Source organism: Hordeum vulgare, chromosome 4H, assembly GCF_904849725.1.
Source record: "Hordeum vulgare subsp. vulgare chromosome 4H, MorexV3_pseudomolecules_assembly, whole genome shotgun sequence".
In the NCBI taxonomy this organism is placed as follows: Eukaryota; Viridiplantae; Streptophyta; class Magnoliopsida; order Poales; family Poaceae; genus Hordeum; species Hordeum vulgare.
The window spans coordinates 213,282,147-213,354,235 of record NC_058521.1 but is presented as its reverse complement, the minus strand read 5'-3'; positions in this window follow the sequence as shown (position 1 = coordinate 213,354,235).

Below are 72,089 nucleotides of genomic sequence, written 5' to 3'. Positions count from 1 at the left end.
CTTAGTATGTAGAAATTCCTGACCATCATTACTCCTTATGCAGGTCCGAGAGCCGCCAATCTTCAGAACGATTGTGTCCTGATGCTGAAGGCGATTTACACGTTAACGGAGCAGCTGTATACCGGAACTCTACTGACCGTGAAAGCAGTGATGGGTGCCAAGGAACCCATAACATCAATAAAGAAGATGCTTGGCTACTTATATACTCTTCCTCCTCAAATTGGAGAGCTAACTCGGTCTGTTGCCCGAAAAGGAGCACTGACTACACTGAGTCGGTGTCTGGCGTATGCTCCAGAAATAAACCCTGAAGAAGTAGCGGCAGGCTGTCCCCAGCTCAAGGATGACGGGTCAGAATTCGCTGAAGAAGATTACCAGCGTGTTGTCAAAGAATCCCGTTCGGCAGCGACTCAGCTTGCGACAAGCTTGGATTTATCAAAATACCAAGCCGTCTATGACAACAAGAACAAGAAAGTTAACCCGCCAACCTTTGTGACAACCAGCTTCACTCCGCGTCGACCCAAGAATCATTTTGACTTGGAGGTGGATCTCTCATCAGTGTTGAACGATGAAGATGAGTTCGCCGCGTTAGCCAAGTGTAACTGGGTACTGGGCGACTTGGAAATTGAAGTTCGCCAGAGCTCGCAGCAGGCTGACCCAAGGACATTAGTAGAATAATCCTTCATGGATTTGGCCATAAGAGCCATGTAATAAGTCCTTTATAGAGATCAAACTGCTTCTGTGATGTCTTAAAAACCCTTATGTCGCCCTTAAGGCGCCTAGAATGCTTGATCCACCCTCAAGGCATTTTTATGATGCTTGACCCGCCGTGGCTATAATGATTTTGATCATCAACCTGTTAGGCTTAAAAACATATATCAAATCATCTCAGTGAGTAATGGATGATAATAAATAATAACCGACCCAAGATATTCGAGGCGAGTCAGAAAAAAGTCTGAAAGACCTTGTGGCAGTGCCAGGAAGGTAAAAAATAGCAATTTCGTCGGCTCATCAGGTCGCGACAGGATTGGACGAGTTATATAAACTCAAGTGCTACCCGACGGAGACTTTTTGTATAAAAAGCTCAAGTATTTAGACCGGCTGATCAGGCACGAGTCAAGCTTCAGTGAAGCGGTTTCAGTGAACCAATGGTTTCTCTATTTTCCATGTGAGGCGCTAGCCAGTACCAGACATGTTTTAACCAAGGCGAGTTCAGGGTCCATAAGCGGAGTAACTTGCCAAGAGTTCATGGGTCCATATGGCGATTCGGCCAACACACAGTCCAGTATAACCATTTTTAATGCGGTAATTTTTCGCAGGCCAAATGGGTAGTAAGGCTGATCTCAGTGAGAGGAAGCCCCCAAGTGACCTATGATTAAGGGAAACACCGGTCATAGAATTGTAGAAGCGTATACGCTTTTACCACAAAACGACTTGAGAACAAAACTGCCCTCAAGTAAGCCGGCCTAATCCACAGAATCATATAAGGCGCCTATGTTTGTATCGCGCGCTTGTAGCGACTTCTATCCTCTTTGGCTTATCGATACCCAGTTTTGTAATAAGCGCATCATGGCGACTTAAGCTCTTTGGTATAGATAGCGTCCATGCTTGGGCGTCTTGTTGAAGAGTAAAACAAAGATCCATACTTTCAATAAGATGAATTAGCAGGAAAGCGCCCAAGCTTGGAGGCATCAACTTTATTGCTTCATAAGAAATGAAAAACTTACAAAAGGCAGAGCTAATTAGCTGAAGTGTAATAAGGCCGCAAGTGGGCTATGTTCCAGGGGCGAGTTGTCTCAGCCTCCGTGGTTGGCTGATCAGGCCGTAGATCCACCAGATAGTAGGACAAATTGCGAAGGCTTTTGCTGACGACGAACTGTCCCTCCCATGGTGGTGATAACTTATGCATGCCAGTACAATCTTGTATCAATCGAAGTACTAAGTCGCCCTCTTGAGAGGTTCGGCTCTTGACCCGGCGGCTGTGATAACGCCCCAAGTCCTGCTGATAAATTGTCGATCGGGCTGCAGCCAAATCGCGTGCTTCCTCCAAAGCATCCATAGAATCTTGACGAGCCAACTCGTTGTCCTGTTCCACGTAAGCGGCAACTCTGGGCGAGTCATGCCTAATGTCAATGGGAAGAACGGCTTCTGCTCCATATACCAAAAAGAAGGGGGTAAAACCCGTAGAACGGTTCGGGGTGGTCCAGATGCTCCATAGTAATGAAGGCAACTCCTCAACCCAACACCCCAGGGTGCGTTCCAGGGGAATCATGAGTCGGGTTTTGATTCCTCGCAACACTTCCTGATTCGCCCGCTCGGCCTTCCCATTAGATTGCGGATGAGGTACTGCAGAAACATCAAGCCGGATGTGCTCACGATGGCAAAACTCCTGCATCGCTCCTTGAGACAGATTAGTGCAATTGTCAGTAATAATGTTGTGTGGATATCCGAACCGGAAGATCAAAATTTTCAAGAATTTGACCGTTGTCTCCACATTGCAAGCTCCAACAGGTTCTGCCTCAACCCACTTGGTAAACTTATCAACCGCCAGACCGCAAAAGGCCAAGTGATATGTATCATCCTTAGTTCTTCAGCCGGCACATGGCCCTGTCGTCCATAACGCTGGCATCTGTCACATTGATGAACTATATCCTCTGCATCTGCATGGGCACTCAACCAGAAGAAACCATGACGGAACGCCTTTGAAACCAAGGAACGTGACCCGGCGTGATGCCCACAATCTCCGGAATGAATGTCCTTTAGAATTATGCATGCTTCTTCAGAGGAAACACATCTTTGGAAAACCCCGGAAGTGCTTCGTTTATATAATTCACCATGGACTTGCTTTGCCGAACGATTTGGCGAGCCAATACTTCATCCGAAGGTAACTCACCTCGAGCGAGATATGCCAGATATGGAAGAACCCAATCCGGCGTAACATGGAGAGCCGCCACGGACTGAACCTCAGGGTCTGGTATTGCCAACTCCTCCTCCGAGGGTAACCTTACGAAAGGATTATGCAAAGTATCCAGAAAGACATTGGGGGGACCGGCTTACGCTGCGAACCGAGACGTGAAAGGGCATCAGCTGCTTCGTTAGGGCGCCCGTCGATATGATTGAACTGATAACCATGGAAGTGACCCGCCACATCAGACACAGCCCTCCTGTAAGCCACCTCAAGGGGTCCCGAGAATCCCAAGTACCTGGAACTTGCTGAGCCACCAAATCAGAATCGCCAAAACATCTGACCCGCGTAAGGTTCATCTCCTTGATGAGTCACAAGCCATGAAGTAAAGCTTCGTATTCCGCAGCGTTGTTGGTACACAGAAACATGAGTCGGAGGACATAGCAGAATTTGTCTCCTTGAGGCGATAACAGCACCACACCTGCCCCCGAGCCTTCTATCTATCTAGACCCGTCAAAAATAAATAGTCCAGTATGTAAGGTCGGGCCTATCTTCCGGGATCTGTAACTCGGTCCAATCGTTGACGAAATCAACCAAGGCCTAAGATTTGATAGCCGTGCGGGGGGTGTATCGCACATGGTGCAGCCCAAGTTCGATCGCCCACTTGACGATTCGCCCCGTCGCTTCCCGGTTCTGGATGATGTCCCCGACGGGAGCGGAGCAAACCACCGTGATGGGATGCTCTTGGAAATAGTGTTTGAGCTTTCGGCTTGCCATAAAGACCCCATAAACAAACTTCTGCCAATGTGGGTATCGCTGCTTGGAGAGAGTTAGCACCTCGCTAATGAAATATACCGGGAGTTGCACTAGATATTCCTTCCCTTCTTCCTTTCTTTCGACGACCACTGCCACACTCACCGCCTTGGAGTTTGCCATAATATATAGAAGCATTGGCTCTTTCTCAGTCGGGGCGGCCAAAACCGGCGGGTTGACCAGCTGCTGTTTTAAGGCTTCGAAAGCTTCATTGGCTTCGTCTGTCCAAACAAAATGGTCAGATTTCTTAAGCAATTGATAAAGGGGAATAGCCTTTTCTCCCAGGCGGCTTATGAAGCGACTTAAGGCCGCAATATGACCCGCCATCCGTTGAACTTGATTAATATTCGCTGTTTTCCCAAGGGAAGTAACCGCCTCGATTTTGTCCGGGTTAGCTTCAATGCCGCGCTCAGATAGCAGGAAACCCAACAATTTTCCTGCAGGAACAACAAAGACACACTTGGTGGGGTTAAGCTTCATCTAGTATACCCGCAGATTATCAAAAGTTTCCCTTAGGTCTCCCAGTAGTGTTTCCTTCCTGTGAGTTTTAACCACGATGTCGTCAACGTAAGCATGAACGTTGCGTCCGATTTGGCCACGGAGGCAATTTTTGATGCAGCGCTGGTAAGTAGCCCCTGCACTCTTGATCCCAAATGGCATGGACACATAGCAGAAAGCCCCGAAGGGGGTTATAAAAGCTGTTTTCTCATGATCTTCCACGGCCATCTTGATTTGGTGATACCCGGAATAAGCGTCCAGGAAGCAAAAACGTTCGCATCCCGCCACCGAATCAATAATTTGATCGATGCGGGGAAGGGTGAAAGGATCCTTTGGACAAGCTCTGTTAAGATCTGTGTAATCAATGCACATGCATAAGGTACCGTTCTTCTTGAGCACCAGGACCGGGTTAGCCAACCATTTTGGGTGCAAGACCTCTATGATGAATCTGGCGGCCAAGAGACTGGCAACTTCTACCCCGATTGCCTTGCGTCGTTCCTCATTGAACCTGCGAAGATATTGCTTAATCGGTTTTGCTTTTGGGTCAACATTAAGATGGTGCTCAGCGAATTATCTCGGCACACCAGGCATGTCAGAAGGTTTCCATGCGAAGATGTCCCAATTCTCACGGATGAATTCGATGAGCGCGCTTTCCTATTTGGGGTCTAGACCCACCCCGATAGTGAACTGCTTGGATGAGTCGCCAGGGACGAAATCCACTGTCTTAGTGTCGTCTGTTGGTCTGAACTTGAGGGCCAGCTCAGCGTCTGTCGTTGCCTTCTTTAAAGGTGACATGTCAGCCGGATCAACATTGTCCTGGTGATATTTAAGCTCTTCTGCAGCACAAGCGACTTCTGCGTAAGCCGCATCCCCTTCTTCGCACTCTCTTGCGATCCTCCTATCACCATCAACCGTGATGGGTCCTTTAGGACCAGGCATCTTGAGTTTAAGGTAAACATAGCAGGGGCGAGCCATGAACCGGGCGTAAGCCGGCCGCCCAAACAGTGCATGATAGGGGCTTTTTAACTTGACCACCTCAAATATAAGCGACTCACTCCTGTAGTTAGATGTTGTTCCAAACGCATATGTGAGCCTAACTCAGCCTATGGGGTACGTTGATTTACCTGGGACAATCCCGTGGAATACCGTGGTTGAGGGCATCAAATCTTTCTCCAACAGGTTCATCCTTCGAAAAGTGTCGAAGTATAATATGTTAATGCTGCTACCACCATCTATCAGCACCTTCGATAGGGTATATCCTCCAACTCGAGGAGCCACGACGAACGCTAAGTCGTCGGGATTGTCAACTCTTGGCGGGTGATCCTCCCTACTCCATGATATGGTCTGCTCGTACCAGCGGAGATATCTAGCGAGTGTCGGCGCAGATACACTGTACGCTTGGTGATTCACCTTTTTATCACGCCTGCAGGCATTGGTGGTGAAAACGTGGTACTGCCCATTGCTTAACTGCTTGGGATTGTTGCGGAAGCTGCCATTGTCATCCTGCCCCTGCGGAGCCCCCTATGGGGGTGGTTGGTGATGCACCGGATACTGGCCACTGCTTGGCTGCGAGCCGCCCTAAGCCCCGGGTTCTGGGAAGCCGCCGAAGTGGTTCTGGCGTTGATTAGGTGCGCCAAACTATTCCTGCCGTTGGTCCGGGTCTACTCCTGGTGCGGCTTGCCTGGGGAGTGGAGTGCAGTCGATCTAGGCTGTGTGAGAACTGGGCATTTTGAACCACCGTTGTCTTCAACATCTCCTTGGCGTTCCTTTCTTCTATCTCAGCTGGAGTGTTGCCATGAATCGGAAGGGATTCTAAATGGCGAGTTGCGGCAAGGACGTTGTCCACCGGGTTGGAAAAGTGACCTCGAGGTGTCTGGAATCGGGGAACGCGATCAACAGTTGGCTGAAATGGCGGGTTTTGTGGCTGGCCCAGCCCTCCTCCCGAAGCATCTCCTGCCCCAGGAGTTCATGGAGTGTCAAATAGGCGGGTGGGGTTGAGATCAGGGGGTAAACGACCCTGATGCCACCGCTGATTAACGGAGTCAGATGCGCGCTGATGCCTTTCGAGCCGCCAGTTTTCAGTATTCAAGCGAGCTGCGTTAGCGGTGATTTGAGCCTGCCGGGTCTCGATCCTGGCGGCTTCCACCTCAGCATCACTTTGAGCCTTTGCCACCCCATCTCTTAGTTTTGTTAGCTCCGTGTTTATCGCGTCCTGGTTTTCTGACGTTGTAGGGGTCGCCATGAGCCTTGTTATCTCCGCCGCAAACTCCACCAAGATCGCGGCCGGGCTTCTGGATGTTTCGCCAGTCCCATCGTCGCCTGCCAGGTTTGGTGAGGGCTGAGTCGCCCTGTCATGTAAACGGCAATCTCACGGTGGGTCCGGTCGAGAACCTCGGGATCCATGGCTAATGACAAGCTCCCAAAGCAGCCCCCATGTAGAGACTGAATTGAATCTGAATCGCCAATGGACGATTCATCATCAGTGTTGACCGGCGTGGTTTCCTGGGTCGTCGATCGTTCTGGTTCTTCAGATCCCTGCGTGAACCCAACAAAGACCGGTCGGGTTAGGTTTGGCGTTGCAACAGGGCAGACGTACCTGGCCGGCTCGACGATGTCGGAGAAGATGTCCGGCTCAGGCATAGGCGATCCAACCATGCCGACGAAGACGTTAATCTTGCCGAAGGGAACTCTGTAGCCGGATTCGATTGAATTGGCCTCGGGCCACCACAACAAGTTATTGATGTAGTACTTCCCACGGCGGCTCCGAGTCATGAGCCCCGCTGTGTAGCTCCCGGACCCTGGTAGGGCTCCCTTTGAGACCTCAACTCCACCGTGCGCAGGCCCCATGGTGAGCGCCAACTGTCTTGGTTTTGTCACGGCAGATGTCCTCGTGAAAGGTCTTAGTGTTGGAGCCATCGCACCTTGGTGGCGACTCAACGGGGTTATGTGGGAGCGAGACAGAGATTTACCCAGGTTCGGCCCCTCGTGAGGAGATAAAGGCCTACGTCCTGCTTGGTGTTTGTATTGATGGTGTTTCGATTACAAGGGGGCGTAACTCGCCTGACCTAGCGCTCGATGATTTCTAACCTGCCCTCTCCTTCCCTGGGACTCGCCTTTATATACAGGTCAAGGCCTTGGGGTTTACAAGAGTCCTTTCCTTTACATAAATCGTGATTCTCCCTATCTCTAAGTCGCCATCTTTCCAAGACTTGGAGATCTTCCTAACAATGGACTTCTCTCGAAGGTCCTGAACCGTCATCCGACTCCCGGCCTTGCTGGGCCAAGGCCGGAACCATTTAGAGATGAGTCTCCACCTTGGATGACCCGACCCAACTAGGGCGGGTTACCCAACAGATAATATCCCCAACACCATGCGTAGCGCTGACCTTAGATGTGGGCTATGATGCGATAGGCAGTGGCACGGTGTAACAAGTGGCACCCGGATGGTGGACTTGGGAACCCTGCGCACATCGTTTGGGGCTGTGGCGGAAACCTCGGCCGGACTTCCGTGCGGGTTACCATCAGATAGGCGATAGAACTGGACTAAGTATTAGTGTGGTTAACGGTCGTGGCCGACTCCCTCGCTGGGCTTCCGCTTGAAGGTTGCCGAGGTGCATGACGTGCACATGGAGGTAAGTGGTGAGAGCATGTGTGAAGAAGTACACCCCTGCAGGGTTATGATCTATTCGAATAGCCACGTCCACAGATATGGACTACTTGGAAACATATGGTGTTCATAGTTAACTATAATGACTACTCATAAAATTGTCAAGATAAGTGTGAGTGTCGTGGATGGCATTTCTGTAGGGGGACGGAATGATTCCATGATGGAGTATTGTTGTGGTGTTAGTGGACTCGTGTGCGACAAACATAGTTGTCAAAACTATTTAAAAATGCAAGTTCTCTAGCCAATAGTCAAATGCTAGTTTTCCGCATGAAACCCCACAACTCCTTGTTGATATATTGCATGAGTAGATATATTTCCTAAAGTCTTGTTGAGTACTTTAGTACTCACGTTTTCTTAATAATTGTTGCAGAGGTTGTTAATGACCCTAATGGAGGGTTCTACCTAGACATCGACGACGACGAGTAGCTGGTATCCCAGCTACGATCTGGCCCTAGGATGGGTCTCTAGATAGTCAGGCTATGTGCCTTTATCTTTCCATCTGTTTTTACTCAGAGAGTTTTACTCTTCCGCTGGCTTGTAAGACTTGTGTGTATGAATCATGATGATGGGTCCTGAGACCCCTACATGTGTAATATTATGTGTGTGGCTCTTTCGGGACTTCTAGATAAAGTTTGTATGTTATGGTTATGTTGTGATGCCATGAATGTATCTATACATATAGATATACCATGCGCACGTGTGTTGTACTTGATATGTATGGGGTTCGATTACCTAGTCGTATGCCTTAGTAGCACTCCTTACGGGGAAATGCCCCTTTGTGATTCCGTCGAGCCTTGGTAGTTCGCTACTGCTCCGGACACATTGGTTGACCGGCATGTGTCCTTCTTAGCTGCTGTGTTCGTCCCTTTGAGAAATGTCACGTGTATGTAATGGAGTCCTTGTAGCTTGCTACGACTCGTCTACATTCATTGATGACCGACACCTGCTTTGCTGGATCATGTATGCCTGTCCCTGTATGGAACCGCCACTTTAGTTTATGACTAGTTTTGTCGATCCGGGTTCTTTGACATTGGATTGCTAGTGACACAATCGCATACGCGAGTGAAAAGGCGCAAACGGTCCCGGCTAAGGTAAGGCTGCAGCTTTGGGGATAACCGTGCGTGAGACCGCAAAGACATGTGATGTGTTACAGGTTGGATTCCTATGGCTTAGGATCGGGGTCCCGACAGCGTTGGTATCAGAGCCTAACTGACTGTAGGATTACAAAGCCAAACTGGTCGAAGTTGAGTCTAGAATTGCTTTAGTTATACATAAGGGACTTGTTTGTGGAAGGGAATGTAAGACTCTTGCTTCTCTTCTTAAATTATTCTATTTTGGTCATCCTCGTCTTTTCTGCGGGAATTAAGGACTAGGTTACTTATCTTTCTCTTAGGCTCGTGTTTCTGATCGGTAGATTATAAGACAACGAGTCGAGAGTTACTTCGGGTTTCTTTTATTCCAAGGAAAGGGAAGTAAGTCTTAATGATCAGGGAATTGAAATTGATAGTTGAGTGGTTACACTATCCTATTTTTATGGGTTGTCTCAAAATTGTTTTTGAGCATTTAAAGTCGTTATGCTACCCAATTTTGTCTTTAGAGATCTAATGCTTTTGCATTATTCTCTATTTTCAGATGCCTGGCCGTCCTTCTTGTTAGGTGGTTCGTCTGACTAGGTGCATTGATGTGCCAGGTCATACGGCCATGCTAGTCAGGATGATGTCAGTATCCGGTTACCGCTGGTACCCAAAGTACATAGTGGAGGAGCAGTACCGGGATTTTAATTAGAGTCAATACCTTTCCACTGTTAGGGTATTCCCATATTACCTTGGAGCTGAGGAGCCGATCCCTTGGTCTTACGGATTCGGGGTCAGTGTTGACATGGCAGTACAAGATTTTGCCTATTCAATGCTGACCATTATGAGGGCTAGACATGCACTGCTGCAGAATTCAGAGTTCTGCTTTGTTCCTGCCTCTTAGCCAGGTGAAGAAGGATACCTTAGTGGGGTCTACTTTGATTCCTCTATGGAGGATCCGCTGCTGCAGTCCACTGCTGAGATGCTAGAGAATAGAGACAGGGATGCTCGTGCCCTTCGTATGGAACTCTATGCTACACATGCCCGTCTGTGGACGGCTTTGACGCGGCTGGCACGTGTAGTCCAGACAGGGTATGGAGATATGGAGATGCCGAACCCTGTTAGGACCCATCTTCCGGCTCATGTTAAATGCCCTGCTATAGGAGGAGTCACCCTCTTCGGGGACCTCTACTACCACCAGTCAGGGGACCAAGGGCACACCCGTGTCCTTACGGATCCCAGGGGTCTCAGGCTGGAGTATTTCATGATCCGCAGGTTGAGCTCCCAGGCCATGGAGGCAATCTTTATGAGATGTTCTATGCAGATGCCTGAACCCGTGAGTGGAAGGATAGTATGGTAGTAGTTGTACTTCCACAGTCCTGTGTGTCTTGTGGAGTATGCTTGTGTCGTGAGATGAATTCCGGAGGCATTGATATATAATGTATAGGACGCTTGGAATCCTCTGATGAGTACTTTCATGTTTTCAGTAGTTTTCCCTTCGGTTAAGGTTGTATTGAACTATGTAATGGTGTGTATGAACCATGGTGTATATATAGCAGTTGCTTGTTCCCATGTTGTTCGGATGTTCATTTCCGCATTCCATGTGTTCAGTGCATTCTTAATCCATAGCTAGTGTTGATGTGGATATTGGTCTAAGCTATGAGTTTGTTTCTCAGGATGGTGTTCACCAGGTTGAACCGTGTCCCTGATCACGAGCAAGGCGAGGGTAGTCAAGCGTCGCAGGAGGAACTGCCTCACCCGCCCTCTCTGGCAGAAGTTATGCTTGAGGCAGAGAGAAACAAAAGGGAGACCAACCATCTGTTACAGCGTATTGAGAAAAATACGGCTCGTCAGCCTAGGAATGATGCAGTGTCCCTCAATGACTTTGTGAAGCTGAATCCTCCAAAGTTCCATCACTCCGTCGATCCACTCAACGCTGATGATTCGTTGTGCGAATGTTTCTGAGGCCGACAAGGTGACCTTTGCGGCGTACTTTCTGGAAGGACCCGCCAATCTGTGGTGGGAGAACTTTGAAGCTATGCGTCCTACCGGACCAGCAGCCACATGTGCAGATTTTAGTGCAGCCTTCCGTCTGCACCATATTCTAGAGGGCCTGATGGACACAAGGAGAGAGGAGTTCTATGCATTCACCCAGGGAAAGTTGACCGTGGATGCCTATAACCGCGAGTTCAGTAACCTTGCCCGCTATGCAACAGAGGAGGTGTCTAGTGATGCCAAGAAGCAAGCAAGATTCCATAGGGGTCTGAGCGCTGAGCTTCATCGTGATTTGCGCATCCACGAATGTACAAGCTTCCAAGCCCTGGTCAACAAGGCGATCAGTGCTGAGACTGGTCATACCGACTATGAAGCCACAAAGAAGCACTCCCGTGACTCTGGCTCATCATCTGGTTCCGCGTTCCCAAAATGCAGGCTGTGGGTTCCAAATTGTTCTCTGCCTCCAAGATATACTCCGAGGCCATCCTATGTGGCGCCACAGATTAATCAGACCAACCCTCCAGCAAAAACCTATGGTGGTCCAGCTAGCAATGCTGCACCACGTGCCAATCAAGTGATCTGTTAGAAGTGTGGAGAACCAGGGCACTATTCCCGAGAGTATCCTCAGAATATGGGTGCCAAGCAGCCCGGAAAGTCCGTTGGACAAGGCAAGTCGGGCAAAGCTTACTATGTGAAGCCAACTCCTGCACGAGGCCGTGTGAACTATGTTTTAGCAGAAGAAGCTGAGAGGATCCCGACGTCATAGTGGGTACGCTCCTTGTTAATCATCACCCAGCGTCTGTTCTTTTTGACACTGGGTCATCTCATTCCTTCATTTTAGAAAGTTATGCAGAGTTGCGTAACATGTCTTTCTGTGATATGCCAATTCCATTGGTTGTCCAAACCCCTGGTAGTAAGTGGCAAACCTCTAGGATAACCTATGACAATGAAGTTCTAGTAGACAGGCTAGTTTTTCTAGCATCTTTGATTGCCCTGAAATCTTCGGATATCAATGTCATCTTGGGTATGGACTGGATGTCAGCTCAATATGCCTAGATTGATACTCATTCTAGAAATGTTCAGCTTATCCATCCCTCGGGTGACATAGTCAATGTCTCTAATCGAGTTGCCAAATGCCAACTCTATTCCCTCAATGCCAACCCTCTTCCGGAACTTGAAGACATTCCGGTAGTCCGTGACTTCCCGGATGTTTTTCCAGAGGAACTGCCAACAATTCCACCTGACACAGATGTAGAGTTTGTGATAGACCTTGTTCCGGGAACCGTTCCAATAGCCAGAAGACCATATAAGATGGCACCCTGGAGCTAGCCAAACTTAAGAAACAACTAGATGAGGCCTTAAATAAAGGTTTCATTCATCCTAGCTCTTCTCCTTAGGCTTGTCCCGTCCTATTTGTCAAGAAGAAAGACAGAACGGATCAGATGGTTGTAGATTATTGACTAGTTATTCTGGTCACCATAAAGAACAAATATCCGCTCCCAGGATCAACGGCCTGTATGGTCAGCTCACTGGATCCTCAGTCTTCTCCAAAATGGATTTGAGGTTGGGATACCATCAAATCAAGATCAAGAACGGGGACATTCCAAAAACGGGTTTTGTCACTCGTTATGGCCAATACGAGTACACCTTCATGTCCTTCGATTTAACCATTGCCCCAGCCACCTTCTCTCGCTTGATGAATTCAATCTTCATGGAGTATTTGGATAAATTCATCATAGTATACCTCGATGATATTCTCATCTACTCGAAGAATGAACAAGAACATGTCGAGCATCTAAGGCTGGTATTGATGAAACTTCAAGAGCATCGCCTTTATGCCAAGTTTTCAAAATGTGAATTTTGGTTACCAGAAGTGACCTATCGAGGTCACGTAATCTCTGGTAAGGGTATTGCTGTCAATCCCAAGAGAGTTCAAGTTGTCCTTGATTGGACTCAACCTGAATCGGTTAAGCAAGTTAGGAGTTTTCTTGGTCTAGCAAGCTATTGTCGCCGTTTCGTCGAGGATTTCTCCAAGGTTTCAAAGCCTCTAACTGAACTCCTCAAGAAAGATAAAAAGTTCGAGTGGACACCACAGTGTGAGCATAGTTTTCAGGAACTGAAAAGAGGCCTGACTTCTGCATCTGTGCTGCTACCACCAGATTTCCGTGCGGGTACCCTGCATCAGTAGCGCTGACCTTAGAGGTGCTGCATCAGTAGCGCTGACCTTAGAGGTGGGCTATGATGCGGTGGGCAGTGGCACGATGTACCAAGTGGCACCCGGATGGTGGACTCGGGAACCCTGCGCACATCGTTCGGGGCCATGGCGGAAACCTCGGCCGGACTTCCGTGCGGGTTACCCTCTGATAGGCGATAGACGTGGACTAAGTATTAGCGTGGTTAACCGTCGTGGCCGACTCCCTCGCTGGGCTACCGCTTGACGGTTGCCAAGGTGCATGACGTGCACATGGCGATAAGTGGCGAGAGCATGTGTGAAGAAGTACACCCCTGTAGGGTTATGATCTATTCGAATAGCCGCGTCCGCGGATATGGACTACTTGGAAACATATGTTGTTCATAGATAACTATAATGACTACTCATAAAATTGTCAAGATAAGTGTGAGTGTCGTGGATGGCATTTCCGTAGGGGGGCGGAATGATTCCACGATGGAGTATTGTTGTGGTGTTAATGGACTCGTGTGCGAGAAATATAGTTGTCAAAACTATTTAAAAATGCAAGTTGTCTAGCCAAGAGTCAAATGCTGGTTTTCCGCATGAAACCCCACACCTCCTTGTTGATACATTGCATGAGTAGATAGATTTCCTAAAGTCTTGCTGAGTACTTTAGTACTCACTTTTGCTTAATAATTGTTGCAGAGGTTGTTAATGACCCTAATGGAGGGTTCTACCTAGAAATCGACGACGACGAGTAGCTGGTATCCCAGCTACGACCTGGCCCTAGGATGGGTCTGTAGATAGTCACGCCATGTGCCTTTATCTTTCCATCTGTCCGTACTCAAACAGTTTTACTCTTCCGCTGGCTTGTAATACTTGTGTGTATGAATCATGATGATGGGTCGTGAGACCCCTACCTATGTAATATTATGTGTGTGGCTCTTATGAGCCTTCTAAATAAAGTTTGGATGTTATGGTTATGTTGTGATGCCATCAATGTATCTATACATATCGGTATACCATGCGTACGTGTGTTGTACTTGATATGTATGGGGTTCAATTACTTAGTCGTATGTCTTAGTAGTACTACTTACGGAGAAATGCCCCTTTGTGATTCCGTCGAGCCTTGGTAGTTCGCTACTGCTCCGGACACATTGGTTGATCGGCATGTGTCCTTCTTAGCTGCTGTGTCTGTCCCTTTGGGAAATGTCACGCGTATGTAATTGAGTCCTTGTAGCTTGCTACGACTCGTCTACATTCGTTGATGACCGACACCTGCTTTGCTGGGTCATGTATGCCTGTCCCTGTACGGAACCGCCACTTTAGTTTATGACTATTATGTCGATCTGGGTTCTTTGACATTGGATTGCTAGCGACACAATTGCATACACGAGTCAAAAGGCGCAATTGGTCCCGGCTAAGGTAAGGCTGCAGCCGTGGGGATAACCGTGCGTGAGACCGCAAAGAGATTTGATGTGTTACAGGCTGGATTCCTATGGCTTAGGATCGGGGTCCCGACAATAGCAAACAAGGATACATGTCAGTCAATCAATGTGTCCGGAGCAGTAGTAAGCTACCAAGGCTCGGTGGAAGCACACAAAGGCATTTCCCCATAAAGAGTACTACTAAAGGCACGCAACTAGGTGTCGAATCCACACACACCAATGATTTCAAACATACACACAATATGCACGATATGTGTAGATACAACATGGCATCACAACACAACTGTACAACACATCATTTATTTAGAACGCTCCGAAGAGCCAACATAGTATAATGCTACAAACAGGGGGTCACATGACCCAACATTCAGAGCATACAAGCAACAAGCGAAAGTTACATGTCTCGGTACAGACATCTACTAAAAGCGGTTGGAACAACCTCAAAACTACAACGACCCTACGACAGGAGCCAAATCACTATTTGGGTTCCCGATCTAATCCATCGATGCCAACGTCAAGGAAAACGTAAAGTGAATAACATCTATCTGTGCAAAAATATAAATAAGCAACAATGAGTACAAAGGTACTCATCAAGACTTACATTAGAACTAACTACATATGCATCATGTGTCAATGAATGGGATTGTGGGGTTTACTGCAGAAACGCCACCTTTGACCTTTGGCTAACCTAAACTACAACAATGTATCATACCTCTCTCTCCCTACAAGAGAACGCACATGATTCCACATGTCCACCACATCAATATACCACCAAGGATCCTCTCTCGTCATCCTATGAGAAGGCCATCCATAGCACTCACACTTATGTGGACAATTTTAGAGTATCCGTTAAAGTTGTCTATGGACCATGCAAGTATCCAAGTAGTCCCTATCCGAGGGCGCGGCTATTTAAATAGATAGTTAGCCTGGAGGGGTGTACTTCATCACACATGCTCGCGTCACTTATTGCCATGCGCACATAAAACAAGCACCTCAGCAACCTTCAAGTAGAAACCCAGCGAGGGAGTCGGCCACAGACGTTAACCTACAATGACTCACGTCCACGGCAGTCGCCTATCTGAGATGGAACCCATAATGGAATTCTTGCCGAGGTTTCCAACATGGCCTCAAACAAGGTGAGCAGAGGCCCAAGCCGGTCCCGATTGGGCCGTTCATCCCCTTACCAGGCCGTGCCACAACTTAAGAACATTTTGAATTACTGCGACTCCTGGACCAAGAGCAGAGTAGTTAATAGGCAGAGAGAGCTCGAGTTACCAGAGCCCAATGTGCGGTAGTAGCTATTCTTGGAACACCATCACATGATCTCAGGTACTAAGTGCAGCGTCAATGAGACGACCCACCATGTACTCCTACATGGCCTCTCATCGCTACCTTTACCAAAACAGGTTCACCTACTTAACTCTCATCAGTAGGACCTGATCGTTCCAATTCATCATCTAGATGACCAGACCAACTCAACTCTAAGCATAGCAAGCATATCAGGGTAATGACACAACATGGTTCAAGCATATACTAGGTATGCTAGGTTTCTTGGTTTAGCTATTTACTGTGACAATGACAATCATGCAAAGGAATGGGTTCATCTACCATAACACAAGTAGTAGTTGAATCGTCTTGTCCCATTGCATTGAAATGAGAACAAGAGCAAGAGATTAGTATTTTATCGGAATGATTAATGGGGTGTTGCTCGCCTATTTATCACAAGAACTCAATTGTTCTTCCATGTCGTCGGTAACTATGCCTCCCAAATCTATCGACAAGATCAAACAAGGAACAATTTAAGCATGGCAAATGCTTCACAATGATGCATGAGCATGGCAAGTTAACATTTAGCTAGTTTGAACTAATGCAAGTGAACACAATTTAAATGGAAGTTATTTGATCCATATAGATCAATTCTAAACTTCTCATATAAGTATTTAAATGCCTTTCATGAAATTGACCTAAACAGTGGTTATAAGTTGTTCAAACATGCATGACAATGATACCATCAGATTCCTTTAATTTTTTCGATAATATTTCATATATAAAGTATTTCATTTGGTTGAATTTCTATAAATCATTGAAGTTTAGGTTATTTTTTGGAACTTTCCCTGAATTAATTTAATCCAGAAAATCAATAACTGCGTTAGCGAGATGTCATCACTCCATCAACAGGTCAAACTCGACTGGTCCTGGTCAAACCTGACCATTGGACCCATGTGCCATTGACATAACCTTTAATTAGTGTTTAATCAAATTAACCTGAGGTCATTAAGGCTTTAGGCCCACCTATCATGGACCCAGGGGGTGGTTCGAGGCTAAACCCGGGGTTTGGATCATGTCGCCTGGGGCCATCACCCTGGCATGGTTAGAACGGCTCGCGCTGCCCAGATGGAAGAAAGAGGAGGCTGGCGTCGTGGCCGCACGCGCCACACACCTTCCACTCCTCCTCGCACGAGGAGGAAAAAGACCCCCTGCCCATGGTGGGATGGGCTAGCTTCTCTCTTCGGCGAGGGAAGCCAAGTAGGATTTCTGCCTTTTTTATTTTTTATTTTTCTTTTTTTTGACATTTGTTTTGATTTGCAAATAGCGTACCAAACCATTTAATAAATCCTGAAAAATATATATGTGGTATAAATGGAATTATCAAGTGCCACACACTAAATTTCAGAATATTTGGATCAATATTTTATATATAGAAAATGTAATCCAATGCAAATAATTGTTTGATTAAATAAAAAGCCCAAAATAAAATGTTTCTGTTATCCTAAAATATTGGTTGACATTTTTTCATCATGCCAATATTTTATCACAAAACTAGGGACATGTTCTTGGAGCATTTGGAAGCAATTTTTATATTTCTTATTTAACAAAATTTGGTTCCCGAGGCTTGATCACTTCCTCATTTCAATTTCAAAAGAAAATTAAAAATGCATTACAAGCAAGGGTAAAACTAGGTCTGTGACAAAAGTTGTCCCAGTCATTGTAAGCACCTCGACTTCCGTGTGGCTCGCCGTGATCGACGCCGGAGTTAACCCCATCACGGCATCTGCTAGACCGCCTATAAATAGAGGACCTCGAGTGTCTCGAGAAACCCAACACCACACCATCTCACAACAAAGCCACGCCCAGCCCCTCGGAGGACCTCGGGAGGGTCTTCTTCGCTGCCTCCAGCCGCCCCGATCCGCTTCAGCTCTGGCAAAATTAGCTCTAATGAGCGCTCCTCCGCAGCCCTAGCTTGGCTAGTAGACTCCCATAGCACCCACACCTCTATCCCCAGCTCCAGTTCGACGGCTTTAGATCTCTCCTACGAGATCGACTTGCACCCGAAGCCACCGTTCACCAGAGTGGAAGTCTACATCGATGTGGTGCTCGCCGATGACCCCTTCCACCAACGACCGTCGTGGAGGACCCCTATGAGTGCCCTTGTGACCTCCTCCCTCTCTTGTTCGTAGTAGACCGTCGCCGGCGATGCGGTGAGCTTTCTGCCGCCGTTGTTGAGATTCAAATATGAGAGTGGTGGCCCGACTGTGGCTTATTAAATACTTATTAAGCCTTGTATGCGGTGTTGCCTAGACGCCCAACTGTGGTAGTTTATTTTTACAATTAACCTTTCGAGGCATCGCTCCACACACCCGATCAGTGCATTTTACTTTCTTGGATATTTCGGGAGGACTACCACCCAACTTATCTACCTTTACTTTACTTCAACTTGCTGCTAATTTATCAACCCTAGAAATTGTGACAATTAAATTAAGCTGTGCATATGTATTCTCGTTGCATTCATTTTATCTTATGTCCGAACTATCTTGCAAGTAGTTTTTGAGTACTCACTAGCTTGTTGATTTGGCTAGATATTGAGTTAGGAGATCTCATGGATGAAGAGTATGATAGCGAGTTCCATGCCTAGAGGAATCCAAGTTAGTCTTGCGATCTTGGAGTCCATATTGTATTAATCCACCGCATTCGCCACCACGAATAAATTTTCAAGCCTCACTCTCACGCTTGGCATGTAGTAGTATTTAAGCTGTGTCACTTCGCTCCAATGTGAGACACCTACCTATATATGCGACTAGTAGTGCTACCCCCATGACCACTATGTTATATCCGCCTTTATGCTAAATATGGGTGTGTTTGTAATAAACTATTGAGCAGCCTCTGCTCAACCCTATGTAATATTAAGTAATACTAGTTTTTCTGTATCAAGTTTGGTATACTAGTGTGAATTAGTTTCTATGCTGGGATGACATTCATGGCTGATTTCCGATAATACTATTATTTGGAAACCGGTCCTGCCACTGGAGGCGGGGAAGAAGACCCTCCCGAGGTCCTCCGAGGGGATGGACGTGTCTCTACGGTGTGGTGGAGTGGTGTTGGGCCGCTGGAGTGGTTCTCGGGTCCTGTATTTATAGGCGGGCGAGGAGGTGCCGCGACGGGGTTAACTCCGGCACCGATCAGGGCGAGCCAGAGGGTCTGCTAGAGCTTACGACGACTCGGACGGCTATAGAAATTCCAGGGGGGGGTCCATTTTACTACTAATCAAGTTATGATCCACGGTGACACTGCCGCTTGACAAAACGGTGCTCATGTGTGCGGCGGCTGCAGATGGCACACTCTGTGCTGCTCAGGCCATGACGATGATGCTGCGACATGCAGGATGGGGGATAGACACGCGGGGGCTCCTAGTGGGTTGGTCGGTGCTGGACTATGCTGATTGGTAGAGGGGGTCTCTAGTGGTCGAAACGGGCATCACTAACGCCGCGGTTGAGGCCGACGCCGACAGGCCTGATCATCCCCGATGACCACAACCAGCCGAAAGACCATGCGACGCCCTAGATAAGAAGAGAGAACAATGAGCAAGCAGCCAATGCGTGCACTCGCGATATTAACACTAAAATCTGACAATCATAGAAACTGTGCATGCCACCTGTTCGATGAAATGCAATAGGCATGAGAAAAATGAGTTTGGGTGTGAAATGTTTTTTTGGGGGGGGGGCTTCTCATCGGATCTAGAGACTGCTTGAATTAATTTAGAATTTTTGGGATTGGAGAAGATGGGTTTTTAATAAAAACATCCAACAAGGTCCAAATTTCAGTCAAACAGATTTTGAAAGTTTTGAACTACAAAACATAAAGTTTTTGGTGAACTAGCTTGAGGGTACCTAGGGCTATCATGGATAGCTTTCTTGGGGTCAGATGCTAAGGGAAACTATAGGTTCCTTTGCAAATTTTTGGGGTCCAAAAATGATTACAAAAAATTCCTAGAATCATTTGAAAATAGATAAAAATAATAAACACTTCCAAAACTTTGTGAAATTGTTTTAAAAAATATCGTGAGGACAGATGAGGGTCATTGGAATGAAAACTTTGAAATGGGGACATGGAAGGATTTAGTGAGAATTTTAGAGAGCAAAGTTTGAGCATAAACCCATTTGAGAATTTTAAATAAAATAAGAGATGAAATTCTCAGAATGAAATTTCTGTCAACTAATATTTATGTAAAAACACTTGTCAAACCAGAAGTTAAGTCAAGAAATCTCATAAGAAGTATTCTCAAGATAATGTTTTCCAGTATATTCCGAAAAAGGTTTTTATAAAAATTCCAATAACTCTCTTTAAAATAAATAAAATCTGAAAATCGCAAATTAAAAATTTGAGGATGTTACACTATGCTACTAAATATTTGCTACACAACATATCCCAGTGTGGTTGAATTGAGAACTCAAATATTATGGCAAATAAATATTGTTTGGCTCCCCTTGTGTCGAATCAATAAATTAGGGTGAAATACTACACATGAAGACTACCACGACCCCATACACTTGTGGGTTATCAAGAATTTTTTCTGGCACCATTGTCGGGGAGCAAAGCTCTATTAATTGTGTTGACTTGAGGATATTCAATTGCTTTTATGAAGAATCTGAAAGATAATCGAACCAAGATCGCCCCCTCTCGCACAAGAGGAGGTAATGAACTACCATCTAGCCCTGCTTTTGATTCACGTACTCTTTTGAATCGGCTTGTTACACCACCACCTGTTGCTAGACCAGATATGCCACCTGAATTTGATGATGCTAGTTCTGAAATTAATGATGATACTATTTCTACACATGATGAAACTGAAACTCTGCCACTAGGATAGTTACTTGATGCTCATATTACTAGAGCTATTGAACTTGAAAATGTTGAAACTGATGAAGACTTCGAATTACGTGCTACAACCTTTCCACCTAATAGATATGAATTGCCTTATGTACCTCAAGGTTATGTTATGGATGGTGAAGTAGCTATGGACTTTCTTGCTTGTAATGACAGAGATGAATTGAAGAAACTACTAGGCCAACTAAAATAAAAATCTATGATGGAGAAAATGAAATATGATCCTAAATTTGCTACTTCTCCTATACTTGTTACTCTTAAGGATTATGAATTTACTATAGATCCCGAACTGATTCCTATAGTGGAATCTGATCCTTTCCATGGCTATGAATATGAAACTGTGGTAGAACACCTTGTGAAATTCAATGATATTATTGCCTTGTTTACCAATGTTGAAATGATACGCTACTATTATATCCGTAAGATCTTACCTATCTCGTTGAAAGGGAAGGCCAAGGAATGGTTCCTTTCTCTCATCCTAGCTACATACATAGTCGCCAAGATATGCTCTTTCACTTTTTTGAAAGAAAAAAATTCTCCTCATAAGAAACAAGATAACTTGCAGGAAATATTTAGCTTTGCTCAAATTAAAGAAGATAATATCCCTCAAGCTTAGGGGAGGCTACTCTAGTGACTAATAGTTTTGCCTGATTGTCCTCTTAAGAAACATGAAATTCAGAAACCTATGCCATTCCTGTTGTTGACAAAACCAGAGGATCTCGGGTTGGGGGTCCCGAACTGTGGACCTTGGATCGATGGGTTGCACGAGATGAATGCGACATTGTTTACCCAGGTTTGGTCCCTCTTGAGGAGGTAAAAACCCACGTCCTCCTTGATTATATTGCTGGAGTATGAGCATTACAAATTTGATCTATCTCGAGATCGTAAGAGCTAAACCCTAGATGAATCAACTTTCCTATGCGGATGAAACCCTCTCGTTTATATAGAAACTAGGGGTCCCTATGGTTACATACAACCAACCTCCAACCAAGGATAGATGCGCCGATCAAGCCTACTAGACTTGAACGACACGTGAGTCTTCGAAGTTTTCCTTCCTGAACATGAAGTCATCATGTAGTCCGGTGTTCACTAATACGGTCCATATGGTAGGCTTCTAAAAGATGGGCCATCCATCTGAGGACCCCTTAATCCAGGACTCCCTTAGTAGGCCCCGGACTATCATCTGATGCCGATGTACACGGTCTTCGAGAGCTTCTTGCATTCAAGGTGCTCGACTTGCGAGGCAAGTCCCCCTCTTATTCGGCTAGTTCAGACTTGGTCATTTGGGGATGTTTATGCCTTTAAAACATGCACTAGTAAATCAGAAGGCCAGAAGGCCCGAGTGTGAATAGTTCCTCGTTTAATAGCCTTTCTAACGAAAGGTTGCAATAGTGAGTTATGACAAAAACTCGATACGCGGCTCGAGGCCACTTTCCCATGGGCATGTCTTGTCAACGTGGAGATCGTGCCCTGCATTTAAGGGGTTATGTGTAATGGTTACGGGTAATCCCACACACATTCACGAGCTCGGTCATTTTGGGAAGTGTCTAGGCGTGCGGCAAAAAAAGGGAACTCTTGGCTTACCGACCCCCGTAAAAGGGAAAAAGATCAATAGAGCCACCACATGCATTCCAGACTCGACCACCTCCCATCCTAGCGTCCAAGAGCTCAGATCCATTTCACTTTCCGTCCTCTCCCATCCATCCTCCCACAAACCCAGTCATGGCCGGATCAGGTTTTCACGGCAAGTGGGAGATCTCATGCATATCCAAGAATGACATCCGAGAGCTGAAGGAAGCCGACTATCTTTTACCGGATATCCCTCATCGTGCGTTGGAGGAAGGTCATGTGGTTCCCACACCAAGGCTGGGAAAAAGAGTGGTAATCGTCCCCCACTTCATACGGGGTCTAAGCTTCCCACTCCACCCCTTTGTCAGGGGCCTGATGTTCTACTACGGGTTAGATTTTCATGATCTTCCGCCAAACTCCTTCATACACATTTCTTATTTCATCATTGTTTACGAGGCCTTCCTGCGGGTTCATCCGTAGTTCGGCTTATGGCCCAAGACCTTCAATGACAAGCCAAAGTCAGTTAGTGGCCAACACGCCGATAGTGGCGGAGCTATGATCAGCAAGCTTCCCCGAGTTGAATGGATGGAGGGAACTTTTATTGACACCATCAAGGCATGGTAGAAGGAGTGGTTTTACATTACTGGGCCTCGGGAAGCAAGCTGGCTCATCACTCCCGAGTTTAGATACAGACCCCCTGAGAGACTAACCTCGTGGGTGAAAAGGAGCCTTGACTCGGGGTCATCCCTCGATGTGAAAGTGCTACACAAGCGCGTCAAACAAATGGTGGAGATGAATGTCAAGCTAGCAGACGCGGTTGAGGTTATGCTTCATCATCGCATCCTTCACTGCTTGTGTTGGGACACTCCAATGTGGTCCTACAAGCTCGGCGACCTCTGCAGGGTGAACCAGTTCTACCACATCACCCTTGAGAAGTTGCGGAAGGTGTTATTCAAGCCTTAACAAGAGTGGCCAGCCGAGGAAGAAGACGTCGGCTTGGATGCCGCTAACCCCCCTTTGGAGGTACGATCAATCCTTTTATTCTTTATTAAAGCTTTTAATCTTTATTAGGGATCATATTTTCTTCCCTCACTGTCCTTGCAGGGCTGGCTGGAAAAGGCCAAGAAAATAGACGACCCAGCCCCCTTGCCAAGGACCCTAGTTTGCAATTTCTGACCGTGATGTTGGTGTTGGCGCTATACACGGCGGCAACTAAAAAGGAGAAGAATAAGAAGGAGACCCGTGGGGGCTCCGCTCAAGGGGTCCTCCTGATACTAAGTCCGGAGAGACCCATGCCTCCTCCGCCTACGAGGAAGAGGAGGCAGAAGATGGAGAGGAAAAAGATTCTCTCCAAACAAGGAAGAGGGCGGCATCGGAGGATGCCAAGGAGGGCTTGCCTACCGAGGCCCCGAAGAAAACCTACAAATGCAAGGTGGTCCTACCCGACGATAGCCCGGATTCTGACGAGGACTCCGAGCCTTCGAAAGGTTTCCTTGAAGGACCCCCAAGGTCAAGCCTCGGGCCCAAAGGTACAGAATCCAATCTGTATTTAACGAATTATGCTCAGCTTTTGTTGTTAATAATACATACTCTTTTATCCAACGCAACCCTGCCCGAGACCTACCAACGGATCAAGTCTGAGGGGGTTGACTAGAGGCCGACCTGGCGGAGACCGGGAATGCATCCCGCACAAATCTCCCTCCACTGTCGGATGAGGTTGCGGAGGTGATATCCCGCCAAACCTCAGCAAACACAGGGGACGAGGTGGTGATGGCCAAGGTGTATACTTCGGCCCCCGAAGACCAAAAGTTCCCGACCGAGGTTCATTCCTCGGTCACTGGGACCTAGGAGGTTGACCTCCTCTCAAGGAGGGGAGAGGGAGATCTATATTTGTCCGAGCTTCCTCCAGATACAGCTCCAAGGAGCTCTCCTCCTCCGACGCCTTTTCCGTTGCCTTCGACACCGCCCGTGACAGAAGAGGCCATGGTCGAACGGCCCTATCCGATATGTCCATTGCCGATGAACATCGCATCCTTATGGGTGGATTCTACAAAGCATTCAGTCCAATGATAGCGGACTGGAGGGAGCCCTGAGTGGTTTGCTGACACACTTCAAGGTAAACCCATTAATGTTTATTTTTATTTATAAGGTTTTTATATGCCTTATACGTATGATAGCCCCCAGAGCCATGGGTGAGTTCATAAGTTTGCACGTGGCTCAAAAGAACTTATTATCTTTGAGCAAAATTAGTTCACAGACTCATGAACTATGTCAACTCAGTGGGCTACTTCGGTGAAATAACCCAATCCCATTGACATGGATGCTTACAAAATCCTGTACGGTTTTTGCAGGCCTCGTCATTGGGTGTGGCTACTATTGCCCTTGAACTAGCCGAGCTGAACCAGAAACTACAGGTTTCCGATGAGGAACTTAGCCGACTTAATAGAAGGCTAAATGAGAAGCAAGCTAAGATTAATGCATGCCTCTTAGACTTTCGTAGTACTTGAATAGTTCAGTATTGGATGGCTTTTGTACATGGCATCGTGATTCCGACTATGTCAGCAGCCATGGACCAGGAGTTGGAGAAACTCTCGGCCGAATTGGAGAAGGCCAAGCACGAGGCCGCCGCTCATAATATGGGGGCGGAGAAAACAAACACCGAGCTAGAGTCACTGAAGATCGAGAGTGGCGGGCACAAGGCTAGATTGACCAAGGTCCATTAGGATGTGCAAGATCTGAGTGCTACAAACAAGGTCTTGGAACAAAAGTTCGAGGAACACGCGACCGAGCTCTCCAAGCTGTCTTGTGCGCTCAGATGAGAGCGGGTAGAGAGGTGCTTCTTCGAAGAGGAGGTGCGCCAGGTCAAGGAGATTGTGGATGGTAATCCATACTTCCTGCAAAGTGCCTTTGGTGGAAACAAGTTTGACTTTCTTACACGGCTATGGCATTCCCCAAGCGCCTTTACGGACCTCCCGCTGAGTGCAGCAAACGCAGCCAAGCATTACACGGTCCACGATGGGTACACCAAGCAGAGGCTTTTCCGGGCGTAGTTTGAAGCTCCCGAGGCAAAACTCCTCATTGTTAATCAAATGAAGCAGCTTATGGCGCTACACAGGATGCTGAAGCCATCCATGAAGGACCTCTGCATCCATCTATGGCCTATTGAGCCTTTGACGAGTAGTTACTTTGGCTTGGTGCAGAAATTGTGCGACGCCGTGCCTCATCTCGAAGTCCTAAAGCACTCTGTTTGCAAAGATGGAGCTCGGATGGCTTTCGCGAGGATCATGTTGCCATGGCCAGGGTTGAAGCGCCTTACGATGGCGACCGCTCCTCCGCCTGTTGGGAAGGAAAATCAGCATCCACAACTTTATTTCTCTGCCACAATGGAGGGTGCTAGGGAGGTTGAAGCCTAGTGTTCCAAATATGTAATTTATGAGTAGGGATATTGTAGTGTGACTTGGAATAATCTGTTATTATGAAAATTATCCTGATGTAATTTGTTTTTTGACTCCTGTTTTGGCTGTTTAATCTGAAAGTTTCCAATCGTCGGCTTCAGCCCCCATGTAGAGACTAGAAAGGGTGTTTCAACATCTGCACTATGACCCTTAGCCGATGTATCGGTGCCAGGATGCGGTAGTGTGTGAAGGAAACGAGGCAATCAGACTATTCGGCTTTAGTGCTTGCATGCGGGGGCTAGCCTCCAGTTTTGTGTGGTAGTTCGATGAACCAAAATTTTCAAATGGTTACCACCAAGTTTGCAAAGGTACAAACCTCTCCGTATAAAACGGAATAAAACATCCATGGGACTTTAGTTTTTGACTCAGATTGCAGACCGGTTCTCGCTTATTATAACAGTTAGTTCTTAGCTTTCTCTAGTGAGTATTTTTAGCCAGGCCAGATGGGAATAGAATCATAGTGGTTCTCCCTTTACCCCTTTATCTGAAGTAGCAGAACATAAGGGGGTATGCACAGGAGCGAGGCAACCCAACTATAGACCCAATACATATTTCAGAACCGATGCATATAAAGCAATATCCAAGAAACTAAACATTCACAAAGATAGTGACATGATAGTGCTCAGGGCGGTGTTTTATCCAAGCCTTTGTCTATTAGCCGATCACACTTGATACTTATCAAGAAAATCTACCCTTCAGCGCTAATGTGCAAAACACATATAAATGTAATGATGCTATAAAAAGAATATTAATAATATTTTTTATAATTCATGACGCGAAGGCAGCTGTTAGAGGGAACTATTGTTCCGATAATCATATTTTAAGGAGACCTTTTCTCCATGGCCTATCATGGGTGACTTGACGTTAGCCCTGCTTCCAGGTGCGTGGTTTCTCATATGCTTCTTAGAAAGGAGGGGTAGTATCCTTTAAAGGTAGTTTTATTGTCGGTAGACGGACCTTGAATAGGGGTCTTGAGAAGCTGTCGTGCTATAGGTGAGCTTGACTCTTGAGAGATCCTTAACGACATCTTATTCTTGTTTTTGAAAGACATGTGGTCCATAGGTCGGTTGGACCGAACATATGGTCCTTCGTTGTGGATCCTCACATCTGCCCATGGTATTTTGAGAATTAAATTGTGTCTACGAGGGACATACGTTATGGGTGACTGGGATGTGCTGTGGGGAGCGTATCCCTATTTGCTTTGGGTCGGATACATGTCCACGGGATCTGATTGAGCTCGGGCTCGCTTGCCCGATTGTCGTGCCTCGATGGTGAGCTTGCTGCTTGATGCTTCGGCATTGTGTTGGCATTTGGCTGCCAAGGCCGCTATGTACTCCTCGGTCCGGAGAGATCACTTTGTATTGCCGTTGACGGTGATCACACCTCTGGGTCCGGGCATCTTGAGCTTTAGGTAAGCAAAGAGGCACAACATTGAAGCGGGTAAATGTTGTGCGGTCGAGTAAAGTGTGGTGCCCACCCCGGAAAGGGAAGATGTAGAAGGTTAAGTCTTTGTTACGGAAGTTGTCGGGTGAGCCAAACACAACCTCCAGTGTTACCGTGCCCGAGTAGCTGGCTTCGACACCTGGGATTAATCCTTTATAGGTAGTGTTGCTTGGTTTGATTCTTGATGGGGCTATGCCCATATTTTTCATCGTGTCTGAATAGATCAGATTAAGGCTACTTCCACCATCCATAAGGACTCTGATGAGGTGATACCCGTCTATGATGGGGTCTAGGACGAGTGCGACCGACCCTCTGTGGCGGATACTGGTCGGTTGATCCCTACGATCAAAGGTTACCGGGCAAGCCGACCATGGGTTGCACTTCAGGGCTCTAGGCTCTATGACGTATACCTCGTGAAGGTCTCGCTTCCTTTCCTTCTTTGGTATGTGAGTGACATATGTCATATTCATGGATTTCACTTCTGGGGGGAACTGTTTCTGACCCCCAGTGTTCGGACCGCATGGCTCTTCATTGTCCTTGCTTCACCGGCTCTTGCCTTGTTCTTTGGTTGCTAGTTTGCCAGCATGTTTAAACACCCAACAGTTACAGTTGGTGTGTGTGGAAGGCTTGTCTTGGGTGCCATGGATCTGACATGGCTTCTGCATAATTTTATCTAGTGGAGTCGGTCCATCGCTATTCACTTTCAAGGGTTTCGTCTGCTATACGGAATTTGAACTGCAGAAGGCGGCAATTATGGCCATGTCATTGGCGTCACCATTACGATGGCGGCGTTTTCTCTTGTTTAGACTTGGCTTGCCTTTCCCATCCCGAACTTCAGAGGTACCGGGGTCATCCTCATTGTGGTGCGTCGAGCTAGCTAGTTATCCTCGCGTGCGCAAAAGATGGTCATGAGGGAGGTGAGGGCGGACATTGTTCTCGGACTACCCTGGCCGAGATGGCGAGCCAACCCTTCATCACAGATGTGCCTAAAGGAGGCTATTGCCTCAGCATCCGGATAGTCCACTATTTGGTTCTTCTTGGTTAGGAACCTATTCTAGAATTCTTTGGCTGACTTGCCCGCCTTTTGGACGACATTGCTGAGGTCGGAGGAGTGTGGGGGTCGGACGTAAGTTCTTTGAAAATTAGACATGAAGACTTCCTCGAGCTCTTCGCAACTTCCGATAGAAACTTTCCGTCAGTTTTTTATCTAGTGTCGTGTTGGCCATTTTAGCTTTAGGGGCAGGTACTTGATGGCATGGAGGTCCTCTTCCCTAGCCATATGGATGTGGAGAAGGAAATCTTCTACCGACACTACATGGTCCGTAGTCCCGTCGTATTGCTCTATGTTTATGGGTTTGAACCCTTCCAGGAATTGGTCCTGCATGACCTCATCTCTCAAACACAACGGGTGAGCGGCGTCTCTGACTCGGGCTATGCTGTGCCGGAGATCGGCTGTAGGTTATGCCCGGTATGATTTCCGATCTCTGTTGCTATGGGTATGTCGAGGTTGGTCTCCATCCCATCGAGTGGGAGAGTGCCTTCTGGGTCCATAGATAGATCTGTTGCAACATGTTTTGTTGTCTAAGTCATGTGGTAGGTAATGTTTGCCCCTGGTCTGCACGTGTTTCTTTCCTTTCCCTAAGGACGCTCGGGTCCATACTCAGCTTCTCCGGCCGTTTTGTCGCGCCATCGAGGTGGACTACAGGGCTCGTCGTACTGTGTGCACCTGGGTGACATGGGTTCTGGGACCTCATCATCAAACTGAGGCAGCATGCGTCGTCGTGGGTAGCTTTTGTTTTGAGCCGGCCATTCGGTGTCATATCCTTCTTCGACTGCCAATACTTTTTACCATCTATTGTTGATGATTTTTTCTTCATCTTGACGCCACTGTTGCTTCTCCTGGTGAATGCGGGCGGTAGCTAAGAGCTACTTCCTGAATCGTTCCAAACATTCAGGGTCCTAAGGAACTGTGAAGTCTTCGGCCTCCAAGCTATCCTTCATGTCGTCGGGAGGGAGGTAGTTGTCATCGTATCAATCGTTAGGGTATTCGGGATTGGACTGGCCTTCGGGCTTGTTTGGATCCTCCGATGGTAGTTTGGGAGCTCCGAGGTTACTGGTGTCCTGTTGGGTTGTGTTCGCCCCGATGCCCTGTATGGTCCCGCTTGCCTTGTTCACCTTGGATTGTTTCAGTTTCTTTCGACCCTTTGATGGCTTGTCCCCGAACTAGTCATTGTTTTGTGGCATGGGGGTGTGGTCTCCATTGCCGTTAGGTGTGTCCACCATGTAGATGTCTTAGGTCGAGGTGGCAATCCATCACTCGATGCTTATAGGGGCGGGGTCATTGGCCGCTTAATCCATGTGTTCGACCTCCTCAGAGGCGTAATCCAGCACGTTGGTTAAGTCTTCAATGATGGCTAACAAGTGGGTGGTGGGTGGGCCGTAAAAGTCCTTGTAATCCACCTTCGGACCGGTCCAAGTATAGCTCAGTTCTAGTCCATCAGTGGTTTTCAATGATTGGATCTGGTTGAGCGCCTCGTTTAACATCGAGAGGCTGTGCAGATCAACCTCTTGATGGTGTTCGGAGCTGACCTCCATAGTTTCCACGAGGGATGTGAGTTTATCGATGGGCGTCTGTAGTTGTCCGGTTCAAAGCCAACTCTCCGAAGTGGGCTATCAACTCTTCCAGCGATCCCACATCGGAAATCTCAATGAAAGCACCAATGTTGGTGATAAAACGAGCGGATCTCGGGTAGGGGGTCCCCAATTGTGGACCCTGGATCGATGGGTTGGAGGAGACGAAGGAGGCATTGTATACCCAGGTTCGGGCCCTCTTGAGGAGGTAAAAACCAACGTCCTTCTTGATTATATTGGTGGAGTATGAGGATTACAGAGTTGATCTACCCCAAGATCATCTGAGCTAAACCCTAGATGAATCAACTTGCCTATGCGGATGAAACCCTCTGATTTATGTAGACACTAGGGGTCCCTAGGGTTACATACAACTGACCTCCAGCCAGGGATAGAGGCGCCCATCTAGCGTACTAAACTTGGACGACACGCCCATCTTTGGTGTTTTCCTTCCTAACCCCGAAGTCGCCATGCAGTCTGTTCTTCAATAATATGGCCCATATGGTCAACTTCTAAGAGATGGGCTGGCCATCCTAGGCCCCCTTAATGTAGGACTCCCTCAATTCCCTCAAAATTCTTGCAAAAGTAGGGATGATGGAGATTTTGAATGCTTTACTGAAATAATTAGACATGTATTTTTGCGCACTCGCTTGACTGGTATATTGAAAATGCGTACGTATTATAAGTATATGAAATATATTATTACCAACAAAAGAAAGATACCTGAAACTGAAATTGCCACTATGCTTGCTTATATTCTTTTGATGGTGGAGTACCTAAGAAGTTGGGAGATCCTAGTATCCTCACTATTCCTTACTCCATTAAGAGAAATTATGTTAAAACTACTTTATGTGATCTAGGAGCCAGTGTTAGTGTTATGCCCTTTTCTCTTTAGAAAATACTTGAGTTGAATAAGCTTACACCCACTCAGATATCTTTGCAAATGGCTGCTAAATCCATTGCTCTAACTATTACTCCCTCCGTTCCTAAATATAAGTCTTTGTAGAGATTTCACTAGTGGACTATATACGGATGTATATAGACATACTTTAGAGTATAGATTCAATCATTTTGTTCCGTATGTAGACCCTTAGTGAAATCTCTTAAAAGACTTATATTTAGAAACGGAGGGAGTAGAATTTTTTAGGATGTTCCCATTGTGGTTGCAAATGTCACTATCTTAATAGACTTTGTTATTCTTGATATGGCCGAGGATGACAATATGTCGATCATCCTTGGTAAACCCTTTTTAAATACTGTAGGAGTTGTTATTGATTGCAACGAAAGCAAACTTACCTTCAATGGCAATAGAAAGCAAAATACCATGCATTTTACAAAGATGCAAATGTTGGTGAATAATATTAATGTGTGCCATGGTCATCATCGGAGACTTTTAAGTCCCTCCACCTACTGCAAAGAAAAAGAATTACTATAATCTTGTTGTTGGGGATATGCAAATCCCCATTTAGGTAACCTAGTGTCCAACGAAAGTTCTTTGGTTTCATGTTAATAGGAATCAGTTATTAATAAGACTTGATCAACCTTATTAATGGATCCTCTATGAAACACATGAGATTGATGAACTTAGTTTTTGCATCTCTTTGTACCCAAGTTTATTTACCGTTCTTTTAGCTGTATAAAAATAAAATGCCATGAATTTCCGGTTTTTTGAGTTTTTCGTGCACTAGAAAATGACCCAAAAATAAAAAGTTTCAGATCACCACCAAATTTTAACACAATTTTTTCTGGGATAAATAAGTTTTTTTTGGAATGAAATGTGCAGCAGGCAGGTGCACCTGTGGGCCACAAGCCAACAGGCCACGACCCTCCTCGGGCTACGACCTGTTATCTTGTGGATCCCACAAAGCCCCCTGCCTTATCTCTTTAGCTCACTTCGTCTCCCTCCTCCAGATTGTTTTTCCTAGCACTCTCTTTCCCGTTTTCTTCCCTTAGTAACTGAAATTTTTGATCTCTTTGCTCGGGACTCCATTTCCGAAACTATTTTGAGGGAATTGCACCTTGGTATGTAACTACTCCATCCCTCCAATTAATTTTTGTTTTAGAAGTTTATATTTTTCTTTAGTTATTTCACTTGGTGCTGTAGAATATGAGCTTGCATGTTGAAATGTTTGAGTTCCAAGTAGCGTGAATGCTTGATATAGCCTCTAAATACCCATATGAGTAGTAGCTACCAATCATGCAAAGTTTTATTGACATAATTTTTGCTGGGCCAAAATTTTTTAGAAAGTGTGTGCAGGAAAATGAATTTTCTAAAGAGATGTTCCTCAAGGAAGGGTTCTTCAAGTCGGAGTCCTAAGGGAGTTGCATGAAGGACTCTTGATAGCGACCTCAACATTTCTCGCAACGTGGAGGTTAGGCCGCGTTAATAGCCCCATACACTCTTCATGAGTGAAGATAGTTTTCTTGAATAATTTATGCAGTTTATGGTGAATGCTAGGCTGACCAACTTCCTCGTAGATAAGTGTGACTAATACTACCTCCTCAATACTTCCTTCGTTCAAACTACTATTTCATAAACACTCCCGATGCTCCCATTGTAAGCTTTAATCTATATGCAACAACTTATGAATTGGCTCTAGACCGATTTTGTGAAATATGCTTGCTTCCCTCTAATGGGGAAGTGCATGATCCTAATCCCGAAGAATTCAAGAATAACCTCCTCACCTTAATTGTGGGCGAAACTAGGGGAGCATCGAATGCGAGAGCCACTAGTCTACATTTTCCCTCTATGCATTATTTCTCTCTATTCAGAGGAAAATACATAACTGCTATGGAGCAGAGTGGCGGTCTCAGTACCCCGACCCTTGCTATTTTGCACCATGCACTTTATTGTGATAACACTTACAACTTATGAGATATTGTTGCACGCCACTTGCATCTTAACCGAACTACAGGCATGATTCATGGTGGTATTTACGCCACACACGTGTATAAGAGTTTTGAAGTAGATATAAGCCCCACTATTAATTTATGGCCCATGTTTATATTGACCACCAATATATGATATAACACCATTTCGCACATGAAACTGATAAACTGCAAGGTATCCATTACAACTTAGTATTCAGTGAGGTTACTCGTGATTTTATTGTGTTGCATGTGTCGTCCTTGTTTAATTTTCATGTCAAGAACAGATACACCATCATGCGAGAGGACATAATTGCATACTATAATGATTTAGTTGCTCCGGAGGCCGAGGCCCGTGATTGGGATGCTCGGGTACCGCAACACAAATACTTTCCTGGACCAGACGACTACTCCAAGTGGTTATTACCAAGCTAGGCAATAGCCTAAGATTGGGCGAGTCTGTATTTCTCACCGACATTACATTCATGTTCACACAGTTCACACAAATTGCTGGTGTTCATCCTGTTTTTTTGTATATTCATGTTAGCTTTATTTTTACACTTTCTTCTTATGTGTTTCGAAAACCTTAGTAATCCAAAAGTATTTCTCGCTTTTTTCGTTTTTTCTATCCCGTTTAATTAGTTGTACTCTTAAAAGAAAACCCAAAAATATATGCAATTATGGCATTTTATCCTGTTTAATTAGCTTGTTTGGATCTTTCCCATGTAAATAATTTTTCTCATCCTTGTTTTCCCGTAGTTTACCCTTCTTGCTTAAGAAAAACAAAAAAACAACAAAAATATTTCAGCTTGTCTATGTGAACTTCTTTCCCGTTTGTTGAATTATAATGGAGAATACCATGATGAAAATGTTGAGTGGCTCTCATATTCTTTATTGTCAGTCTAACGAAGAGGCAATATCACCATGTATTCTATTTTGTTTAAAACAGCACTGCAAATTCCTGCATAGTCCACGACACCCTGGCACTTTTATTACCACATCATCCGGTCGTACAAGTGAAAGGCAATAATGATGATATTAGATGAAGTGATCCTTGCAAAGTAAACGGGTATGAACTCTTCTTGTTTTTTGTTTTCATAAATATGTTGGCTGGTTCGATCTTGATTCAGTATATCACGAGTGAGCATGTTTGTGATGACAACTAGAGATCATAGATTCTCCTGCCATGCTTAAATAGCTAGGATTTAATAATGATTTACCTTGTATGTAACATGCATTAAAATGGTTATGATGTGATATTGCAGTATGGTACTTCCCTTTGAGTAATTCAAGCGGTTTGACTTGGCCCATGTGGAAACATGTAGTTGATTCAAAACAAATGCAGCCTTCATGATGCTTAAATTCAGAGTGCTCATATCCTACTCATGCTAGTGCTCAATCTTGATTATTTTCAATGCATGTTCAAGACCGTTGTTGCTCTCTAGCTGGTCGCTTCCCAACCTATTTCTGGCCTTCACCTGTACTAAGCGGGAATGCTGCTTGTGCATCCAATATCCTGGAACTACGTTATTCAACATGAGTCCACCATACCTACCTAGCTATATGTGGTACTACCCTGCCGTCCCAAGAAAATTTGCATGTGCCACCTTTAAAACCTTCAAATAAGCATCTATTTTGTGCACTCGTACCACTCATGGAGCGACAGGGCAATCGATGCCTTCCATGCTAAGTTAGTTACTCTCAAGACGGGTGTTTATTCGCTGCCATTGCATGAGGGAGGTTGGTAAAAAGGGTGCCCAACCCGGCTTAACGAAACTAAATCAAAACAAAACTCCTTGGGCAAGATGATATGTTGGATGGCAGCAGTGAATTCACCTAGCCATGGTTGTGTATGGATGGTGGATAGGAGTAAAACTTTACAATTCCGTTTGGGAACCACCTATAATGAGTTTAACATGGAAGATACTAAGAACCTTTGTCGCAACATTGACAACAACGAACACCACTAAAAAATTATAGTTTCAATCCTCCTTTAAAAACTTGAGCTATTGCACCTTTGCAAATCAATGCTTCCCTCTGCGAAGGGCCTATCTATTTACTTTTGTGTTGATTCATCATCCTCTTACTAAAATCACCTGACCAGAGAGCACTATTGTATTTTGTATGCACTCGGTCTAGCCAATATTGGTTATGATTATGAGTAGGATCTTTTATATTTTGAATTATAATATATTGTCACTACTTCAATTTCACAGGTGCTCTGCATTTATTTTTTGCGGTCTCAGAAAGGGGTAGCAAGATACCATGCCACAATATTATATCATAATTGTTTTGACAAATTGTTGGCATGTGAGATATGTTGATATTGCTTACTAGTTGGTTATGTATTGCCATGATTGGATATGATGCTTAAATTATTATCATGGGTGTGTTTATTTATGATTTATGCTAAAAACTAGAACATTAGCTAAGCATATGTATAATAACGAGAATAAAAGAGTTTGTAAAAGTAGTCTTTATCACTTTTAGTTTATCAACTGAATTGCTTGAGGACAAGCAATGAGTTAAGCTTGGGGGAGTTGATACATCTCCAACGTATCTACTTTTCCAAACACTTTTGGTCTGATTTTGGCCTCTAACTTAAATGATTTCAATGGAACTTAACCGGAGTGATGCTACTTTAGTAGAATTACCTTGGTGTTATTTTGTGCAGAAATAGAAGTTCTCAGAATCAGACAAACAAATTGTGAATTATTTTTCTTGTTTATAAGGATTTATGAAGAGAACATATGTCGGGGGGAAGTGCGAGGGGGACACAAGCCATCAGGATATGCCCCGTAGACCCACGCTAGATAGCTTGTAATGCCCTCGAGGCTCCTCCGACCCTAATTCCAGTCCTATAAATTCATATTCACGAAGAAAAATATTAGAGAGAAGGTTTCATTGTGTTTTACAAGACGGAGCTGCCGCCACCTCCTGTTCTTCCTCCGGAGGGCTGATCTCGAGTCCGCTTGGGGCTCTGGAGAGGGAGATTCGTTGTCGTCGTCATCACCAACCCTTCTCCATCAACACCACCATGATGCTCACCACCGGGAGTGAGTAATTACTTTGTAGGCTTGCTATACAGCGGTGGAATTGGATGAGATTTATCATGTAATCGAGTTAAATTTGATAGGGCTTAATCCCTAGTATCCACTATGTTGTGAGATTGATGTTACTATGACTTTGCTATGCTTAATGCTTGTCACTAGGGCCTGAGTGCCATGATTTTAGATTTGAACCTATTATGTTTTCATGAATATAAGACTGATTTGGATCCTATCTTGCTAGTTATAGTTACCTATTACGCATCTTGATCCACATACCCCAAGGTGACAATAATTGGGATTGTTTCCAATGATTGTCGTAGTTTGCTGAGTTCAGGTATTCACTATGTGTTAATGCTTTGTTCTGGTTCTCTATTAAAGGGAGGCCTTAATATCACTTAGTTTCCAATAGGACCGCACTGCCACGGGAGGGTAGGACAAAAGATGTCATGGATGTTCTTTCCGCAACACATATGACTATATACAAAATACATGCCTACATTATATTGATGAATTGGAGCTAGTTCTGTGTCGCCCTAGTGTGTAACTGTTATATGATAAACGCCATCTAAATCATTATTCACTGCTGATCCACGTGCCTACGCATTACATATACCAAATCTTGCTAAGTTACTACTATTTTTTCTACTATTATACCTGCTACTAAATTACTACTCCTACTATTGTTACTAAAATTGTTGCTATATAACTGTTACTGTTACTACTATCACTTGTTGTGCTACTAAATATTTGTTGTGGAAGGATATCCCAAGTGTGGTTGAATTTAAAACTCAACTGTTACAGCAAATAAATTTTCTTTGGCTCCCCTTGTGTCGAATCAATAAATTAGGGTGAAATACTACCTATGAAGACTGTTGCGGTCCCCTATAGTTGTGGGTTATCACGTCACTGTGTTATCCTCTAGCTCAGGTTGAAGTTGTAGGTGTGGTCGATCAAGCAGATATACCTTACTCCCAGGCTTGGAGTTGATCAACATCTAAATATATGGGGCATATCCTCTTGGTGGACTGAACAGTGAGATCCATCACTCTGATCTTGGTGTGTTTGTCAACATGATGTCCCATATTAATGGAGTATCCATGAATCGTCTTGCCATCTCTTGACATGGGTATCAAAGTGTGCCTCAGAATGGTGTTGGAGGTGGGTAAGCCACCAAGCAAATGATATACAAAACCAAACTTGTGTGACTTCACATACTCTTGAGGAATGGTATTGTACATGTTGGACATGGAGTTGTGGTTCATTCACTCAGATGAGACATCCAGGTCTCTATCCTCCACCTTGGGGGCACCTATGAGTGCAGTCTAGTTGAGGGGGTTCGGGACTAAGGGGTCCTCGGGCCGCTGACCTATTTTCACCTCCGGACTCATGCCCCGCCCTACTATTATCATTGAAGGGCCGAACAACAAGACGACGTCGTGTCAGAACGGAATATTCCAAAACCTTGGTATATGCTCCAAGTCAAGATGATCATTTCGGCATGTTTACTCCCTCACGTAACCGATATTGTGTAACCTTAGGTACCCCGATTGTCTATATAAAATAGAGTGTTTAGTCTGTAAAGCACATTAAGATCATTACTCCTAGGGTTTTAAACCACATCATACGATCTCAAGGTAGATCAGCTCTATACTTCATACTTCATCATCAATACAAACAAAGCAGGACACATGGTATTACATCCATCAAGAGGGCCCTAACCAGGGTAAATATCGGTTCCCCTGTCTCCTGTTACATATCGATCCAAGATCCATAGTTAGAGACCCCCTACACGAGATCTGCCCGTTTTGACAGCGACACTCGTGCTTTCACTGAGAGTTCCATTGTAGGATCGCGAGAAGGATCGATGGCTTGCTTGGTCACTAGCGATGGCATTAGCACCGGGGATATCTTCGTCCCTGGCTAGCTGTCCGCGTTCGATATCGTCATTCCGCATTTCGAGGTGGCTGGTCACCTCGGCCGGATTGTCGGGTTTGCCCCGGGTATGGGGATCAAGTTCGATGACCTGGATTATGTTGCCGATGTCCGTGGCGAACTTGTCCTCACATGGCTATCGTCTTCACCCGATGAGCCCGAAAATCCCAAAGCATTGACTTCATCTCTCCTCCCCGACCTTGTGTCTGGGCAGCACCCACCTCGGATCCGGCCTCAAGCACAGGTACAATCATTGTATTCGAAGATTAGGGGTCAACCCTAGCCAAGAACACTCCATGTGCCGACACGCCAGAGAACAACTCCCCCAAAACTTTAAATACTAGACCATCCGAACTCTCGCTATCCAACGAGACACTGGCCCGGAGCCAAACTATGGAAATTACGGATGACTTGACCTTGACCTGTGTTCAAATCGTTCTTGAGGCCGACCACATGGAATTTTTTTCCCACCACCCACCCACTTGGTAGCCAGTATCGAAGATTTAACAGATATGCTAAACTTCTCGTCAGATCAGGCCAAAGATATATATGCACATGTCGTCGCAACTGCTCCTCCGACAACTCAACAATGGATAGCGACCTCCACCTATGATGTGTACATGGTGGACATCCCTTGTGTTAAGGACGATGACGCCACATGGAAGAGCGGTGACGGCACCCCAATAAAAACTGTGGCGAGCATCCAACCAAGCGTCGCTGATACGTCATCAACGTATCTATAATTTTTGATTGTTCCATGCTATTATATTATCAACTTGGGATGTTTTATATGCATTTATATTCTATTTTATATCATTTTTGGGACTAACCTATTAACTCAGTGTCTAGTGCCAGTTTCTGTTTTTTTCCGTGTTTTTGACCTTTTTCAGATAAGAATATAAATAGAGTCCAAATCGAATAAAACCTTCGGGATGATTTTTTCCAAAACAGAAGGGATCCAGAAGACTTGAGAACCAAGGCACAGGGCCACGGAGGAGGCCACAAGCCCCCTAGGTGCGCCCCAGGGGGGCGCGCCTAGCAGACTCGTGGGCCCCCCGTGCCTCCTTTGCCCTACCTCTTTCGCCTATAAATTCCCTAAAATCCTCAAACCAACAGAGAGAGCCACGAAAATACTTTTCCGCCGCCGCCAGCTTCTATTTCCGCGAGATCCCATCTGGGGACCGTTCTGGTGCCCTGCCGGAGGGGGATTCGGACACGGAGGGCTTCTTCATCAACACCATTGCCTCTCTAATGATGCGTGGGTAGTTCACCACAAACCTTCGGGTCCATAGCTAGTAGCTAGATGGCTACTTCTCTCTCTTGGATCTTCAATACAAAGTTCTCCATGATCTTCATGGAGATCTATCCGATGTAACTTTCTTTTGCGGTGTGTTTGTCGAGATCCGATGAATTGTGGATTTATGATCAGATTATCTATGAATATTATTTGAGTCTCCTCTAATTTCTTATATGCATGATTTCATATACTTGTAATTCTCTTCGAGTTATGGGTTTCGTTTGGCCAACTTGATCTATAATTCTTGCAATAGGAGAAGTGCTTGGTTTTGGGTTCATACCGTGCGGTTTCCTCACCTAGTGACAGAAGGGGTAGCGAGGCATGCATCATGTTGTTTCCATCAAGTGTAAAAAGATGGGGTTTATATCATATTGCATGAATTTATCCCTCTACATCATGTCATCTTGCTTAAGGCATTACTCTGTTTGTAATGAACTTAATACACTAGATGCATGCTGGATAGCGGTCGATGTGTGGAGTAATATTAGTAGATGCAGAAAGTATCAGTCGAATTGTCTCGGACGTGATGCCTATATGTATGATCATTGCCTTAGATATCGTCTTGACCTTGCGCGATTATATCAATTGCTCGACAGTAATTCATTCACCCACCGTAATACTTGCTATCATGAGAGAAGCCTGCAGTGAACACTATGGCTCGCGGGTCTATTTTACACATTATATATTCAGATCTACATAGAAAAATACCAAAAATACCTTGCTGCACTTTTATGACTATCAGATCTCACCTTGCAAGTAATCGTAAAGGGATTGACAACCCATTTTATCGCGTTGGGTGCAAGTTTGTTTGTCTTTGCGCAGGTGTCTTAGTGCCTCATCTTGATACTCCTACTGGATTGATAACTTGGTTCTCAAACTGAGGGAAATACTTATCTCTACTTTGATGCATCACCCTTTCCTCTTCAAGGGAAAAACCAACGCAAGCTCAAGAAGTAGCAGCGGCACTAGCGCAAAAAATCAAGGGCACGGAAGGGCAGGGAAAGCAATCCGAGCACTCAAGAAAATGCTAGCACGGACAACCCAGATAACCTCGTTGACCCAATGCTCCTTTATAAGAGCTCGATGATTTGGAGGGGCAAATGAATCTCAGAAAACCAGAGGACCTCAACGATTCTGAAGACATCAACTACCGCCCTCGTTCCAAAGAGGAGGATAGTCTCATAGACGAGGCTTTCTTCTTCCTCGAAGACCCGCAGGATCAAGAACAATTCAAGTGGCAACTCATAGCCCCAGCCGAAGCTTCAAGAAGAAACAAAAGCAAATGAAAGCCGAACAAGACACCCTCAACGACAAACGGACACAAGTGTTAGTTATGGAATAAGGGTATGACTACGAACGACCGGTGCAAAACAAAAGTTACCCACGCCGTCGTTTATTGCCACAATTTGATGATGAAGCCTTTGAGGCCGCACCCCGCAGAGACACTCAGGGCGACCAGCTGGACCGCCCCCCTCTAGTATGGGAGAGGACTGCTCGAGAAGCCAAAAATCGACCCAAACCCCCACCCCCATAGAAGAAGGAAAGAGCCAGCGCAAACCGAAGACCCATTCGACCCGCGACACAACTTGAATGCTAGAGTAGGACAAACAAGATCCATATATTGATAGAGAGGTCACACTCCCACTAGATGGGACAAGTACCAAGCTTGATTCGACCAGAACGATAGAGTTCGGGAAAAACACCATGTCAGGATTACATCCGACCTCTAGCATGATGTAACTCGGGTCAGGGGTGCCGCTCACCCAATCTTTTTATAGACGAGGTGATGCAACATTAGTTCTCCGAAGGGTTTAAACCCATAAATATAGAACAATACAACGGTATAATTGACCCGACCATGTGGATTTAAGATTTTCTTCTCCACATACATATGGCCCAAGGAGATGACCTCGATGCCATAAAATACTTATCATTGAAGCTGAAGGGGCCAACATGGCATTGGCTGAACAGCCTCCCTGAAAACTCCATTAGGAGTTGGGAAGATCTCGAAGATGCTTTTCGAGAAAACTTTCAAGGCGCCTATGTCCTACCCTCGGATGTCGATGACTTGAGCCACATCGTCGAACAAGCCGACGAGTCATTCCGGCAATTCTAGAACCAATTCTTGACCAAAAAAGTCAAATCATCGACCGTTCGGAAGCTAAGGCACTAGCCTTCTTCACGAACAATATCCGGGACAATTGGCTAGCTCGGACGCTCAGACAGGATAAGATGAGAACGAGGTCAGACCTTACCTTGCTTATGATCCACTTTTGCGTGGGCGAGGACAGATGACTAGCCTGTCGAAACAACCCTCCCGTATACCCCGACACTTGTGAAGTTTGGGACAGCAACGGGAACCCATGGTGCAACAAGACCATGCGTCAACACAACTGTCAATGCCTAATTAAGCAACACAAGGTGTAGACTGCGGAACAAACCCTCTAAGGGGAATCAGGGTGGACCGACCGCGCTCGTCAAAATAATGGACATGCCATTCTAGATCCACAACACCTCGAACAAGGACGCTACCCACACCAACCATAACTGTTGGGTGATCAGATAGGCTAGCAAACCCACAACCGAGGACCAAGGTAAGAGCACTAGTGAGGATTATGATGAACCTCGCAAGCCTAACAATCGAGCCTAACATGATGTACGATACATACATACGAGAGAATGAGAGGAAGCGTGCTCTTCGGGATGTCTATGACATAGAGCGTGTGGCCCCAAAGTAGTAACAGCCCAAAATATTTATTTTGGTTTAACAAAAGTTTTTATTTATTTAAAGAGGGTGATTGAAAATTTGGTGAAATCTTCCTTTTAAAATCTTATTTATTGAGTAAACCTCTTATAAAAAATTCATGAGTTTGATTCTTGACTTTCAAAATTTTTGAATGGTTTCTCGAAGACAAAGATTTTGAGGATGTGAGATTTTCTTTTTATCAAAAGACCACACTTAAAATTTATTTCTACACTTCTTCCCCTAGCATATTTTCGAAACATTCATTTCCAATAATTATCCGGTGTCCCAAGTCAGCAACCAAATCATATTCACAAAGTTCCTAACCTGCACTATATTTTTGTTTTAGGCAAATGGTTTCAAAACAGTTTGTGAAATAGTTTTTGCACCCTTGCACTTTTGAAAGGAATCCACAGCTGCCTTGAGATTTTGACCCCAAATAAATTATCCCAACTTGTTTTTAGTATCCAAAACCTAGTTTCTCAAAAACCATCTGGCATCTAGTACAAAATTTTCAAACTAGATTTGCCTTTTTTGCTGAAATTCATTTTTCCTCAACTCCAAAAATTCTGAGAAAAATCATGGAGACTCTAGATGCATCAGTAGACCACCACACCAAAGATCAGCCTCAAAAAAATTGTCTTTATGCCATTAGTATTTCATCGAGCACCTGATGGGGATGGATTCAGTGTTTAGTGAAATCTTCACCTCAATCTCGTCAGTGCCCTATTTGGACCTTTCGCCCGAGTCCATCAGTGCCATCAGCACACCTCACGATCACTTGTTCGTCTCTGCTTGTTGCCGGTGAGCTAGCATGCCGGCATCGGCCTCATCCGAGGCAACAATGGCGTCCGTAGTGGCCAGCCGGGGGCTTTCCCAGGAGAATGACACTGTCAAGCACCACACAATGCACCTCGGAGCGTCGTGTGTTCGTCCGCAGCTTGCCACACCACCTGTCCATCGTTATGGCCCAAACAACAGAGAGTGCGGCGACCGTTCCGTCGTGCCGCTGAGTTAGTTCGAAATCGAGCATCATTAGGAACAAAATGGAGACCCTGGATCATGACTGACCTCTTGCATCGCCATAACCTTCTGTCCAAGCCCTGCCTCACCATGATCCACACTGGAGTAATCCACTCATGTCAATCGCCTCGGCCGCCTATAAATTGGCCCCTAAGATTCTCCTCGAGCCCGCTCCAATATTGCTCATATGTTCTAGAAAAATCCTAAAAAGTTTCACGCAATTCCGAGAAATTTCATTTTTTGCACGGAAAAATAACACTACGATAATTTTACTGAAAACAACGTTAGTGTGCGTTAGTTCTAAATAAATAAATAAAAGTGCATCAAAGCTATATAAAAATTTTGTAAACACAAGCAATCATGGCATGAATACTTCATAAATTATAGATACGTTGGAGAAGTATCAAAGGCTGATCCCTCGGGTGAAGTGTACTAGTCACACTTCTCGCCTAGTCATGACTTAGCTAGAGATCACCCAATCTCATAGAGTGTGACCAACAGTTGGGCTCATATATGTGTGTTCTTTCAAAGTTCACTCTGTAAGATAGCATCTTTCTTATATAAGCTTTGGAACACATTAAGACAATAGTCATCCTACCATGCAGTATCCAAGAGTATTGCATCTCCAACATAGTGGGTTAATAAAGTTATTCTCCTCAGTTCACTACTAGTTCATTTTTCCTAGCTCCTACTTCGTGGGATCTCCGATCACATCGATTGGGTTACCATCATGGAAACTCATGTGGGTCTCATACGCACCCCCTCGATGCATTTTCTATCACAACAACTATATTCCTTTAGTAAAGGGATCTCCCAAATTCTTAGCCGACTAGATATAATCCAACGCTATCACTAGAGAGTTTCTTAAATGTACGACAACTTTTAATCCCATTCTTATGTGTTTTTTGGCCTACATGTTGTCCTTTAAACTCTTTACCTTCACAATACCTGTTTGATTTTCACAATTCATATGGATAGCTGACATTGGCTTTTAAAGTAGTCGCAAGTCCATCAATAGATCTCGAAGCCATTCTGCTTCGACACAAGATCTGTCTAATCTATACTTATACTAATAATGCACTTCCTAGAAATTACCACGTTAATCAGAAATTATGAGCCGTATATTTGGCGGGACCAAGCTATTACAGTGTTGATCTTCTGAATTTTTTCCACATCAAAAAGAGAAACAAATATACGAGTCGTCCATCTCATAGGACCAGTATTTAGGACGGACCGTGCGATGAGTTTAATTCATGAATAATTTTTGAAAGCATTTCATTCATCAATATTAACGCTTAGTATCCCTTAAAAAAGATAAAAGAGAGTGCTTACATATTGTCCCACCTTTGCCTCCCGTAGAAAAAACAACAAAGAATCATCAAGAGTCCAGACTCTAGCCGCAAGCACCGCTACTCTTTCGATCTCTCTCCCGATCTATGATTACATTTTTCCTTCTTCTGATGTAGCATGTGGCGGCGTTCCCTCTCCCCTCCATGGTGCATCTCTTTCTCCCGATGTGGCATATGTCGACGTTCTCTCTCCCCTCCATGGTGCACCACCTAGGGTTCAAGTTCCATGTCCAATAAGATTGCTCCTTCTGTGCATTCTCCCAACTACCACTAGGATGTCACTAACATGAATACTCTCGTAAGAGGCAATTAGGATGGGGATGTTTGAGACAGCTAGAGGTGCATGCAATCTAGGCGGGACGAACTGCCAACCAAATGATGTTTTGGAGAAATTTCATATGGTGGTCACACGAGTGCTCCCTAATTATTGTTTCTTTAATAATTTATCATGTATGTATGCATTATCTACTCTTATAATTTCTCCATCCTCTACTTTGGAAGTTTAATCCATATTATCGTTCAGAACAACATAAATGTTCGAGACTGATTCATTATTTGCACACTTTAGGTTACAAGATTTTGATCTGAAATGTTTTAGACCTGCCTGCACCCATATCATTTCTTAGTTTTCTTCTCTTGCACTGATATATTATACTTCTGATTTGTAGTTTTGTGCAGGCTGTCTCTACTCTTATAATTTCCCATTCTCTACTTTGCATGTTTGATGTGCTTTCAAATTAATTTCCCTATGTGACACTAAAAACTTTGAAATACAATTTGAGTTGCTAACTTTTCATTACTAGTTTCAGTTATGATGTTTATATTATAGATCTGAACAGTGTCAATGTTAGAGATTGCTTAATTATTGGCACTCTTTAAGTTTCATGATTTGAACAGAGCAGTTTTAGACCCGCCTTCGCCCCATATCAATTTTTTTTCTTCTGTTGCACTCATATATTATTCTTCAGATTTTGTAGGTGTGTGCAGAATAACAACTTCATGTTCTCTGCAAGGTTTTCTCAGAGGTCAGGTTTAGTTGGCATATGTCATGTAAGTGAACACACGAAGATAATGCAAAGAACTAGACAAATTACATGGACTTTAAAAGATAGAGAAAAGCAAGCATTGGGAATCTTATGTTGTCCTTCAATTCACGTTGTCAATATGAGAGAGCTAGTGTTCCGGCACTACATCATGTCCATGCCATGTATTGACCGGGGCTATTACTGCCATAGCAAATGGCAATTAATTACATCGACAATATTGCACTTCAGGGTGCATGTACGTGCAACCATACACTACAGGAATCAGCTTCTTTGTCGTCTGCCATCACAGACGGCAAAGAGGACTCCACCGACGGCAAAGGTCTTTGCCGTCTGTTACCTGTCCGCAAAAATTCTACGTCAGCCTACGATGGCATTGTAGCTTCTTTGCCGTCAGCCTCACCGAAGCGAACGGCAAACAGCTTTGCCGTCAGCTTTTCATAAGAGCAGTCGGCAAAGAGGTCGAGACTGCAGGAGACAGGCGTTGCCTCCGTTAGGGGCTAACGGAGGCTTTGCCGTCTACCTCGCCCTCTTCTTTGTCATCTGCCTCCATCTCCACTCTTTGTCGTCTGCCTCCACCTCCTCCCCCCCTTCACTCTTTGCCATCTGCCTACCCCTCCTTCCCCTCCTCTGTGCCCTCTTCTTTGCCGTCTGCCCCCCAGGAAGCAGACGACAAAGAGATTATATGGACACCCGGGGAGCATAGCTGGGTGCCATGTGGCACCTTTGCCGTCGGTCAGCTGATGGCAAAGGCCTTTGCCATCAGCTGGCAGACGGCAAAGAGCCTATATTGTCACATTTTTGTTTATTTTTTCTATTTCACAACACATATATATATAATTCATAGCACATATATGATAAATAGGTCACAACACATATATGATATACATATAAAGCTCATCAATCCCATTTGTTCATCAACGTACATTCCATATATCAAAAGAACCAACACATACAAAGTTTCATCCATATATACATACATATAGTTGCACATATATTGTTCATCCATATATACATATACATATAGTTCCACATTGTTCATCAACTCAAATAAAAACGGGAGCTAAAGCACTCCAATGCCAGCTTCCATGCTTGTAGGACATCCAATCTACAAAATGGGAATAAGAAAGTCAGAAGAAGAAGAACAACAACATATATATGACAAATAAGCAAAATTGAAGAAAAAAGAGAAGAAGCAAGAAGAGAAGAAGGAGAAGAAAAAACAAGAATAAGGAGGAGGAGGAGGAGGAGGATGAGGAGAAGGAGAAGGAGGAGGAGAATAGGAGAAGAACAAGGAAAAGAAGAGGAGAAAAAGGAGGGAAGAAGAAGGAGAATAAGGAGGGCTCCTTCTCCTCCTTCTGCTTCTTCTCTTCTTCTTCTCCTCCTCCTTCTTCTCCTTCTCATTCTCTTCTCTTTCTCTTCTTCTTTTTATTCTTCCTTTTCATTTGTTCTCTTCTCCTTTCTTGGAGCTAAATTAGCTAACTATGTATTTTTGGAGCTAAATGGGCTAATTATGTCATTATAGAGGAAAACAAGCTAAGTATATAATATTAATGAGCTAACCAAGGTTCTTATGCCATTTTGAGCTTACAATGTATTTTTGGAGCTAAATGGGATAATTATGTCATTGTTGGGGAAATTAAGGCAAGGAGAATATGAAAGAGGAGAAGGAAAAGGAGGAGAAGAAGAAGAAGAAGAAATAAAGAAGAAGGAGGAGAACGAGGAGGAGGAGAAGGACTAGAAGGTCCTTGGCCTTCTCCTCCTTCTCCTCCTCCTCCTCCTCCTTCTCCTTCTTATCTTCTTCTTCTTCTTCTTCCTCTTCTTCTTCTTCTTCTTTCTTTTCATTTTTCCTATTTTTCTCCTCTTCTCCTCTTCTTGGAGCTCAATTATCTAGCTATGTCTTTTTGGAGCTAAATGGGCTAACTATCCCATTTTATAGGAAAACAAGCTAAGTATATAATATTAATGAGCTAACCAAGGTTCTTATGCCATTTTGAGCTTATAATGTCTTTTTGGAGCTAAATGGGAAAATTATGTCATTGTTGGGGAAATTAAGGCGAGGAAAATATGAAAGAGGAGAATAAAGAGGAGGAGGAGAAGAAGAATAAGAAATAAAGAAGAAGGAGGAGAAGGAGGAGAAGGACTAGAAGGTCCTTGGCCTTCTCCTCCTTCTCCTCCTCCTCCTCCTCCTCCTTCTCCTTCTTCTCTTCTTCTTCTTCTTCTTTCTTTTGATTTTTCCTATTTCTTCTCCTGTTCTCCTCTTCTTGGAGCTCAATTAGCTAACTATGTCTTTTTGGAGCTAAATGGTCCAATTATCCCATTTTAGAGGAAAACTAGCTAAGTATATAATATTAATGAGCTAACCAAGGTTCTTATGCCATTTTGAGCTTATAATTTCTTTTTGGAGCTAAATGGGCTAATTATGTCATTGTTGGGGAAATTAAGGCAAGGAGAATATTAAAGAGGAGAAGATAGAGGAGGAGGAGAAGAAGAAGAAGAAATAAAGAAGAAGGAGGAGAAGGAGGAGGAGGAGGAGAAGGACTAGAAGGTCCTTGGCCTTCTCCTCCTTCTCCTCCTGCTCCTCCTTGTCCTTCTCCTTCTTCTCTTCTTCTTCTTCTTCTTTCTTTTCATTTTTCCTATTTCTTCTCCTCTTCTTGGAGCTCAGTTAGCTAACTATGTCTTTTTGGTGCTATATGGGCTAATTATCCCATTTTAGAGGAAAACAAGCTAACTATATAATATTAATGAGCTAACCAAGGTTCTTATGCCATTTTGAGCTTATAATTTATTTTTGGAGCTAAATGGGCTAATTATGTCATTGTTGGGGAAATTAAGGTAAGTAGAATATGAAAGAGGAGAAGAAATAGGAGGAGGAGAAGAAGAAGAAGAAAGAAAGAAGAAGGAGGAGAAGGAGGAGGAGGAGGAGAAGGACTAGAAGGTCCTTGGCCTTCTCCTCCTTCTCCTCCTCCTCCTCCTAGTCCTTCTTCTCTTCTTCTTCTTCTTCTTCTTTCTTTTCATTTTTCCTATTTCTTCTCCTCTTCTTGGAGCTCAATTAGCTAACTATGTCTTTTTGGAGCTATATGGGCTAATTATCCCATTTTAGAGGAAAACAAGCTAACTATATAATATTAATGAGCTGACCAAGGTTCTTATGCCATTTTGAGCTTATAATGCCTTTTTGGAGCTAAATGGGCTAATTATGTCATTGTTGGGGAAATTAAGGCAAGGAGAATATGAAATATGATAAGAAATAGGAGGAGGAGGAGAAGAAGAAGAAAGAAAGAAGGAGGAGAAGGAGGAGGAGGAGGAGAAGGACTAGAAGGTCCTTGGCCTTCTCCTCCTTCTCCTCCTCCTCCTCCTTCTCTTCTTCTTCTTCTTCTTCTTCTTCTTCTTTCTTTTCATTTTTCCTATTTCTTCTCCTCTTCTCCTCTTCTTGGAGCTCAGTTAGCTAACTATGTCTTTTTGGAGCTATATGAGCCAATTATCCCATTTTATAGGAAAACAAGCTAAGTATATAATATTAATGAGCTAACGAAGGTCCTTACGCCATTTTGAGGTTATAATGTCTTTTTGGAGCTAAATGGGCTAATTATGTCATTGTTGGGGAAATTAAGGCCAAGAGAATATGAAAGATGAGAAGAAAGAGGAGGAGGAGGAGAAGAAGAAGAAATCAAGAAGGAGTATAAGGAGGAGGAGAAGGACTAGAAGGTCATTGGCCTTCTCCTACTTCTCCTCCTCCTCCTCCTCCTTCTCCATCTTTATTCTTCTTCTTCTTCTTCTTCTTTCTTTTTCATTTTTCCTATTTCTTCTCCTCTTCCCCTGTTGTTGGAGCTCAATGAGCTAACTATGTATTTTTGGAGCTATATGGGCTAATTATGCCATTTTAGAGGAAAACAAGCTAAGAATATAATATTCATGAGCTAACCAAGGTTCTTATGCCATTTTGAGGTTATTATGGCATTTTGGAGCTAAATGGGCTAATTATGTCATTTTTCGGGAAATTAAGGCAAGGAGAATATGAAAGAGGAGAAGAGAAACTTACTGTAGTGGTCATCAAGGAGGAGAAACACCACGGTTTCTTTTGGCGGCTTCGTTTGGATATGGTTACCCTGGAGAAGGGTCGTGCGATGCCGCTCGGGAGTTATTCTACAGAAAAGATATTTTGCAATGTCTCAGATAGCATGATGACACTCAATTATTAATACTAGTTTATAATGAAACTCAGATGGCATCGGCGGAGGGACTTGATCGCTCTTCTCGCACAAACCCTGAAGAGTGGGTCGTATTAGTTAGTAATGAAATAGACATTACACACATGATTTGGCTAATGTGAAAAAAAACATACCACAAAAAGCTCGTACACGGCCCGTTCACCCGCCTCATCCCGGGCCCTCTCCTCCTTTAGCAATTGTGCCGTGGTCTGGTAACTCTCATCAAGAGCAGCCTGAAGAGCAGCCTGGCTTGCCAATCTCTCTTTCTCAAGAGGAGCCTGGTTTGCTGCTCTCTCTTTCTGAAGAGCAGCCTGAAACACCATTCCTCGTTACCACAGTAATGATCTATGATGACACACACAATGAAATGGATGAAAGTTTTCTGAGTCCGTACAACTAACCTCGATGGCAAGATCGACTGGCCGTGGACGACGCGTTATCTCAGGACAGCTGCTCGACTAGTGCGCCTTGATCTCCGGGAGAGTGAGTGGACAATGTATTATCCCATCTCCTATGGCTATTGATCCATGGGGCCTCCCGCCACCAGATATCATCACCAGCTCTGGATCCAAAGGTTCCTGGCTCGGATTCCTTGGATCTGCCGCTTTATCCTGATGCAATCCATCAAAATGTTTCCACGCTTCCCCATCCGATGTGTGTACCACCATCTTATTCCCATCCGCATCTAGTTCGGTTCTTTTTCCCAATTTGTGCCATGTCATCTGTCTGGCTGTCTCTTCGACCATGAAAATACGTTGAAGTCTTGGTACGATTGGCATATACCGAACAACACTAACTGTGATTTTCGTCTGCCTCTTCTCACCCATACCGTTGTCTACCACAAGATACCTGCAAGACTCGCAATTGGGACAATAGTCCAAGTGTGCATACTCCTTCCTAAATAAGACACATCCTTTCTCACATGCATCTATCTTCTCATATGGAATCTTAAGTACACGAAGTATTTTGTCCAACTGGTGCAGGATTGCAGGCATGACATGGCCTTTGGGTAGGAAGCGTCCAAATAGTGTCATCATCGCGTCGTAGCATTCTCTTCCCAAGTTGAACTTAGCCTTCAGAGCCATTACTTGTGCAATTGCACCGATCTGACAGAGCTGAGTGTGCTCATGGAGAGGATGTTTTCAAGACTCCAACATTTCATAAAAGGCCTTTGCAGATTCCTCCATCTCATCTTCCAAGTCGCGAGCATCATCAAATTCTTCCACCATGTCTTCGATCCAGGTACCATGCTTGTTTGTGCGACGACGGACCACCTCAGCTCTTGTGCGTTGTATAGACTCACCATGAAATGTCCACACCGTATAATTAGACTTAAACCCCCTCCTCTCCAGGTGTTTAATCATTACAGCCTCTGTCATCTTTTTATAGTTGTCGCATCCAGGACAGGGGCAATAGTTTTTTTCCTCGCCATTTGCGAATGCGGCTTTCAAAAATTCCTTTGTTTATACAAACCATTCTTTGGTCATCTCTTTCTGACTAGGGTGACTGGTATACATCCATGCATGATCACTCATCTTGCCTAGCTACTAAAGACAGAAGAAATATATTCATATATAATTTAGCATTTATAGTCATCGGTTAATCAGGTTCGCCATTTTTATTAGGTCCACGCAACCTACACGCTAATAGGTAAAGATAGGTCCTAATCCCACCCGAGTATGTGTAGATTGGGTTCGTTTTCCCATGCACTGCTTCGGATCCAAAGCAAAATTTTGGCAGAACCTCCCCGCTGTTCTCGTGATACACGTCTCCGCAATAAACAGAGAGGATGTGCATCCGGAGAACAACAGGGAGGCACTGACGAAATTCCGCATAGGATCCGCAGCACAACATACAGGAAAACAAACCCAATCTACACATACTCGGGGTGTCCATGGATAATGTTGGACAATTTGAACTGGAGTCACATACTGGTCACACATACTGATAAATTAATTTAATTGCCTAAATCTAGAAAGTTTCATCCGGAAACCGAGCCACAGTAAATGAAGGTGTGAGGAGGAGATGAAATTTGTACTGACCCACGAATGTAGGGGCGGACCTCGTACAACGCACGGGGAGGTCTTCGCACAACAGACCTCACACTGACGAGACAACTATCACATGTAAATCCACCCGATCAACACAAATATTCCAATTATGTCTAATTATGTCATTTTATAGGAAAACAAGCTAAGAATATAATATTCATGAGCTAACCAAGGTTTTTAGCTTATTATGTCATTTTGGAGGATAATTAGCTAAACAAGCTAAAAACTAAGAAGGAGGAGAGAAGAAGGAGAAGAAGGAGAAGAAGGAGAGCTCCTTCTCCTCCTCCTCCTTCTCCTTCTTCTTCTCTTCTTCTTCTTTTCATTTTTCCTCTTACTTCTCCTCTTCTCCTCTTCTTCTTCTTCTTCTTCTTCTTCCTCCTCTTATTTCTATTTCTATTTTTCTTTATCCTCTTCTTCTACTTATTTTTTTTCTCTTCTTCTCCTTCTTATTTTTTTTCTTCTTCTCTTCTTCCCTTCTTCTTCCTCTTCTTTCTATTAAGTTAACTAACTAGTGGCAGATGGTCTTTATATGAAAAGCTAAGAATATAGGGCTCATCAACCGGTACACCGACTACTACAACAACTACAATAACAACAACAACTACAACAACTACAATAACAAGAACAACTACTACAACAACAATAAAAAATCAACTTTGTAGTTATAATCTAATTCCAAAAAACTAAATACCAAATAGTTAATTTTCCCGTGCGGGGGGGGGTGTGGGGGCTCACCAGGAGGGGCGGTATGGCGTCGTGGGTGGCGGGGGCGGGGGTGTTGGGGGCGGTAGGGCGGCGCCAGGGGCGGTGGGGCAGCGGCTCCACGGGGTTGTGGGGCACCGGGGCGGCGACGAGGGTGGTGGGGCAGCGGCGGTGGGGCGGTGAGGCACCAGGGCTGCGCCGGGGGTGCCGGGGGTGGCGGCGCGATGGTGGTGGCGGCGGTGGGCGTCGGGGAGAGGAGTGGGAGAGAGAGAGGGGGGCGGGGTGTGGAGCCGTTACACAATGGCTGACATAAGTGAGTGAGAGAGAGAGGGGCAGGGTGGGGGCAAAGAGCCGTTACGGAGTTAGCTCTTTGCCGTCTGCCGGTGGACGGCAAAGAGTCTAGACTCTTTGCCGTCTGCCTCCGGACTCTTTGTCGTCCGCTAGCATACGGCAAAGAAGGGACTCCAGTTTGACCTAACGTCCCCGTGGTCAGGTGGGCCCCACCTATGTATTTGCTATCTGTTGTGCGACTCTTTGCCGTCTGCGGCTGACGGCAAAGATGTGCCTGATGGCAAAGACATTCTATGCCATCAGCCAGTTCATTGCCGTCTGCTTTGTGGCAGCTGATGGCAAAGACACTCTTTGCCATCAGCCAGCAGACGGCTAATATATGGCAGACGGCAAAAAAACTGAATTCCAGTAGTGATACCTGCATTCATGACTATTCTCATGTTTTTCCTTTTCTGCATATTTGCTCCATCCTAACAATCGACAAGTTGGCACCATGATGTGTTGCTAAGTTTTGTGCAGAAACACTATGTACATTCTATACAATCTCCGCTCCATTTGATACGGTTTGGCTCCGATTAGCAGTAATGAAGTACATTGCCCTTCAGGTCACCACTGACTGAAGTTTCTTTAAGTTTTGCATCAGACGTAAAGTCTCCCAGCACTCGGGTTATATTTGCCGCTTGGGTGCCATTGAGCGTATTAGCAATGATGGAGTGCTTTTTCCATCCTGATCATAAAGTGACTGAGTCTTCTTGCACCTCTTTTACAATATTCCTGACATAAATATGACGAGTTGCTTCAGCTTTGCACATACGTCCTATGTGTACCATTGGATGGACTTCAAACTTTATGAGGTATTTTGATTATCGTCAAGCAACAATGGATGCCCTCAATCATGCGAGTCCTGGGCCACATAGAGGTTTGTTTCGCTGCACCATGATTAAGTTATTTGGAATAAATTACATTTTGTTTACAGTACATATTCATGTGTAGTATATTTTTGTGTACTAGAATGGAATTCTATGCATCTTTTGTATGTGAATAACAAGCATGTGGTAGAACATATTCTACTATATTCTGTTAGCACCACTCTATTTCCCTATAGTATAATATATGGTTCATGGCTTATGTTTCTGTGATTTCTAAGTATCTCTATTCTTTTGGATGGATGGAACCTTTCTCATAATTGATGTATCATTTTGATTTAAGTTGGAACCAAGAAATAAAAAATAACATATTGTTCCACTCTCATCATATAGTGATTGGTTATGCTCTTTGGCGGAAATCGATTGCAACATGTAAATTCGTCTATTTTTTGCTTAGGGCACTATTTTTGCTTTAATAGCCACACTTCTTTGCTTTGTTTTCCATCTATCGGCAAATGGTTTCATCGGTCATGATGTGTTTTTATCAGTATTTGTAGTGTAACCATTTTAACTATACATGTTGACCTAACGATCATGGTATATATCTTATACACCTGGCATAGTATTGCCATATTTTGTAAATTTTAGTCATTATAGATTCACCAAATGAAATAAATATCATTTATCATGTACAATACATCGGATATTCCATTAGCCAATTAATTTGTTTTTTAATAAATTTTACACATTTTGGACATAACACAATTATAAGATTTTACTTTGAGCTTTGATTTTTATATCATATGTTAATACATCATCGTAACCTTATGATACTATCAAAAATAATTATATAAATATTGTATAATAGAAATATCACTCACCAAAAACTACACACACACACACTCTCTCTCTCTTTTTAGGATTACTACATCCATTTGTTGTAAAAAAAAGCAATATTCCATATTTTCAATCAAAAAATTGCATTAATGTACATCTTACAACATATGATCATAGTATCTAAAAACTACAATAGAATACACACTAAAAATCATCCACAACCTACAATTTTAATGTTTTTAAAGCATGTTTTGAGATGGTGTTACATGCATCAACGATTAAAAGATCACATTAATATGTTTAAGCAAATGATAAGTGTATTCGGTAGTTCCAGATCATACCCAAATAGGACCAACAACAATACATTTTGGGATGATATTTGTGCTTGACTGCATTCTCCATTTTCAAAATTCATTATATTATGAACTTCAAGACAATATTTTGATAGCAAGTTCTCGCAAATCACATGAGTTGGAAATATTATTTATGTTGATTTCATTTGGCTTACCTATACGAATTCCCATGTGTGCGTACCTATATGACTAGATACCCTCCACAAAATCACAAATAATTATATGGTCAATATGGCTTGCAAGATAATATAAGATAAATGCCCCGTGGGAAGGCACGGGTTGACGACTAGTGATGTTATGCTTCCATTGTCCATCTAGTTAGGACTGTTTGCTATTCAGACTTCTAGGAAACAATACCACCTCCAAGAGTAAACACATACCGAGTTGTGGCCTTCATCTCACCAGCATCAAAGATCCAGTTAGCACCACTATTCCCTTCAAGTACCGACAGGTATCATGTATGGTGAAGTACATAGTTCATAGATCCTTTTAGATAGCACATAATTCTTTCAACCGGATGCCAATGTACACCACCCGACTTGGAAACAAACCGGCTCAGTTTTCTCACATCAAACTCGATGCCATGCCTTGTAGTGCTTGCTAGGTACACGATTGAACCAATAATTTGAGAATGTCTGAGTTGATATTTAGTTGTACCTTCAAACTTTTGAATCCGCACACTAGAATAATACAGTGTTTGAGAAATTTTGTAGTCCGAATATCCAAAGTGACTCAAAATCTTGCCAATGTAGTGGGATTGCAGAAGTGTACTCACACCCTCATTATCTCTTAATAGATTTATGTTTAAGATAACACCAGCCACGCCAAGGTGTTTCATGTCAAATTTCTAAGATTGAAACGACTTAACCTCCTCAATGACTTTGATGTTGGTGCCAATATCAGTATGTCATGAACATACAAGCAAAGTATAACTTCTTCGCCTGCACCATGGCGATAGTATACACATTTCACAGCTTCATTAGCAATAAAGCCAACATATGTCAAAATCTTGTTAAACCTAGCATGCCACTTCTTTGGCGCTTGTTTAAGGTTGTATAAAGATTTCAGCAACTTACACGCTTCCCTTCCGGGCCATTGATACGTCTCCAACGTATCTATAATTTTTTATGGTTCCATACTATTATCTTGTCAAACTTTGGATGTTTTGTATGCCTTTTATATCTTTTTTGGGACTAACTTATTAAATCAGTGCCAAGTGCTAGTTCTTGTTTTTTCCGTGTTTTTGACCCTTTTCACAGGAGAATATTAAATGAGGTCCAAACGGAATAAAACCTCCGAAAAGATTTCTTTCGGAGTAGAAGATACGCAGGGAGCTTGAGAACCAAGGTAGAGGGCACCAGGGGAGGCCACAAGCCCCCTAGCCGCGGCCTGTGGGGCGCGCCTAGGAGGATTGTGGGCCCCTTGTGGCTCCTCTGCCCTACTTCTTCCGCCTATAAATCCTCGAAAAATACAAAACCACGGGAGAGAGCCACGAAAATACTTTTCTGCTGCCGCAAGCTTCTATCTCCGCAAGATCCCATCTGGGGCACGTTCTGGTGCCTTGCCGGAGAGGCGATTCGGACATGGAGGGCTTCTTCATCAAAACCATTCCCTCTCCCATGATGCGTGAGTAGTTCACCATAGACCTTTGGGTCCATAGCTAGCTAGATGGATTCTTCTCTGTCTTTGGTCTTCAATACAAATTTCTCCATGATCTTCATCGAGATCTATCCGATGTAATCTTCTTTAGCGGCGTGTTTGTCGAGATCCGATGAATTGTGGATTTATTATAAGATTATCCACGAATCTTATTTGAGTTTCTTATGATCTCTTATATGCATGATTTCATATCCTTGTAATTCTCTTCGAGTTGTGGGTTTTGTTTGACCAAGTTGATCTAGTGGCTCAATGCAGTGGTGGATGGTGGGTGGATTCAGTTTAATCAAGTCTTAGACTGATAAAAGCTCATTGCTCTGATGGGATGTATTCTGCTCGATGTGCTCCAATAGACGATTGATGGCACACTTGTTCCTCTCAATTTCTAGCATAACCTCTGCCAACATAGGCGGATCGGAAGGAACTTCTTCATCCCTACCATATCTATGGTTTTGACCACGACTAACAGAACACCAGGTTACTGACGAGATTCTAAAGGAAACAACCATGGCTCGGAATCAAGGAAGAACACTGAAACTTATCGAAACCTAGGATAACTAGGACATCATAACGGTTGTACCGTCATGAAAAATGAGGCAACCTGCAAGAGATTTGAGCAGCATAGTGACTTAACATCATGGGTTCAAGGTGCTGCAAGACATAGGCATCACTTCTCACAACTCTGATGGGAACAAGATTGACACACAAGAGCCATCCTATAAGTCTACGGATCCAGTAACTCGTGATCCTAGTAGATAGGTAAGAAGCCTAGTCCTTAATCCTCGTAGAAGAGAAGAAGGTGACTCAGAATAGACTGAATCGTGGACAGGAGTAAAAAGAATCTATGTTCCCTTCCACAATCAATCATTTACATAAATAAAGCATTACTAAACTCAACATCGACCATTTTGGCTTTTTAATCCTACATACAGTCAAGCTGTGAACCAAAGCTAACGGGACCCCGATGCTAAGCCATACAAATCCAGCTTGTAACACATCATCTCACTTTGTGGCCTCACGCATGACAATCACCACGGCTACCACCTTATCTTGATCGAGACCGTTTGCACCTTCTCGCTCATGTATACTAGAAATCATATGTGAGAGAACCCGGGTCGGCGTGACTAGTTATAAACCCAAGTGGCACAACCATACAGGAATATGCATACATAACCCACAAATGCAGGTATCGGTCATCAGCGTGTGTAGGTGAATCATAGCAAGCTACATGTACTCCATTACACCGCGTTACATTTCCCCGTAAGGACATATACAACAGCAAACAAGGTACATAATGGTCAACCAATGTGTCCGGAGCAGTAGCAAGCTACCAAGGCTCACTTGAAGAACAAAGGCATTTTCTTGTAGATCAGGCTACCATAGGCACCCAACTAGGTGTCGAATCCAACGCATACCAATGCGTTTTAAACATACATACAATATGCACGATATGTGTAGATACAACATGGCATCACAACATAACCCTGTAACACATCATTTATTTAGAAGGCTCCGAAGAGCCAACATAGTATACTATTGAAAACAAGGGGTCACATGACCCAACATTAAAAGAATACAAACAACAAGGGGAAGCTACAAGTCTGCGTATAGACATCTACTAAAAGCGTTTGGAAGAGCCTGAAAGCCTACAACAACCCTACCAAGGGAGCCAGACCACTATCTGGGTTCCCAAGCTAATACGACGATGTCAACACCAAGTGGGAAACGTAGAGGTAGTAACCTATATCTCTGCAAAAATGAAAATCAGGAACAGTTAGTACGGAAGTACTCAGCAAGTCTTATATCAGAACTAGCGACTTATGGATCACGTTCCAATGAACGAAATTGGGGGGTTTACTACATAAATGATAGCTTTGACCTTTGGCTAATGTAGTCTATGACAATGTATCATACCTCTGTCATCTCCCTACGAGAGAGCACACACGAGTCCACATGTCCACCACATCAATACACCACCATGGATCCTCTCTCTTCACCATACGAGAAGTCCATCCATAGAACTCACACTTATCTAGACCATTTAGAGTATCCGTTAAAGTTGTCTATGAACCATGCAAGTATCCAAGTATTCCATATCCGAGGACGCAGCTATTCGAATAGATAGTTTACCCTACAGGGGTGTACTTCGTCACACATGCTCCCGCCACTTATCGCCATGTGCACGTCATGCACCTCGCAACCTTCAAAGCGGAAGCCCAGCGAGGGAGTCGGCCACACACGTTAACTTAGAATGCCTCACGTCCAAGGCAGTCGCCTATCTGAGTTGGAAGCCATTACGCAAATCCGGTTGAGGTTTCCATCATGGCCTCAAACGATGTGAGCAGGGCCCCGAGCCGGCCCTGATTGGGTCGTTCATCCACTTCGCAGGTCGTGCCACAACCTATGAACACTTCGAACTACTGCGACTCCTAGACTAAGTGCACAGTAGTTAATAGGCCAAGAGAGCTCGAGTTACCGGAGCACAATGTGTGGTAGCAACTAGTCTTGGAACACCAACACGACATCTCAGGTCGTAACTCTGACCACAGTGAGACAACCCACCATGTACTCCTTCATATCCTCTCATCACTACCTTTAGCAAAATAGGTTCACACACTTAACTCTCATGAGTAGGACATGTTCATTCCAACTCATCATCCAGATGGTCAGACCAAATAAACTCTAAGCATAGCAGGTATAACAGGGTAATGGCACAACATGGCTCAAGCATCTACCAAGTATGCTAGGTTGCTTTGTTTAGCTATTTACTATGACAATGACAGGTCATGCAAAGGAATGGGTTCATCTACCATAACACAAGTAATAGTTGAATCATCTTATCGTGATGCGTTGAAATTAGAGAAAGAGCGAGAGAGTGGGATTGTATAGAAATGGTCAAGGGGTGGTTTCTTGCCTGTTGATCAGAATAACTCAATTGTTCTTTGATGTCGTCGATAACTACGTCTCGCAAATCTATCGACAAGATCAAACAAGGAACAATTTAAGTATGACACATGCTTCATAATGATGCATGAGCATGGCATGTTAACATGTTGCTGGTGTTGTCTAATGCAAATGACCACATATTAAATGGAAGTTATATGACAAATACAGGTCAAATTCAAACTCCACATAAGCATTTTAAATGCCATTTATGAATTTTCGCTAAACAGTGCATATGAGTTGTTGAAACATGCATGAAAATGGTACCATCAGATTCCTTGAATTTTTTGATAATTTTTAATATATAAATTATTCCATTTGAGGCTATGGTTGAACTTCTATGAATTTTAGAAGTTCAGGTTATTTTCAGGAATTTTCCGGAATTGATTTATTCCAAAAAATACTAATTACATCAGCATTGCCTGAGGTTCACGTGAGCGGTCAAACCTGCCCGATCTAGGTCAAACCTGAGAGGTGGGGTCCACTGGTCAGTGACCCAGAGGTTAATCCCTCTTATCCCGCACTGACTGGGGGTTTGACCCACCTCCAGGGCCCGCTGTCAGTGACTAAGGCGGTGCAATTAGCACTAAGTGGCCGGTCACATCAGCGCCCACGGGAGTGTGCTTGGCGGCGACCAAAACCGCGTTGGTGGGTGACCGGAGTTGCTCGGAGTCGTGCCACAGAGCACTTGGAGGTAGCCCATGCTCGACCTCCTCGAGTGGGGCTGGTTAGGGGGCTCGGGTCGCCAGAGAAGGCATCAGAGACGAGCTATGCGACAGCCGGAGCTTGGGTCAGCACGGGCTCAAGGCTAGGGGCATAGGAGGAGGAGCTAGAGCTGGCTACGACCTCCTCGAGAGGTGCAGAGCACGTTTCCGTGCTCAGATGCGGTCGGCGACTGTTGTGGCCATGGCTGGCAGCGAGCACCTCTCGGCTCCAGCAAGGAGGCTATCTAGGGACGCAAGGAAGATGAGTGTGAGGGGGATACGATGATGCGTCTCACCGCAGTTCCGATGGAGGCGATAGCGAGGTCGAAGGTGGTCGGGGCTCGCAAATCGATGACGACGAGTTTCAGTGCCTGGTGGTGGAATTGGCGATGGTGGTGTTGATGGAGGTCTTCTGGCTTTGATTTGCTCGGCGAGAAGGAGCAACTCGAGGATGTGGTTCTTCTGGTCAGCTTGGGGAGGTGTGCAGTGGGCGTTGGCCATTACTACGAAAAGCGGCGCTCGGGGTTGGGCGAGAGAGAAAGCAGCAAAGGGAGAGAGACCATAGGGAGAGGGGGACTGTCATGCTGGAGCGGTTTGGAGAACTCGGGACCCCCAGGTGGAAGCAAGAGGTGCCCTAGGGACCTTGGGTGCACGCCACGCTTATCATGTGCCTACTAGTTGGAGGTAGGAGACGATGCTGCCCATGTGGGCTGAGCCTAAACTCCACAGGTAAGGCCCGGGATTCTTTTGCCACTTTTTCTATTTCGTTTTTCTTTTGTTTTTCTGACATTTGTTCTGGGTTTTTTAATAAAACCATTTATAAAAATCCTGAAAATTATTATATCGATCAAATGGATTTAACTAATGCCACACAATAATTTTCAGAATTATTAGACTTAAGTTATTTAAATAATATATATAAATCCAAGACAAATAATTGTTCAATTACTTGAAAATCACAAAATAAAAAATTTCTGTGATCCCAAAATATTGGTTGACAATTTTACATCATGACAATATTTTACTAGGAAATCAGGGATATTTTCTTGGATCAGTTTGAAGCAATTTTTATATTGCTTATTTTGACAAAATTTGGTTTCCGAGGCTTGATCACTTCCTCATCTCAATTTCAAAATAAAATAAAAATGCATGCATGAATGCTTTAGCAAGCAAGGTTAAACTAGGGCTGTGACAACTTCTTCTCCTTACCGCCGCTAGAGAGCCTCTGTCGGAAAATTGTTTGCGTGGGTAAACCGCTCGCGGGTGGATAGCATGAGGATGGGCTAAGATACTTACTCATCCCCGACGGCCACTTCCTTTTCTTCTTGATGGCGGGTGGCGCGTCCTCACCACCCTCGTGCGCCGCCCCGCCGACACATAGAGGGGCGCTTGATGCGGTCCCCGACAAGCTCAGGGGCCACTGGGGGAAGTACGGCCGTCATTGGAGGCTCACGCCACCGATGCCACTCCTGTCGTGGGGCCCAGCCTTGCTCCGTCTCCAGAGGTTGTAGGCACAGGGGGGTCGCTTGGAGCCACGCATCCGCAGCAGCGGCATCCAAAAGACTTTGTAGGGACAGACTGAGGTTGGGCGACGGAATCTGGCCGGAGTCTTCCTCCCCTTTCATCGCCTCCGAGTCCTGCTCACTATCGTTTTTGCCTAAATGTGACATAGAGATGGGGGAGCCCTTGTGCGGCCCGACGAGCCCCCATTCATCTAAGGAGGGCATCTTCGCGATCATCGCGTCCTTGGCATCGCCGACATACAATGGCGGTGTGGCCCTCGGGAGATCCTTAGGGCATGGACCTAAAAGAGTCCCCAATGCTCTATCTAGCTTGTTGTAAGTCAGGCCGCTGACGTGCAGGCGCATCGGGTTTTGATCCCAGGAGAACTACCACAAGGGTCGCGAGTGCGCCTGAAGCGGCATGTTGCGATGCCCTAGGAACTCCTTGATAATCGTCGCTCCCTTCAGGAGAGCCTCCGCGAGGGAGGCGATTTTCTCCAGGACGGGCCCTGCCCTCGGGTCGGTGAGCTTCTTGTGGCTCCACTTGGGGGTTTGCTCAGGCGGACCCAAGGGAGTCGCCAGGAGAGAGCTCTCCCGATGCACTTCCATGAAGACCAAGTGGTTCCGGTAGCCCTCAACCTTCTTCCCGGCCTTCATGTGGGTGCCCGTGCCCACGACATTGATAAAGGAGACACATGCAAAGTTCTAACCATGGGTGGTGAACCGCAAACTGAAGAAGTGACCGAAGAATGCCACCGAGGGCCTGACGCTCACAAAGGCCTCGCAGTAAAAGGCGAAGGTGGCCAGGAGGAGGACATAGTTGGGCTAAAGGTTTAGAGCTCGGATTTGGTAATGAATAATGATGGCATAGAAGAAGTCGGAGACGACGGGACCAGCCCGACGTAAATGGTACGGAGGATGAAGCGGTAGGCAGTATTCACTAGACTGCTTGGCGCTTCTGAGACCAACCAGAGGACCCCCCTCGTTCTTTTCACCGGCCACTAACGGGAGAACCGGACCCAGGTCCTCCTCGTTGGAGATGTGACACGACATGAGGGCAGGCCCGTTAGCGGCCGTGCTCGTGGCGGAAGCCGTAGCCTTCCCTTTCATACGAGTGGGCATTATCCATCGATCGGAGCCGCAAAGGGGGCCAAGAAGGAGATTCACTCGAATATTGGATCTGGCATGTGTTTGCATGAAGGGAGAAGATGCAGAAAGATGAGAATGGTGTGGATGTGAGTAATGATGGCTCCACCCCGTATGCTAGCTTTATGTCAGCTAGGGCGGATGGTAGAGCACTGTAAAAAGGCGGAGTGCCCCCCGTCCCGTCACACGCCATGCATCTGGCTTGGCCCGGAGGCGGTAAGAGCCCGCACTGTCTTGCCCTAGATTGCTGGTCCGTGAGCACCGCGGGCTCGGGGCCTATTACCGGGCCCCTAGGACCGGGGGTACCTAGGCCCGCCTGCGTGCTGCCCAGTGCATAGTACATGCCGTGGGCCTAGGAATGCTCGCCCGTTAAGGCCCAAGGGACCTACCCACGTGAGGGCCCCGCCTTGCGAGGGGCTGATCATCGAGGTCTCCCTAGGCCATTTCCTAAGGGGCTCGCGGGATGAAGGATCCTCCTGACTTTCCTCCCCCGAGGGGCGGACTCACCAAGGGCAGCCCGCCGGGTTCGCACGTTCCAACCCCCTCACGTGGGTGACTTGAGCCACGCTGCACGGTGCGAGGGTCAGCGCCAGCAGGCATAGACAAAGAAGCATTCCCCTTTGGTGCTAAGGGAGCCAAGCCAGCTCCAGGTTCCAAAAGCATCCCCAAAGGATTCCCAATCGGTGTAATAGGACTAAGGCTGGGGGCTTGGTAGGATGGAGGTCACCCCCAAGCCTACCAACGCAGCATGAATAAGGGCTTTTGTAGGCGAAGACCACCTTAGTTAGGGAGGGACATGGTCATGTCCCCTTTCAAAAATTCCGTTGTGGCAACCCTTCCCGTCAATTGTTTTTTCGGGGAGGAGGACCAAGGTTAGTATAAAAGAGAGGCCCGACCTCCGTAGCATGACGGGCTCCTCATTTTGGCGAGAAGCCACCTTTGTACTCGTCTTCCACCTCAAGAAATCTATACATGGAGAAGTAGGGTTTTATACCAAAAGGTGGCTTGAACCTGGGTAAACTGTCCGCGTGTTCTAGTTTGCTTCCCTTAGCTCGCTCTATCGGATATTCGCCATGAAGTTGAGAGATAGAACATGGCCAAGGAGCGAGCGCACCCCAGAGTTTGAACCTTCTCTGGGTCCGCGAAGCCCCGATTGCGTCACCAGTCATATTTCCTCTCCTCTGCTGCCTCTCCTGCTTCTTCTTCCTATTGCACAAAGCCCTTGGGTCTGGGCCACCCACACATACAGAGCGCAATTGGGCCAGGCTGGGGAAACGAGCTAGTGTTCGTGGCAAAAAATAACTACCCTAGCAAGTCATAATTTCTTCACTCACTTGTCTCTCCCATTGGCGGACACGGGCGGTCGCCGATGTACAACACTTGGCAATGTTCGGTCTTTTCATACAGTAAAGAGCCAGCCCTGCCCCTTCCCTATAAAGGGGGCATGACAGGCGTTGCTCATTCACCACTTCCCATTCCGAGCTACCAACCATCATCACCTGTATACCCTCTTCTTCTTTCTCCAACCGCCTAACCTCGAGAGGTTGCTGTTGTGATGGCGAGAGGTAGGGGCCGTGTCCAAGGGTCCACTATTGCTTGGAGGGCTTCTCCCAGGAGCCAGACGTGCATCGTAGTCATCGTCATAGGACCGGCTCTGGTTCTCGTGGAAGGAGCACTACCCGGGGCCGCGAGAGGCGAGGTGCTCCGAGCTGGGGTTTCCATGGTGGTATGCCTCTTCAGCCACCTCCGGTGGATGTTCACGCTGGGGAGGGGGCATATGAGTTCGTCCTGAGGCTCAGCCGCTACCCTCACAGCTAGTTGCAGCTTCCAGACTCCTTTGTAAGGGTCATGGAGGACAGCCGACCCTTGGGGTTGCGGCTTCGAGCGGTCGGCTGCTGCAACGGCCCCGCCTGGGTGGTAGTTGACACTTCTCCTCCTGGTTCCTGATATGAGGGTGGAAGCCATTCGCCCGTTGCCATGGACTCGGACCGGGGCACTTCCTCCAGTTCAGGTTTGATGGATTTGCAAGGCTTTTCGTTAAGTTTTTTGGGGCTTCCGATGGTCGGCTGGAGTGTTGTGTGGAAAGTTCGAGCGGTATAAATCTTGACTCCTCCAGCGAGAGTGACGATGATGATGGCTCCCCCAGCCGAAAGCTCGAGAGCGAAGACTCCTAGTAGGCGCGGATACTGCTCTAGCTGAACTCGGAAGGTGAACCATGCCATAGCTGGACCGGTCGCGTACATGATGGAGTGATTGGTGCGGGTGCCGCGTCTCATCCTCATGACCTCGTTCCCGGATCAATCATCACATCATAGTGGCAGACCTCTCGTTGTACTTGAATCATACCCAATGTAACCCTGCCACACGCAATGAAAAGAAGCGGTTGGACACTTTATATTGAAGTGTTCATTGTTCCTTATGTTTTGCTGAAATGAATTGCTACTCCCCCTCATGCACGGTTTTGCACTAGTATGTTTTTGACCCGTACGCTTGTCGGAAATGCCTATCGGTCTGCACACCTTTGCCACGACAACTTTTAGCAACAGATCCTTAGCAGCCTACCGGTAATGCCACTCCCGGCAAGGCCACCTTGCCATCTTTGTGGCGGCTACTTAGGATGTTAAGAAGGCTCGAAACAACCAACAAAGCAAACAATTCTGACAAGGGTCCTTCGCAACCATGTTTTCTCACACAAGCGTCAACGTTGTCGAGGGGAAAAGCTTGAATTAAGCAAAGTTCTTGCAACTTAGCTTTCTCTTCGCTGCATTACTTGTCGCATCTCAGCCATTCGTGAACATAATTGTACAAGTCCAAACCGTCAGCCCCCCCCCCCCCCACGGGAAGACATACACGCGAGGGCCCCTTCTTTCTTTGGAGAAAGAGAAAGAAGGGAAAATAGAGGATTCTAGGAACCTTGGCGGTTCAACGGCCACCTTATGCAAGTTAAAAGTAATCACAATATCTCATGTAGTATACATAAGATAAATATGTATTTCAACTAGACGATGCAGGATACTTAGCTTTATTGACTACACACGGGTTCTTCATTTGTCTTTGTACAAAGGATTACGAGCCTTGCCGGCACACCTGTACAAAAGATGCTCATGGTAGAACTTGAGAAGATGCTCGATTTTCCATGAGTTTTGCACCTGGGTGCCGTCTTGAGTGTCTAGGCGGACTGCGCCAGGACTAGTGATTCGTACCACCTAGTAAGGGCCTTCCCACTTTGGCATCAACATGCTCGATCCCTTTGCAGAATGAATCCATCAAAGAACAAGGTCACACTCCTCAATGCTCCTAGCGCGCACCTTGCAGCCATGATAGTAGCGCAAGGCTTGTTGGTACCGAGTGGCATGTAGTGCGTTTGGGAGATGATCTTCCTCGAGGAGTGTGGAATGATCTTGCTGCAGTTACTCTTGCTGGTCATCATCAAAGTCCTATGCTCGTGGTGACCCATACATGAGTTCCGTGGGGAGCACCGCTTCTGCACCATAGACTAGGAAGAAAGGTGTCTCACCTATGGTTCAATTTGGTGTTGTCCTGATTGACCAAAAACCATCGGTAGCTTATTAATCCAGCGCCTTTTGTTCTTCTACTTGACGAGGCGTGCATCAAGAAAAACGGCAAGGTGGTGCTCAATCACTCCATGGAAATGGAAGGGATGTCAGATGGTTGCGAGGCAAACACATCAACACTCACCCGCAAGAAGGAGACGATCGCGCTTTCCTATTAGCTCTAGAGGGTGGAAATTATGGTAAAGGTGTCGCCCTCGCTGTTCTCCCGTCCTCCCACATGCTTTGTCTTGTGGATGTTCACCTTGTTTATCTTGCTCCTGGCAGCAAAGGTCTCTGTTAAGTCATCGACGGGCATGTTGCGCTCTGCGGTGCCCTTCCTGGAATCCTAACTAGATTTCCCACAACTCTTGTTCTTTCTCTCACCCTAGGAGTTTTGTTGGCAATACCTTGTCGGCAGATGCAGCTCCCGGTAGAGCTTTTCAACACATAGGACCGTGTTCTTCTTGTCGGCGTGGATGGTGATGATGCCCATCGGCCCTGGCATCTTTAGTTTGTTGTAGGCGTGGTGATACACCTCCATGCACTTCGCGAGCATCGATCGACCCAATATTCTGTTGTACGATAAAGACATGTTTGTAACATCGAAGACAACCCCCTCCATCCTGAAGATGAGCTTGCTACCGAATTTCGCCACTCGAGTAATATTTCTCTTGGGCTGAGATCTCCCTGGGTTGACCCCTTAGAATCCCCGTGTTGGTTTCGATCCATGTTGGGGATTTGCAGCCGTTTGAACATGCCGGGCAATATTAAATTCAAGCTGGCCCCATTATTGACCAACATCTTCATGACCTTGAGGTTGCGAATTGTTGGTGAAACCAACAATGGCACACACCGAATGGTAGTGATGCGGTTAGGGTGATCCGCAACATTGAAGATGATGGGAGTGTTGGACCATTTGAGGGGTTTCTTTGGCTCTGCTGCTGGCTCCGCTGCGTGCACTACGTGAACTATCGATGGGAGGAGTGCAAAGATGCGCCTCTGTCGACACACATGGCATCTATGACCTTCTGGAATTATTAGCCATCAGATCCCTCTTCATATCCGTCATCATCATAATCCTCGTCATCAGATTTCTTGTCTGGACCTCTAGCAGACTTCTCTTTTTGCTCTTTGGCCTTGTCACAGCAACCACCATGACCACAACAGTTGTTCTTGCCAGAACCACCAGCACCGTCTTGGCCTTTCTCCTTGTCATGCCAATTCTAGTCTTGCTTCTGCTTCTCGACAAGATGGTCCACTTCGGTGATGTCATGGCCCTTGGTGAGGTGGATATTGCAGTACGTGTTGGGGATATTCCCCATGGCCAAGACCCGGTTCATGAGGTTAAGTCCTCTTTGGGCTTAAGTCGCCTTGACGTTATGTCCTCTCTGTGCTTAAGTTGCCCCAAGGTTAAGTCCTCTTTGGTCTTAAGTCGCCGTGACGTTAAGTCCTCTCTAGGATTAAGTCGCCCTGAGGTTAAGTCCTCTTTGGGCTTAAGTAGTGGTGACGTCAAGTCCTCTCTCGGCTTAAGTCGCCATGAGGTTAAGTACTCTTTGGGATTAAGTCGGCCAAAGATAAGAAGGCCTCCGGAGATGACTCATGAAGATGAGTCCAGAAGATGAGAAGCCCTCAGTAAAAGCCCGCTGTAAGCCGCCCGTGATAAGCCGCCCGCGGTATGAAGCCCGCGGTAAGAAGCAAGAAGAGAAATGATTCCTTCACAAGTGAAGCAAGACCAGGATTGGGAGTCAAGACAGATTAGTCCTAGTATAAGTAGGACTCTATTATAAGGTGCCCCTTCCACCTATATAAGAAGGGGTAAGGCGCCCCAAGAGGGGAGGTTAGGTTGAGCCATGACAGGTTCAAGTCATTAGAGATAAACAGCTTAGACAGCCTCGAGATTAGAGGTAGCGATTCCGCACCCTTGTAATTGAGATCATCATCTTCATCAATGAAACACAAGAAGAACGTAGGCTTTTACCTCCATCGGAGGGGCCGAACCTGGTTAAATTCACGCCTCTCAATTCCGACCAACCGCTCTCAAGCCGCTACATAGCTGCGATGGCTCCACACATAAGTCCTTGCATGAAAACATATGTCGTGATAAATACCACACCATTTGGCGTCCACCGTGGGGCCTAGCACGTAGGTATGGTGTTCTTGGAGGGATCTCTCCTAGGGATCGAGAGACTCGCTAGTCGCCAATAAAAAGAGTCTGCCAAAAGGATTGAATTGTCGACGAGTAGTCTAAAAAGTGTTTATTAGTTTGAGACCAAAAGATTTTAGGGCTGCGTATTGTGAGCCGCCACACGCACCATGATGATCTGCAAAGTCCAAGGCGGGAGTAATTTTTGGTGGCAGGTTTCTACACCACGTCAAGTTACAGGATGACGTGCAGGAGATTTCAGTTGCTGCGCTACAATTCCTGAGAAATTCTACAGCTCTATATGTGAAAGACATCGCTCTGTAGGAAAACATCTTGCTTACACCTAAGCTTTAGAACACATTAAGATAGTAGTCATCCTACCATACAGTACCCGAGAGCATTGCATATCCAACGGAGTGGGTTAGTAAAGTTACTCTCCTGAGTTCGCCACTGGCTTGGTTTCCTAGGTCCTACTTCACAGGATCTCTGATCATATAGGTTGGGTTACTGTCATGGCAACTCTTTTGGGTCTCATACCCATCTCCCTCGATGCACTATCTATCACAACACGTGATACCCCTTTAGTAAAGGGATCTGCCAGATTCTTAGCCGTTTGGATGTAATCCAACACTATCTGTCGTGGTTTTGTCACGGCAGATGTCCTCACACAACGACTTAGGTGTGAGGCCATCACAACCATGTGGAGGCTTGAGAGGGGTTGGTCGGAATCGAGAGACGCGAGTTTACCCAGGTTCGGCCCCTCCAATGGAGGTAAAGCCTACGTCCTCCTTGTGTTTCATTAATGAAGATAATGATCTCGATTACAAAGGTGCAGACTCGGCACCTCTAATCTCATGGGTCTCTAATATGTATCATGTTTTGTCTTGTCTATACCTAAGTTGTGAATCTGTCTATTGAGACATCTAAAAAACCTGACCCTCTTGGGGTGTCTCGCCCCTCCTTATATAAGCCGAAGGGGTGGGTTACATATAGAGTCGTATTTAGGCGTAACCTATTATGACTCTCCATTACGGGCCTCTCTTCTTGGATTTCTGAGTCCCGGACGGCTTATTACCGGGCGACTTACAACTGGGCTACTGAGTCCCGGGCGGCTTACGACCGGGCGGCTTACAACCGGGCTGCTGAGTCCCGGGTGGCTTACGACCGAGCGGATTACAACCAGGCGGCTTATGACCGTGCGGCTTACAACCGGGCTGCTGAGTCCTGGGCGGCTCACGACCGGGTGGCTTACAACCGGGCTTCTCTTCGACACTCATCTTCAGGGACTCATCTCAGGAACATGACTGTCTGACGGGTCATAACTGTTTGCCGAGTCATAACTGTCTGTCCAGTCATAACCGTCTGCAGGATCATAACTATCTGTCGGGTCATAACTGTCACAGGGTCATACTGCGGGGTATATCCCCGACATTAGCCCCCAGGTTAGCTTGAATTTATTCGTGGTAAGCTCCTGAAATAAGAATAGCAAATATGCTAAGTGACCGGCTCTCTCCCTTGGCCGATTTATAAAGTGGCCCCTCAGAAATCCGGTCTCTTCTTCACATGAATGAGTCGTCTTCACATTCATCTTGCAGGTCCATGTCCTTTGCAAAATAAATACATATGCCATTTAGTCGGTCTCCAATGCTTTGGCTTGATGAAAATTTGGGGAATAAGAAATCCACACAATGTTGAACCAGCTTCTCTTGCTTCGGCGGGTTATGTTTGACAATGGCGGGTCATGATTATTCGTAGTACCCCATCAAACAACTGAACTCCAATTGACTATATCGAATTATTGGGGATAAATAAATCCGTGTGATGTTGAGCTGGTCTCCCGATACTTCACCTCTATGAAGAAATGAAATGTGCTCTTCAATTTTTTGGATATATCCATATTACCTGTAGCCCCCAAGGGCCGGGTCATTAGTGTGTGATGGGTCAAGTCTTCAATTTGAACCTCATGATCTGTGAAACAACTTAGTGCTCTAGCCCCAAGTGCCGGGTTGTCTTGCCTACGGCAACCTGGGACTTTAGAAATTATGATCTGAATAGTCTAGTCCCCAAGTGGCGGGTCGATTGCTTGCGGTGACTCGGGACTTCCATGTGCTTCTCCTTTGAAAATAAAACATCATATGATGTAGCCCCCAAGGACCGGGTCATTTTGAAAAAGATGAGCCGGTTCTTCCTTGAATCCATACTAGCTACTTGTAGCCAGGTTTGTTGATGATGTGATGATTTCAAAAGCGGATTGCATTAGCCCCCAAGTGTCATGACGCATGCTTGCAGCGACATGGGACTGTCATACTTTGATGTAATCTTGATTTGAATAATGTAGCCCCCAAGTGCCGGGTTGTGTGCCTGCAGCAACTTGGGAGTATTCCTTCCATTGTAGAATTATATCCACTCTCATGATACCTTTGTGATGAAAGAAATACTTGACCATGGTTGCAATGTGACCCGGAAAATATAGTCTTGAGAAATCCATATGTCGGAGAAATCCATAAGTGTTGTAGTTTACTACAAAGCACAAGTTGAAAAAATCGATGAGCCGGTCAATTAGATGACCCGAAATTATATGTGATAGGGCGGATCTTCAACAATACTCAATCCTTCCGAGTTGGTTAAAAAAACCCAATCATTTAACATTGGTTATGATAAACCATGATGAAAACCCAACCAAATTGGCTATTCAAAAATTTATTTGCACCTGCAAGAATTTATGCTTTGACCCGGTTTGAAGACCGGCATGATATGTATGTATTATGCATGATGCAATGCAAGACGATGCATGAATATGACAGAATAGTATGGGTTACACCATAGTCGGCTCAATGAGTCTCAGCGGGTAAGACGAGCTCTCAAGGCTCTAGTGGTACCCAAAAGAGGTTAACCCGGCTTAGTGAGTCACGGCGGGTTATAGAACTTTTATGAAACCTTGTGGCGATGCCACAAAGATAGTCATAAAATTCGTCAGCTTGATGAGTTGCGACAGGGTAGTACGAGTTTGCAAAACTCTAGTGCTACCCCAAGAAGGCTTTTGCAACAGTCCAAGTTATTTAGACCGGTTGATCAGGCGCGAGTCGGGCTTCAGTGAAGCAAGTTCAGTGAACCAATGGTTTGACTATTTTCCATGCGTTGGCTCTTGCCAGTACCTTTCATGTTTTAACCAAGGCAAGTTCATGGTCCAAAAGCGGATTGACTCGCCAAGAGTACATGGGATCATAGGGCGATTTGTCCAACACACAGTCTAGTATAACCATTTGTAATGCATTAATTTTTCGCTAGCCAAGAGGGTATTCAGGTTGAACTCAGTGAGTGGAAGGCCTCAAGTGACCCATGATTAGGGAAAAGCCAGACATAGGATTGCAGAACTATAAACGCTCTTACTTCAAAACGACTTGGGAGCTAGTAGCCCCCATGTAAGCCGTCATAATCCTCAATACCATATAAGACGCCCATGTTTGGACACTGCAACATGGCAACTTTGGTCCTCTTTGGCTACCAGTATCCGGTTTTGAAATAAGTGCAGCATGGAGACTTATGCTCTTTGATACTGATAGCGTCCATGCTTGGACAACTTATGAATCATCTGTCAATAAGGTCGGGCACCCATGTTTAGGAGGTCACATCATGGCGACTTGTCTTCTTAGGCGATCTTTAAATCTTCTTGTCAATGAGGCATCAGCCCCCGAGACAGGCTTAATTTTCTGTAACGACCCGGGGTTCTTGAATTAGTCATCCCAGTTGAGCGTGCCGAGCCATGTCCATGTAGCCCCCCAGTCTTAAGTGGACTCAAGGAGGCGGCTTGAGAGTCTCCATACTTGATTGTGACATAATATGGTGGAGAAAAATGCTGGTACCCGCTCCATCGCACCGCGGGGGCGGCGGCTCGCGTCCGTCTGTTTGGCAGTTTGCACAAGTGAACACTGCACCGGCGGGTTGAGTTGAATGCGAGAGTTGTTTGGCGATTTGGCACGGACTCGAGAATCGGTCGCGGCG